At 37.2% G+C, this 72089-nt stretch overlaps 2 protein-coding genes across 2 annotated transcripts; both read right to left on the reverse strand.

Annotated features, from left to right (window-relative positions):
- Nucleotides 1–5057: 5057 nt before the first annotated feature.
- On the reverse strand, nt 5058–29945 carry LOC149811376 (uncharacterized). The gene is made up of 3 exons (XM_089993332.1): nt 29828–29945; nt 29142–29409; nt 5058–5435 (listed from the first exon to the last, which is right to left on the reverse strand). The coding sequence occupies exons 1-3, from the start codon at nt 29865–29867 to the stop codon at nt 5387–5389; spliced, it is 357 nt and encodes a 118-aa protein (XP_089849458.1). The 5' UTR covers nt 29868–29945; the 3' UTR covers nt 5058–5386.
- A 15224-nt stretch (nt 29946–45169) lies between these two features.
- On the reverse strand, nt 45170–46179 carry LOC149811377 (protein CURLY FLAG LEAF 1-like). Its single transcript, XM_089993769.1, has 2 exons — nt 46012–46179; nt 45170–45816 (listed from the first exon to the last, which is right to left on the reverse strand). The coding sequence occupies exons 1-2, from the start codon at nt 46168–46170 to the stop codon at nt 45451–45453; spliced, it is 525 nt and encodes a 174-aa protein (XP_089849895.1). The 5' UTR covers nt 46171–46179; the 3' UTR covers nt 45170–45450.
- Between the last annotated feature and the right edge of the window lie 25910 nt (nt 46180–72089).

Here is a 72089-nt window from a genome sequence, read left to right on the forward strand (position 1 = left end):
TAGACATGTAAAAACAAGAGCTTGTACCAAATCTCGCTCTTTACATATATATTTTTTAACTAATTATAGTAAACGTTAGCAGCATTCAACCAATTGAGATGGCAAAAATATTCTGAAAAATGATTGACATTCTTAAAAATATATAGTTACTTTGATGGTAAAAAAATTACTTTTATTTTTTACTATATATATATATATATATATATATATATAGAGAGAGAGAGAGAGAGAGAGAGAGAGAGAGAAACTGAAATATGATTACCAACTAAATATGTTGGTATGAATCTAAATTTTCATAGGTTTTTTTACAAATCTAACCCTGCATATGCATTCAGTGTGGTCCATTTGCTAGGAATCGACTGTTGGATCATCGTAATCGGATCAAGAAATGTGATTTTTATGCTTAAATATTTACGAAAATTCTAAGCTATTGATTTTCAACCCTTTCAAGAGTCTGTTTCTATAAAACCAAACTTCTATATCACATCCCTACCATAAATTTTTTGAAAAAAAGTAAAAGAGCCTATAAAAATCTTAGTTCATACCAGTAAACATATTTCAATTACCCTATATATAACCGATGAGCAGACAATTTTCAGGAACAGAAATACCTGTGTGAGAGAGAATATGGGTAGGCCTTATTGTCTCCAAAGTTCGGAACCAGCTCTACACCGTTGCTAAACATGCCTAGATTTTCCTACTTAAGGATTGCCATTTCCCAGGCAGCATCCATTGGACCATCCGCTCCCTTTTCATTAGAAACAGAAAAGGAAAAATACACCAATGTCCTTTCTTTTCATCCCTAAAAAGGCCAAAAATATTGTTGGCTAATGCCCAAACAACAGAGTTCTCAATGGTAACATTTTCTTCTAGTTGAGGCCATCACTCAAACCCAAATCCAAGCCTTTTTGTCCAATTTGGCAAAAAAAAAAAAAGGTTTTTTGTTCCTAATACAATCCACTTGTGGTTGAAACTCCAAGGACAGACTGTTGGGGACAGTTACATTCGAACCAATTGGGATTGGCTTGATTTTCCTGTGTGCGCCCAATGTCCCCCATAAACAGGGGCTCTTTTTAGTGCTCCTAGTAAAGATACCCTACAACCAAACAAGGGGATGTGGGAAAAATTAATACGAAAAGGACCCTTACTGTATAAAGTTTGCAGTTTGCTACACAGCATTGCATGTGACCACCATGTATAAAAAACCTTGTGTCAAAAGATGTATTCCAAAGAATCTTCTTTCCCAAGGCCTATTATCACTCTCGAGCCAATTCATTTTTACCTTTTCCCCTATCATGTCACGTGTGCCCCATCTTTTAGTACGTAGCATTCGAGTGTCCCCTGTGTGTGTGTGTGTGAGAGAGAGAGAGAGAGAGAGAGAGAGAGCAAAAATTTTCACCTAGAAATTCAATGAGAGGAGATTGGGGTAAAGCTTTCTCTTTAAGGACCAAATACAGATACCTCTCATCATTTTGCCTGACCATAACTTTACTTTTGTCATGCTTTCGACTACCCTATAACCAAAGATTTTGAGGATTTAACTTCAGATAAACAAGGCAGGAACATGCTAAGCACTAAGTAGGCTATGATTGTCTTCTTGGGGGGGGGGGGGGGGGGTCACCCTAGGTGGGACAGAAAGAAAGTGATGTAGGTGCAAAAGTGTTGCAGTCAGGAGGTTCTCTCATCCATGGTGGACATTAGGTTGAATCAAGTGACTACCGAAGGATTGAAGGGCCAGGCATTGGCTTTTAATTTGTAACATTGGTTCTAGAAAGTGGATGGTGAATATCCTGGACTTTGATTTTAAGCAACAACATGTCAGCATAAGCAATTAAATGAGACCATCATTTGGACTATTGCCCTTGAAGTGTTCCACGTCTTTGTTGGGACCCATTTTTCATGTACAGGGTGGACCCACATTATGATATATATGGACTGATTGATTCAGGGATACACATCATGGGCTCATCCAGCTTGCACGAGCATTCTGCCTGTCATCATGTCCCATAAGCAAGAAAATAAAAGCTACTATGAACTAATTATTCATAAAATGTATGGTGGAACTTTTTTTTTTTTTTTTGGGTTAGGAAACCTGTCCTATTGGAAAGTCCTGCCCAACTATGGGCTTCATGCCCAATGGTGTAAGATTCCGAGGCTGCCCCTGTTGGAGAAGTGTGAAGCCTGTTTTTACATGTACATAAATTTCTAATTTCTGAGATTTTTTAGGGTAGTTCTGTAATTTTACCTTAATCAACATCACTAGTAGACTCCTTGTCAAACTCGTAGACTCCTATTTAAAGGAGGCAACCCGGCTCTTATATTGTATCTCAATCAATAAAGAAAGCTCAATGCGATGTAGGCAATTCTTGCTGAACCACGTAAAATCTTTGTTCTTCGTGTGTGATTGTTTTCTCCTTTTTGCTTTTTTTGTGTTTGTTTTTTCGATCCATCAGTAGTAAGAAGAGTCATTTTGTAATACTCTCTTGCCCACTGAAAAGCCTGTTGCTACAGCCTTATAGGATGCACACCCTGGGTATCAAACTTTTGACATCCTTCAGCTCCCACGTCTCAAGCTGACCCACCTAGCCAGGTGGGTAGAGCCTTGAGAAAAATGAATGGTAGAGAGGCCTGCAGAAAGTAATCCATTTGGAAACATTGCAAGACTGTTTTTTTTTTTTGTTTTGTTGATGAGAAAACATAAAATCTCAGGAAAAAGAGATGATACGAGCACAAGACAATGACCATACCCCAGTTGTACTCCACACCTACTGTCCATAGGATAACTTTCTAGCTCACCCGTATTAGTCCACAATAAGTGATACCTACCCATATTTTCCCATGTAACAAAGGTTCTAAAACTCCTCTCATGACTGTATTAAACCCTCAGGGGGCATTTGTATTAAACCCTCGTGATTTTCCCCCACAAAGAAAACCCCCAAACTAATATTTTTGACAATTATGTAAAAGACTTTGTGGAAATGGAACTCGTAGGATGAAGTTAGAAGTTTCATGGTTTATAAAACCCTTAGGGCATAAGTTTAGTCTTGTCTTCCAATAACAGTAGAAGTAGCACTTCTTAACGCTCTAATGCATTTACTTATCTCAAACTTGAGAAATGCTGCTGATTTTGTACTACAGTTGCTTATTCTTTTTCTAATGTCCGTGGATGTCTTTTCCAGAAAAAAAATCCGTGGATGTCTCTCTGTCACAACACTATGCATTCTTTCGCAATTTTTTTGTAAGATCTTTGAATCATTTTTTTTATCAATATGCTTAATCGATACTTAAAGATTGATAAATTATTGGATCTTTGAACGCTTGTCATGTAATTTATTATTTATTTTCTATTTTTTATTATTAAAATCTGATGATGATTTTTGTGCCAATTAATCACAATTTTTTATTATGCCAATTAATCAGGATTTGCTAAGGAATCTGCCCGCTGAGGTTGATCGATTTTTTTTGCCAATTAATCACGATGTGCCGATTAAGGCACTTCCCGAGGATGAATTTGGCTACCATGTTTGTTTCACCTTTTCTAGGAAAGAGGCTTTATTTCATATGAAAGAGAGACTCTTTCATAGGAAAGGATATGAAACAAACGCTCCCTGAGGCATTCATACTCTTACCAGCACGCATCCAACTATATTTACAAGAGAAGCAGGAGATTCGCTAACCAGCTTAATACATAGACGGGCCAAGGCATGATGATGCTGGAAGTTATCTGTTCAGTCATTCGTAGGCAATTCTCTAGGCTGTAAAGGTCATTATGAAATAGTTTATTTTTTGGCTAGTCTTAGGACACAGCCAGCCCCATACCGACGGCACATTGGCAGGCCTCTCCCATTGGTGAAACACTTGAGATCCACCCTGCGCACCGGGAAGTACGCCCAGCTTCGACGTTGCTGCAAATGATGCATTCCGTGGGTTTCAAACTCATGATGTCCCAGCAGTGACTTTACAAGTCACCCCTACCACCACGCAATCACTTTGCTAGCATGTCTTATGAAAAGAGTAGAACAGACCATAGGCAAAGGTTCAGCCTAGGGATTCTACTCTCTTTTTTCTTTTCGGTTATTTTTCCAAAGGCAACTGAGAGATTTGAATCCAGGATCCCTTGGGATATGGTCCCAGAACCATAAGCATTCAGCAATGGATTCAAAATAAGCTAAATGTCATGATTACACAAATGCTTGGTTCATTGACATGAATAACAAATTAACCAAAATCACACAATTATTCCTGAAACTCCACTAATCCTCGACAGAAAATAATGATACAAGTGCATGTCAATGACTTCTAGCCGGACGTTAACATAAAACCTTCCCTATCGACTACAATTCAATTACCGTATGAAGTCATTCAAACTAGTTTCTGTATAGTGCTAAAGGGAAAGGCTGGATCTTAAAGAGATAAAGGTTGAACGTCCACATTTGCCTTCTTGACAAGTTAACTGCAAGATGGTGGCTACAACAGCTCGATATTCTGAAAAATTTTGTGCTTGGAATCAGCAGAAAGTTTTGGGACAAACGGGATCGGTAAGAGACTAATCTGGGTTCAAATCAATAACCTGTAAAGAGTGGAAGAGGAAGGGAAGACAGGTGCAACAGCAGAAAGTTCAAACAGGACCCTTCAACCTCATCCAAACACGCTACATACTCCCACAATGCACCCTTCCCCCTCGAAAAAAGGAGAAGAAAGAAGGGAACATGAATGATGGTTCGTGAGAGGTGTCATAAGAATACAATAATGCAAGGGAAGCTACTTGTGATCCAATGTAAACGACATCATAAAAAATTGGGCTTACAAACTAAATTCCTCCTTTATGCTTGCACATATAATTATATAAGTTTTTTTTTCTTAATCTTAGAAATCTAATGACTCAAACCCCACCGGAGGTTGGCTATACCAACGCCCCTAGTTGAGATTGTGATATGGCAGTCCCACTATGAATGAATGACCAAACGGTCAAATGTATTTCTTTTCAATAAAAAGTAGGCGAATGGCTTCAACCTATGGTGGAGGTTGGTCAAGTGTAGTTTTCCATGACAAAGTATGTCCCAAGAGTCAAATCGATGAACAGTTATAACCAGTGAAATTAACATAAGTGACATCATAAAAGCTAAACACAGGACAGCTAATTAACAATCCAATGAAATTACATGAACCAGTGACATCATATAAACAACACATAAAGCACGTGTTGATCAAATCTAATTAAAGAAATAATTACATTTGCTTGACAACTTATATTCATGAAGGGCAAACCAGATGTATCTCCAGCCTCACCTATATAAAGCATGACAATCAAACGACTTTATATACTGCAATGGATATGATCAGGAGAGGATCTTATTCGAGTGGCATGTACATGCTTGAAACTCATCTAGAAGCAGCAGTCTTCGAGCAGACAGCAACAGCAAAGTGCCGCCAAGCTGTAATACAAGCACACACATGATGTATGTGAAGCAAAAATTGCAAGACATAATATATAAGAACACAGGAAAAGCTAATGCTAGTGTATTCGCATCATCCATCTTGTTGCAGTTTGAAAAAATGTGCTTATGTGCATGTGATATTTGTAGTAAGAAATTGATTATTGGTAATATTCACTAGTTAAAACCAGTCTGTGGGAGAAGATGCATCAATGAAAGAAAAGATTAGAAGTTGACCAAAAGGTTCAAGCCATATGAAAAAAAGGAGGTTATTTGCCTCGGTACATAGCAGTGCCTCAACACATAAACAATGAAAAAGGAAAAGGCAGACAAAAGTAGTATTAAGATCTAATGCTCAATCAGTCCATTACCAGAATTCTGTTATGCTTGATGAACATCTTAAACTCGTTAGCTTCAACACTTTAACCTGTTTATGGTCGGTGGTCAAAGCCAAATGTAGAACAGGGAATGGATATTTTCTGGAAAATGAATGCATGATTAGCAATCATGTTGGAGACAGGAGTCCCATGGTTTTATGCGGCCATGTAAAACCAGTGATGGACATTTTCTGGAAGTCTCATCCATCTTTTCTGGTAGTAGCTAAATACCATTGACATTGCATGCACTTGATTTTGCGTATTTGAGATATCATACATGAACACAAGATCAGTGCACAACTGGAAAATGGGGATAGGTGGGGGGTCCTTTCATTTATCACCACCTCATGTTACCTTCCTCATCCCCAACTCCCTCCTGAGGAGGCAATCAAGAATTACCTACTATGCACAGCGAAGTGCAACTCACGGTAAATTGTCATAAGCAAGTTGCACTTCTCTGGCTGGTCCCCAGAATGAAATCGTATCACTCCCTTTATTCTGAAAAATGGAAGCCTGAGGGGAAATAGCCGATAACCATAATAACATATTTCATCACTGCCCCGCCATGCAGCATTTGGCCAATTTACACCCAATCTGCAGGTTCCTGATCTATCTTTAAGGCCTTGCAATTTTTAAGGGAAAGATTAAAAACATAACACAAGGTGTTTTCAATTACATCTAACACACTGAATTAATTTGATTTTACATTATCATATGGTCACACAGAGGCTCCCAATAAAATCCAAATTTGTGTAGCTTTCTACACATCCCAGATTTAGATATACAAGTAATTTAAAAGGGTTTCATTGGGGATTAAGATTGTAAATCCATCCCCATTTGGTTAAGCAAATCAGTTACCAAATACCTGACTATCTAGTCAAATGAGGAACAAGTCCACAAATCAGATCCAAGTATGAAACATTTGCTAGTTCCATGCAACTTTCCTGGGTTGGAGGTTGCTTACTGTTCTAAGGGGAACATTCTTCTTCAATTCAATTCACTGCTATCATTATTTCTTAGTGGTTGGCATAATATGGAACAAAGAAAGCTGATGGTCGGATCGGATCGGGCTTTTGTATTCCAATAATTAATTCATGGATGGCTCACGATATCTGTTTCAGGAACATGATCTCTCTCTCTCTCTCTCTCTCTCTCTCTCTCTATATATATATATATATATATATATATAATGTGTGTGTGTGTCTTTTGTGAGGATATGTGTACGGTATCAATGAGTTGAAAGTCATAGGTGCAGACCCTGAAGATGTGTTCAACATAGTCAATTTGTTAGAGATTGATCCTTTGATCATGTTTTCTCGACAAAAAACACCTTTTTTCAAGTCGTAAAAAAATTAACGCATTTATAGCCGTTGATTTTTGAATCACCAAAAAGACTTGTATATATATATATATATATATATATATATATATATATATATATATATATATATATATATATATATATATATATATATTATGAGAACTAGAATGCGAACTAGGCATTTTCGATATTTTTTTTACAAATCTGACCCTGTAGATGCATTCAACATGGTCCATTTGCTAGGAATCAATTGTTGGATCATGCTTTTTCGACACAAAAATATGATTTTTGGATGCTTGGATATTTACTAAAATTCTGAGCCATTGATTTTCAAGCCTTAAAACATCATCGTGTTGAATAGTGTAATACATTTCTGTATAATACAGTGTTGTTAAAAGCGTGCCTCGCCTTGAGGCGAAGCCCTTTGCGCCTCAAGGCGCCAGCCTAAGACATGAAGAAGAAGAAGAACCTGCTGTGTAGCGGCCTCCTCTTGGTTTTCGGCAGGAACAACCAGGATTTTAGAGAGCCGGCAAAGGAAGCCGTGCTGAGTGAGGTTTTGGAAGACGACGGAATAGACGTCGATCCTCCGCCTCCACTCCTTGCTGGTCCAGAGCTTCCAGAGGGCCGGATCAACCGACAACTGCTCTACGGCCGACGAGTGCGAGGGTCGGTCGCTGCCGATCCCCGACGATGTTGAGCGTACAGGAGGTGGTGAAGAGGCAGAAGTCGCAGAGTTGCAGGAGAGGCCGACGACGTCATGGAAAGAGGCAGAGGTCGAGACGACATAAACTAACGGAAGAAGCAGGAGAACGACATCGAAGATGAGCATCCGGACGGCCACATTCCGAACAGGGCTAGTCACCTTGTGACCTCCCAATGGCTCCATTATGAAAGAAAAAAAAAGGTTCAAATAAACAAAAGAATTTGGGGTTTCTTTCTGTGAATTGTTTTTGTTGTTGTTCCTGTGTTTGTGGATTCACGAGAGGGGAAAATTGGAGGAATAAACAAAAAAAAAAGAGCAAAAATTAGGGTTACGGTTTATCGGGAGCAGAAATGGGTAGAGGTGTGGTTGGTGCCAACGAGAGAAGGGGGAAGGTGGGCTGCATAAGCGACACGGTTCCACAGTATGGCCTGCAGGCAGGAGTGATCCATGGTTTTCTCCCCTTCTCTTACTTACCCATCCTCTCTCTCTCTCTCTCTCTCTCTCTCTCTCTCTCTCTCTCTCTCTCTCTCTCTCTCTCTCTCTCTCTTAATGAATCAAGGAGCTATGAAAGGGGAAAATGTATTGGGCAAGGGGTAGGTTTCATATATTTTTTGATATAATATTTCGTGGGACCAGTAATGAATCTAATGATAAGGTAAGGGGTTTTGTTCTTTCGTTGGGCGATGATGTTTATTTAGAATAATACAATTTGTATGAATTATGGCAGGGCAGTGGCCTTTAAAGTGAAAGTATTATTTATTTGTATTTTTAGATATTTTTTTATAGTTTTTTTTAAGTTTTCAAAAAAAAATTGAGGCTTATGCTTTACGCCTCAAGGCTTACACCTCACCTCAGTTTTTGGTGGAGTGCCTCGCTATGCCTCAACTCTTTCACAACACTGGTATAATATGTATTACTTGTCTTCTTTACTAACCCTCTTATTGTCTTTTGTACATATCATTGTTTATTAGGGGTAATCTTGTAAATTAACAGGTGGTTATGGGTCAACACAATTTCTCTAGTGAGTCTAAGAAGGTCGACCTCTCTTTTTATGTGTTTCTCTTGTTTTGGGTTTCTTTCTAATGAAACCTATCGTTCTCTTGCTTTCTCCCTCTCTTCTTTGTATGCTTCTATGCCCTAACTTTGCACATGGTATCAGAGCCATTGTGCAATCTTGGGAAAGCCATCAATGAGTGAAGGAAGGTGTTCTGGAGCTTTTTATTCTGGTGCCCTACTGTACCCTGCCTTGGGATCTGTGCCTCATTGCTAAAGTCAGCATTGCTGCAGTCACCGGTGAGGGTTGTGTTGGCTAAGGTAGAGGTTCAGTAGAGAATGATTTTAGAGGTTCAATGAATCAAGAATTGGCTCAATCAGAGATATTTTGGATTTTCTGTGAATTTTGTAAGGATTTTCTGTTTCTTCCCTCTTTGAAGTCCAGGTTTGAAAAATCCTATGTCACAGGGACTCTTCAACTAGGTGTCGCACCAGCGTTGCACCCGCACCCACACCCGATGCAGTCAACCTGACCCTGGGTGCAGTCAACACACCCAGGGTCATTTATGTCCAACTTTTGGACTTTATATATATAATTTTTTATATTTTTGCCGCATCCCCGCACCCAAGTTTTTTGAAAGTGCCGCACCCCCACCCATGTGACAGGAAAAATCTGATGACTGCAATCATTTGAAGAGGTTTTAATCCTGCAAACTGGTTTGTTTAGGGTCGTTTTTTAGTAAGGTTGCTGTGAAAATTGATTTTTGGTTGACATATCTCGATTTGGTAGTGTTCAAATGAAGCGCTTGGGTGTCTATGTGTGACGGTGGTTTTGTATTTGAGCATATATGATAATTGGGTGTACAGTTTTGGAGTTGGAACCTGAAGTCTTTGTGTTGAACAGTGTTGCGTGGTTGCATATGTGTTTGTGGTTGGCATGTGTGCACATTTAGTGATATTTTACCGTGATTACTTGTTTATTTGGAATAGTGTTTATTGTTCCTCTTGCTATCGTATTGCTAGTGAATTTGCAGCATAGTTCTGACACTTTCTGTGATTTTGTGCAGCACTTTAACCTTCTAGTTGGGTGTGGCTGCATAGTAGTATGTGCTGTGTGTTTGGTGGATACTACTGGTAAGGACAACCTTGTAACTGGGGTGTGGCTGCATAATAATGTGTGTTAAGTGTTTGTTTTCTTCTTGTGTGCAGGTGCTCTATACTATATTGCAGTTTGGGGGTTGTGTGAGGTATGAAGAAAAAAAGAATTCAGACTACCCCCGTGAAGTTGCATGGGACAAACTATGCTTATTGGACTGATTTCAAGACAGCCATAATTGTTGGAAAGGGATTGGGCGGCTATTTGGATGGGACCAAAGTCAAACTGAAGCCTACATATGCCGATTATGAGAAAATATTGGAAGAATGGATAGTAAATAATGCAGTAAAGGTCTAAATATTAGGTTTAGTAGAACAAAGGATATCCTATGTCACATGGGTGCGGGTGCGGGCAATTTTTTTTTTAAAAAAAAATCCAAAAAAATGGACAAAAATGACCCTGGGTGTGGTCAACGCACCCAGGGTCGGGTTGACCGCACCCGCGTCGAGTCGCGTCGACGCGGGTGCGGCACCCTGCTAGCCGAATCCCTGTGACATAGAGGATATCTATGAACCTCTCCAAATTTTAAGAGGTCAAAGAAGCATAGACATATCTCAAACAAGTTTATAAGCAAGGAAATTGGGCTAAGCAATACCAGTTCACTCAAGAATTGAGAGGTATGCATCAAGGAAACAAGTCAATTGAAGAATTATATTCTGACATGCAAAGAGTTTGGAATGCGCTGACACTCATGCACAACCAAACCAAATATAAGAAGTGTGCAAAGTGTCAGAAGTGTACCTAATGCAAAACTTGTCTGGGGCTTCTTGATCAGCACAAGGAAACAAATTAAGGTTATTGATTTTCTTATGTCACTTCGACCAAAGTTTGACGGGATGAGGAGTGCCATACTGTATCGTTGAGTCACCAATGTCCTAGATGAATTGATTGCAGAAGAGACCAACATAAGGTCTCTTGGGACCTATTCATCCGGTGAAAGTGTTATGGCAGTCCCTTGACAATCTGGTGGTAGATTTGCTGGTAGAGGTGGTGGAAGAGCTGGAGGAAGAGGTAACTTGAGCTTTATTCAGTGTCACTATTATAAGGGCTTTAGTCAAATGAAAAGCTCTTGCCCATCTCTCAAGAAAAAGAAAGGTGAAACCTATATCGTATCTTCTGATGGTCAGAGCATTAAGCCCAAAGATGATCACACTGATATTTGTGTTGAACCTGTTGGTTCTTCAGCTGAGAGAACTTCAGGACAACCAGGTGGTGATCAACTTCAGTTGTTAGAGAAAATGCAACATTAGATTCTTCAGTTGCAGCTTCTTGCTCAGTACACTACTGCCTCCTCTCCATTTGCTTTGCCCTCTTCCTCTGGTACTGCCTTTGCAAGTATCTCAAACTTTGCTTCCGGATGATTGATAGACTTAGGTCCCTCATGTCATATGATGACTCATGAGCCTATCTTGGCCAATTGTCAACCTTGTAGTGGTGTTTTTCGCATTGCAGATAGTTCTTCTATGTCAGTTTTCAAATTATACTGCATTTCTTCTAACTCCTATCCTGGTTGCAAATTGAATATTTCTCAAGTCTATCATATACACTCTTTAGCTATGAATCTCATTTTTGTTGGCCAAATCAGTAAGTATAATTGTAATGTCATTTTATCTCATGTTGACTGTCTGGTGTAGGATCAACTGTGAGAGGAGAGGATTGGGATTGGCCATAGGAAATGAGATTTGTATTACTTGGATTGGATGGGGATGAGCAAGCAGAGGAGTTATGGAGCTGGTCTGAGTGGAGCAGTAGTGGATGAATCAGTTTTGTGATAGCAAAGACTGGCATCTCTAGGTTTTGTTACCTCGAGGATTCTAGGTAAATTAGAGTTGGTAATGTCTAAGTGTGTCCAAGAGTGTGAAATGTGGGCAAAGGGTCATGCCTTTCCATTTAAGATGTGATAGAGAGTTTGAGAATCTTTTTGAGCTTGTACATTTAGAAGTGTGAGGTCCTTTGCCCATTGTCTAAAGGTGGTTCATCATATTTTATCAATTTTATAGATGATTGTACAAGGTTTACTTGTGTTTATTTCATGAAGAATAAAAGTGAACTTTTTGTTATCTTCAAGAAATTTTGTGTAATGGTTGAAACAATTTTCTATTAAAATAAAAAAAAATCGTATTGATTTAGGTGGAGAGTATGTTAGTTGGTGTGTTTGAAAAAATCTTGTAGAAAAATGGAATTGAACATCAGAAAACTTGTCCATATACGCCTGAGCTATGTCACATAGTGCGGGTGAGGCGAAGCGGCACTTTAAAAAAACTTGGGTGCGAGGGTGTGGGAGGGTGTATATATATATATATAATTTTTTTAATATTTTAATAAATATATAAAATTTGGGAGGCTCGAGCTACCTCTACCCCCTGTTTTTTTAATGGGAGGCCTCGATCAACCCCTTATTTTTTTAAAGGGGGGGGGGGGGGTCGAGAAGAGTGTGGGAGATCAGGGAGAGGTGTTTGCTGACAAGAATAATAGATTTGGGCAGACTTATGCGAGAAGGAAAGCAAATGCGGTGGAAATACCATTTCTGGATCGAATGGAGTTAGAGGAGATAAGGAACTCAGAGGCCAATTCTGATTTTCTCCCAACTGATGCAAGGCACATGAGTCTAGAGTTAGTTTCACCTCCATTGTCTCTTCAGGTACGTAAAAGCTCCCAAGTATTTGTTCCTCCTATCCAGTGTTATTAAAAACACGCCTCAAGGCGCAAAAAGCGTGCCTCGCCTCAAGGCAAGGGCCTTTGTGCCTTGAGGCGCAGGTATAAAGCGTAAAGGCCCCAAGGCGTACGCCTCATACGCCTTGAGGCGTACGCCCCGGTGCGAGGCGCACCTCGAGGTGAGGCGTATGCGCCTTATTTTTTTGGTCAAATGGGGGTCAAAACCCCCATTTGACCAAAATTTAGGAATGCTAAGTAGGGCCCCCGACCCTAATTAGGGTAGGGGGGGGGCATTCTCTCCCTCGTTTGCACCCTCTCATCTCGCACCCGCCTCTCCCTTGTTTGCTCTCTCTCGTCTCGTAACTATCAACATTCACATGGCTAGATTCTCATGTTCATGCTGATAGTTATCAGATTTTCTTGCATATTTTGGCAGCGATTTGTTTGGGAATTTCCGTTTTTGTTGTTGATCTTTTAGATCGTGATGTCTAATGAGTGATCCATCGTTTTCCTGCAAAGTATCTTGTATGTGTTTTCTTTCTGCTACTAGCCTTTCTCCAGATTGAGTGGAAACTATGAAAATATGGCTCTTAGCATTTTAAGAGCAATGGTTGAGACTTGGTGATAGGATGGCCAGGGATTTTTATGAATTTATTGAGAGTTAAATTTCATATGTAGGTTGACCTCGAGTAACAAGCTGCTGAATTTTCTTTGATGTTGCCACCTCTTGGCCATGTGGGGGAGGGACCTCGGAAGGTCCATGTGGTTGTTCCCGCTGCTCCATCAAATAGCACTGGCCAGAGCTGCCAGCTGCCCTGGGTTGACTGAGCATAATTACAGGGGGCTGTCAGACTCTTCTTCTGGGGATAGCTCTGTGATCACCTCTGGCTTGGTTAAAAAGGACAACAGGTTGAACCTGAAAGCTACAGAGCTTAGGCTTGGTCTTCCTGGTTCACAGTCTCCTATCAGGGATCTTGACTTCTCCCTGTCAAACAATGTTAAACTTGGGGGGAAAAAACTCTTTCTTTTGGGACATGTAAAGGAGGGAACAACCGATGAGAAACACCTGATAAACAACATGTACCCAACCTTGCAGAAGAACATTGTCTCTAGTAACAAGAGAGGGTTCTCTGATGCCATGGATGGGTTTGTTGAGGTAAAAGGCAATGTGTTTTCAAAGGGGAAATGGGTTTTTTCAAGTGCAATTTCTGATTCTGAAAATAGTCACTCATCACCCCAGGGGAAGTTCGTTGGTAACTCGGGGTTGTCCACAGCTTCTGTTGGTATGAAGTAAGGCTCTGGCTACACTTCAACAAAAAGTTTTCAATTTTTTTTTTTGAGGCTTACGCTTTACGCCTCACCTCAGATTTTGGTGGAGCGCCTCGCTACGCATCAACGATATTCACAACACTGCTCCTATCTATTTTGTATCCTATGATTATTTTTCTCCTCAGCATCGTGCCTATTTAACCCTAGCTTTTTCCTATGTCGAGCCTAACTCTTATACAAAGGTTTCTTTTAAAGAGGAATGACAACATGCTATGTGTGGGTGTGGCACCTGGTGCGGCTATCATAAAACTCAGCCACAACTGGGTAAGGTCAAACTTCCTTGGGTGCAGTCAACTGCACCCAGGGTTATAAGTGTCTAAAAATGGACTCAATCAGTCCATTTTTTTTTAAACGTGATTTAATGAGGGGGGGGGGGGGGTATTAGGGCACATTTACACAAAACACACACACACACACACTCCTCGACCCTCCCTTAACACCTTCCATCCCCGCTCCTCCTATTGACGACGGCAGCGCTGTGGTTGTCATCCTCCTCCTACCGACAGCGACTGCGACAGGTAAGCTTCCTCTTCCCTCCACTGCCTCCTCCTCTCTTTCTTCTTCTTCCTTTTCCCCCTACTCTCTCCTAAATTCTCCTCCACTCATTTTAGCATGGGCCGAACCCAAGGTTGGGTTCGACTCCTAGATTAAGTTCTGTTGGGTTCAGCAGAACCGAACCCAGGGTTGCTCCAGCATTATTGGGTTCAGCTCTGGGTTCGACAGAGCTGAACCCATGGTTGCTGGGTTCGGCTCTGCTGAACCCAGGCCTGCTAGTTTGGGCTCATGGGTTCAGCAGAACTAAACCCAGGGTTGTTGGGTTCGGCTCTACTAAACCCATGGTTGATGGGTGCAGCTTTGGGTTCAACAGAGTTGAACCCATGGTTGCTTTGCTGGGTTCAGTAGAGCTGAACCCATGGTTGATGGGTTCCACTCTGTAGAACCCAGGCTTGTTGAGTTCAAAAGAACTAAACCCAAGATTGTTGGGTTCGGCTTTGTTGAACCCTGTTTTTTGACTTGTTCAATTGGTATGCAATCTTCTTGACTTGACTTGTACTTCATAGTTAATTTGATTTATTGAATGAATTTATGCATGATAAATTGATAATATGATAATTGTTTTATGATATGATAATTATTTTTATTTTATTAGTAATGCTAACTTAAAATTGTTCCATGATATATATATACCCTCCTCACACCCCCCCCCACCCAAGTTTTTTATTGTGTCGCACCCGCACCTATGTGACATACGCTATGACTAAGGAGTTGAGGGAACTGAAGAGGGGGTACATGCTTGAGATCTGGTGGAGCGTCCACTTGGAAAGAATATAGTAGGCTACAAGATAAATATCAAAGCCAATGGATCGATTGAGAGATACAAGGCAAGATTGGTGGCAAAGGATTATAGCCAACAATTTGAAATCGACTTTGTTAAGATGTTTGCACCCATAGCTCATATGACAACTATAAGGGTTTTACTTGCAGTTGTTGCGATTAAGCAATGGAAGTTATGGCAACTGGATGTGAAGAATACATTCTTAAATGGAGATTTGGATGAGGTGTATATGGAGTTACCTCCAGGGTATTCAAACCAGCAAGGGAGGGTGTGCAGACTGAGATGATCCTTATACGGGATTAAGCAGGTTCCGCATGCATGGTTTGCAAAATTCAGTATGGTTGTGAGGTCTCTTGGGTTTGAAGAGAGTTATCATGATCTTCCTTTGTTTGTGTCATCATCCTCTTAAGACAAGTGCATATTGTTGATGATATGATTGTTAACGGAGATGATGTGAATAAGGTAGAAAACAACAATAAGAGGTTAGCTAATGTTTTGAGATGAAAGACCTTGATATCTTGAAGTATTTACTTGGTCTGAAAATTGCGTACTCTAAGAGGGGGTTGTATTTGTCTTAGCACAAGTATGCAACCAAACTTGTTGTGAAAGAATGCCAAGAAAGTAACTTCTCTAATGGAAGCAAATGCAAAGTTGATAGCAACTGATGGAGAGGTTTTGGAAGATCCAGTCGTGTATAGGCAATTAGTTAGGAGACTCATCTACTTGACTATTTCCAAGCCAGATATCACATATGATGTACACGTCGCCAGTCAGTTTATGAGCTCACCCACATTTGTTCATCTTGTTGTTCTAAGGATAGTTCGCTATGTAAAAGATACCATGCATTATGGGATGTTCTTTTCGTCATCCTCTTCTACAGATCTAAAAGCTTTTTGTGATACAGATTTTGAAGGGTCTACCCATGATCGTCTATCCATTACTTGTTTTAGTGTCTTTCTTGGAACCCTCCTTGGTTTCTTTAAAGAGTAAAAAGCAGCAAATGGTAGCGTTGTCTACTGCAGAAGCGAAATATAGAGCAATGGCTTAAGTTACTGCAGAGGTTGGTTGGATAAGATGGTTGTTGGGTAAGCTTGACATCTTTGTGAATAAGAAAACGCCATTATATTGTGACAATATGAGTGCTATCTGATCATGCATAATTTATTCATGTGTATATACTTTTTATAAATGATATGACGCATATTCAGTGTTAAAAGCTCATGTTTAATCAAGTTTGATGCATTGCCCTGCGTGAAAGCGAGTGACATGATATACTGCATTTAAATTAAATAAAAAAGCAATTTGAACCCACTTGTATTTTGGAATAATTTAATTTTCTAACTGTTTTTTTAGAAATATTTTTTTTAGGGAGGCTTTTTGAAATTTGTTGGAATTTGAATACTTTTTAGAAAATTTCTAAATCAGTCCCTCTTAACCCTAAACCCAATTATAAATATTGGTTTTAGAGGCTAAGAAGGGCGTCTTTTCCCTCTTGAGATCCACGTCTCTCTCTCTCTCTCTCTCTCTCTCTCTCTCTCTCTCTCTCTCTCTCTCTCTCTCTCTCTCTCTCCTCTTGAGATCCATGTCTCTCTCTCTCTCTACCTTTTCTTCTTTCTTCTTTCATTACCCTCGTCATCGCCGGTTTCTCGTATCCCCATCATCAGAGACGGTGGCACGCGTGTGATCACAACGGAAGACCGCTCTTTTCCTCAACCCGTCCGTCGGAGGCAAGCTGTACGATAAGCTTCTTCTTCCCTATATCTTTACTCAGTAGATATACTACATGCATCATATTATATTTTCAGCATCATTGGTTTATCTGGGGTAGAATGATTTTAATTTTTTCTATTTTCTGCATGTTAGAGTAGAAAATGTTGCGTCATAGAATAGTTTTTTATGTAACAGTTATTTTTTTTGGAAAACGCAGCCTATAGTTAAGTTCCTTTTATAAAAAAAAACTAGCAAACAGGCCTGCGCAAGATCATATTCACGCAGAGCGGTTTGGTTGTATACTGGTAAACGACCAGCGTTAAATAATTTTTTTTTTGAAATCTGTCATCTAAGCACCTTAATGATATGCGTGACTGGCAGATCGATTGATAGATGAGATTACTGTTAAAATGTAACTTTTCATATATATATATATATATATATATATATATATATATATATATATATATATATAGAGAGAGAGAGAGAGAGAGAGAGAGAGAGATGTACATATATACTATGCATATATGTACATATATATCTCTATACATATACAAATATATATATTGACATATCATTGTAAAACCCAATAAGGGTACTTTTGTCTTTCTTCCTTTTACACATATTTCAATTGAAATATGGTTGTATTTTTTACATTTTATTTTTCTTCTTTTTATTTATTTCTTTTTTTTCTCTTTTTATTACAAAATAGAAGGACCATTGGGGGGCCCACCTTTCTAGTCGTTGGGGCCCCAACGATCATTAATATGACCGTTGGGGCTCCCAACGACTAGAAGGGAGCCCCAATGGCCCCTCTCTCTCATTTGTTCTCCCTCTATATATTTGAGGGCTCTCCCTCTTGTAGAATAAGGGTTTCTACCCCCTTCGTGGGTTTATGTGTTGGCACATTACGTGCTTTTGTTTACCCATTAGTGGGTGTGTGTATTCGCACTTCATGTGCACGTTTATTGGTTCATTATTGAACCTAATGTATTCAAAGTCGTTTCCTATGTCACACGGACTCGGCTAAGGAGGTGCTGCACCCGAGTCGACACGCCCCGACACGGGTGCGGACTCGGGTGCGGCTTCGGACTCGGCCCGGACTCGGTCAACGCCGAGTCGGACTCGGTCAACGAGTCCAGGCCGAGTCCGTCCACATTTTGGACTCGGTCAACTTTGACCGAGTCCAAAAATGTCCCTAAAAAACTAATTTTTTATATTTTTTATTTAAAAAAATATATATAAAAAAGGCACTGTGACTGTGCAGTCTTTGCAGTGTGCACAGTCACAGACTGTGCACAGTCTTTGCAGTGTGCACTGTGCACAGTGTTGTGCCTGTGCACAGTCACAGTCACAGTCTGTGACTGCACAGACACCTGTGGCATTTTAAAAATAAAATAAAATTTTATATATATATATATATATATATATATTTTTTTTTTTTTTTTTGCCGAGTCCCCGTGTCCAAAAATTTTAAAATTGTGCCGCACCCGTGTCGCACCTGCACCCGCACCCGCACCCATGTGACATAGGTCGTTTCCTTATATGGTATCAGAGCTAGGTTGGGATCGAGTTGTTCTTTGTTGCATCAATAAGTGTGTTATTCAAGAAATTTTAAAGAAAAATGATGAACTTTTCATTTCTCTCACTCTTTTCTTTCTTAAAGTTATTCGGTATCCATTCCATTCCTTTAAGTGTCGTGTATTATGAAGAATTAGATATGTTTTGCATGTGTTCTCTTTGTCATTATGAGTTTGAATTCTTAACATTTCATTGAACTCTTTTCGTATATTATACCTTTTCGTATGTCTTTCTTTGAAAATTTTTAAAACCGGTGAACTTGTTTTTTTTCGAAAAATTAAATATATGATTGCTCAAAACATGCTTTAATGGGTCGGTAAAAATTTATGACCATTGGAGTTTTGGACTTATATTTTATACTTAATTTTGTTTATAAGAATACCTTTTATATGAAAGGTGAGTCTTTAAGAAAGTTATGTTAAAATGTTTATGAGATATGTAGTGTAAAACTATTGATCACATACTCTTCTATAGTCTCATCATAGATGATTGGTTCGTATTGAAGGTATGTGTTTATCTACTAAAAAGTCCTATATGAGGCTTCTCATAATATCATGCGTCTCTTTGAAAAATGATTGACATATATTATCTATGAAAAATTCTTAATTAAGTTTTGATTCCCCTACCTAATGTGTCCTTTTCATATGAGCAATATTTGACTGAGAAGGCATCTTATAATATCGGTTGAATTAAGTTTTTAAAATAATCTTATGAAATATGGTTATTCTCTTTGCATCTTTTTACTCTTAAAAGATTCCTCAATTTAATTTCAAGAGTGTGTATCATTATAAAATTTATGATCTTCATTAATGTTTGGTGCATACTTATTGCATTAGGAGTTGGTTATAACCTATTAAGTCATATGTTTTTGATAAAATTATGAATTTCTCCTCATCAATAAATGTTTGATTTATGCCATAATGCAATCTTATTATTCTTCTTTGTTGGGATTTCTCCCACTTTAATGAAGTTTTCCTTTTTTTCGTGTGTACCCTTCTTTGGGGATTATGTGTTTGAACTCTCTTTGAGAGGCCTTTCAGTCCTTGCAATCTTCTTATGAGTATATACTCTTTGTGAAGATTTCATGGTTATTGTGAGAAGATTGGTTGTGAACATCATTTTTAAAGTTACAATAGTGGTTTTCATGAGACTTTCAAACTTTATAATCTTACCATCTTTATGAATGCTTATGTCGTCCTAAATTTGTTATTTGCTCATATCAAGATTATTGTCATTCGACATCTTGTATTGGGTAAAAATGCATCTATTATCATTTGATGTGCATATAATTGCACTTTATATCTATCAAAGTTAAAGGCTTGATTTGATTCTTGGATTATTCCAAATCGATTCTTGCACATGGCGTTGCTTAATATTTTATGTTGTGTTTGTAACATAAATAAGCCTTTTGATATAAATGATTTCTTTTTGAAGATTTGATCATGATTAAGCACAATTCGTATTTATGCAAAATTATTGTTATAAGACATATTATTGTGATTGATTATGTTGAATCTTTATTTGGAAAATGTTTCCTTAAAGTGTTTTTTGCCTTTTTATGGCATTTATATTTATTCATCACAGGTTGTTTTTTGATGCATCATTTGTTTGGCCTTATTATTGTTTTTTTAGAGATGTTTGTTGAGGTGAGCTATGGGCACCTCGTTTTATGTCATTTTAGGTTGTCATATTGTAGTTTGACCCTAAAATGACTTGTTATGTGATCTCTAATTATGAGTGTGTCACTCATTTATTTTTTGCCATTGTTTTTATGGATGCTCTTAATTATGTGAACTTGTGATGGATATATGATGATTGGAACCTTAAATGTTTTAAGGTATATTAAAATCAATGTTTTATTTGTTATATGTTTGTCATTACAAGTCTTATTGCTTCAAAAGTCTTCTCCTTTTTTAACTCTTATCTAAGTGTCATCATACGTAGACAAGATTTTTATTACACCTTTGTGTGTTGGTAGCCCTTTGTTGGCTTTGTTCTCTTGGTCTAGTAGCAGAACACACTTGTCTTAAGTGTTATTATATGTAGACAAGGCACGTTGATTCACACCATGGTGTGTGATTTTAGTCCATGTTGGCATTTGTGTCCTTGTTCTAGTCATTGAGATGTATGCTCATGGTTGACTTCTTTCACTCATTTCAAGTGTCATTTTATGTAGACAAGAGATGTATTGTGTTTTAGCTCATGGTTGGCTTGATACTCTTGTTCTAGTAGCTGAGCATACTTGATTTTGAGTGTCTTTTTACGAAGACAAGAGATGTTTTTGGTCCATATTGACGTGTATTCTCTTGTTTTTGTCGTTGATACACTTATTTCAAGTATTATTACATGTAGACAAGAGGTGTTTATACACACCTTTGTATGTGTCTTTTGCCCTATAATGGCATTATAATTATATTTTTATTCTAGTAGCTTATACACTTGATTTGTGGGTTTTGAAGGACTAATGAGGTAGTTGCTTGTAGTGGATGAACTATTGTTGAAATTTGTGAAATTTCATTCATATTTTGTCTTTTAAAGATATAAGTGAATCGTATCATTAATATGCATATTTTAAAATCAAATTGATTTTTTGGAATTTAATCTATATATTAAGTGCTTATGGTTTTGGTCACCTTTGTATTTGATATGTGAAATGAGTTTTTGTAATTGCAATCATTTGAGTGAGATGTTCCTAAATGTGTAAGGTTCTCTACTCAAATAACACTCATTATTTTGCCTCTTAAGTGGACTTAAAACCTTTTGAACTCTTGTGTTTTATACACTTCTTTTATGCTCTTGAGTATTTCCTTCTTGAAATCGCTTTCAAAAGAATTGTTAAAATCAATAACACTTGTCTTTCTATCTTATAAGCTCAAGTAATATTACTTGACTAAAGTATGATTGAAGCATGTTCATTAATGACTCTTTTAAGTGTTGATTTATTTCATGATATTATATGCATATGCTCATTATAGCCTTTAGGCCCTCATTCAATAAATTATGTGCAACTTATGCCTCTTCGTAGGCTTTTTGTGGTGTCCCTTAGTGGACCATTGTGTTATTCCTCATTATGAGGTTATGTTTGTCCAATGTTGGACCTTATGAATGCATTATGCATTCTTGTAATTCGTTTTCGCTCACTCTTTAATATGGTATATAATTATGAAAATTGGTTTTCTAAAATCATTTTGCTCAAATCCCGTGCTTCAAATAAAATAATTATGTTTTTACTATGCATAGAATATCTTATTGCACCATTACTTTTGGATGAATCATATGATATGGTTTTTGGTTAATTCATCTTGTATAGAATATTTCACTTTATTAAAGTCCAAAGATATCTTTTACTTGGACCTTTTTTTTTGTTCCACAGGATCTTGAAGATAAGATGAAAAGAAGTACCTTGGATAGATCATAGAAGATGCTCTCCATTAAAGTCAATTAGAGGAAGATATTTGCAAATCTCCATGAATCCTTACTGAAGATTCTTGAAGCCTTGAAGATTTTTCCTCGTGTATTCTTCAATCTTTTTGTTTCCCCACGCAAAGATTGAGGGGGGTATTAAAATATAACTTTTCATATATATATATATATATATATATATATATATATATATATATATATATATATATATATATATATATATATATATATATATATATATATATATATATATATATATATATATATAGAGAGAGAGAGAGAGAGAGAGAGAGAGAGAGAGATGTACATATATACTATGTATATATGTACATATATATATATCTATACATATACAAATATATATATATTGACATATCATTGTAAAACCCGATAAGGGTACTTTTGTCTTTTTTCCTTTTACACATATTTCAATTGAAATATGGTTGTATTTTTTACATTTTATTTTTCTTCTTTTTATTTATTTCTTTTTTTCTCTTTTTATTACAAAATAGAAGGACCATTGGGGGGCCACCCTTCTAGTCGTTGGGGCTCCCAACGACTAGAAGGGAGCCCCAATGGCCCCTCTCTCTCATTTGTTCTCCCTTTATATATTTGAGGGCTCTCCCTCTTATAAAATAAGGGTTTCTACCCCCTTCGTGGGTCTATGTGTTGGCACATTAAGTGCTTTTGTTTACCCATTAGTGGGTGTGTGTATTCGCACTTCATGTGCATGTTTATTGGTTTATTATTGAACCTAATGTATTCAAAATTGTTTCCTTACAATTACGCATGTCATTAAAGTGAATATACGGCTTATAATTGATTGGGTTTATCGTGCTTTTGGAATCACGTCTTCTCTATCAAATTTAAGGTGAACACGTGCAGTTTTTATTGAAAAAAATTCCAGCCCATCACAATGTGCTGAAGGCTGATCGTGTGCAGCAAATAATCTTTATCAGACAGATCACGTAAGCCATTCAGCGCAAAGTTACCGGAAGCGCACTTCCCCGAAGCGCGTTTCGAAAGTGTGAAATGTCGCGCTTCCGAAACGTGCATGAAAGTGTTTCCCTTTTTTGGGAAGTGTGCTTCCCATAAATGGGAAGTGCCTTCCTCGTCGCTTTCCCCGCGCTTTCCCCCTTTTATCATTTTTTCTCTTCTTTTTTCGCTTCCCCCTCGCTTCCTAGGTCGCTTTCGATTCGCTTTCTAGGTTGCTTCCGAGACAGTTTGTGATTTGCTTCTAAGTTTCACGCTTCCTGCTTTCTAAAATTTTGAAAGTGCCTCGCTTCCCGCTCCCACTTCCTGGACTGGCAACCATGATTCAGCGTGATTGCTGAACCAGCTTAGATCTCATCAACGTAATTTGAAAAACACGAAAAGGTATTGTTTCGGCTCAACATAAATATTTTTTAGCAGATTTCGTGAACCTGATTGCGCAGGCCGAGTTGTCATTGTTAATCACGTCACCCAACGTGATTGACGTTGGGCAGTCTCTGGTCTACCAGTATTATACTCAGCTGGGTTAGTAATTAGGTAGAGTTGTTTTAGAATATTTTAGTTAATAGTTTAGACTTCGTTTAATTCCTTTTGGCAATTAATAGTTAGCCTGATATTAGAACTTCAACTAGCTACTTTAATCTTTCAGTGTTAGTTATTTAGCCAAGTATTTAGGATAAAACATCTTTACATTGCTGCATGACATTAACTAGTTAGTCATAGGTAACAGTTTGTAGTTAGGTGGGTAAACTAATATCTTTACATTGCTGCATGGCATTAACTAATTAGTCATAGGTAACGGTTTGTAGTAAGGTAGGTAAACTAATATTGAATGGTTTATTAGTTAAGATTTGATTTGTCAGCTTATTAGAATTAGTCAGAGTTAATGTTTTCTTGAATTGCATTATAGTAGTTGGTTAAATTTAGTTTGTTAGTAGTTTTAATTTAGTTAATGTTAACTCTCATTTTTATTTGTTTATTTGTTACTAACCTTTGTTTTGTTTGTAGAACTTGTGCCTTGCAGTTGCTTTGTTTTGTGTTTCGCAGGAGGGCTAGCATTTAAGAGTACAAGCGTAATAGCAAGGGACCGTGCATGCATTACGAGAAAAAGGCTAGAGTGCTCGAAAAAGAAGCCCTGCAATCTTTACTTTTTATTTTTATTTTTTAGGGACAGAGGGCCATTTTAATTAAGTGGGTTGTAATAAGGCCTTTTTATTCTTTGAGCCCTCTGCAGAGGGTAACACTTTAATTAGTTAATTATTCTTTTTATTTTTATTCAAAGGCAACAAAATTCATCTCTGTGTGGGGTACAAAAGTGATTAAATTTGTTCCCTGAGTTCGACCCGGACTTCACCACTAGTGTGAGCTGTTTTTTATAATTTGATGCATGGTTTACAAAGGCACTTTTATTGAAAATTATTTTTAAAAATACTTTATTAAAAAAGTTGGATCACTATCCACATTATAAAGAATCCAGAATTCCATAATAGGACCAAACACATTGAGATAGATTGTCACTTTACCAAAAAGGCGTACAACAATGATATTATCTCCTTGGAGCATGTTAGCTCAGGAAATCAGATTATAGATACATTCACTAAGGGCCTCACTCAATTACACTTTCAATCATTCTTTTCCAAACTTGGGATGATTCCCTTAGCATTATCTCAAGTTTGAAGGGGAGTGTTGAATAGCGTAATACATTTCTGTATAATCTTTTGTATATATAATGTTGTAAATTGTCAGGTGATTATAGGGTCAACACAATTTGTCTTGTAGTGATCCCAAGAGGGTCGACCTCTCTTTTTATGTGTTTATCTTGTTTTGGGTTTCTTTCTAATGAAAGCTATTGTTCTCTACCATTCTTCCTCTTTTCTTTGTATGCCTCTATGCCCTAACTTTACACGCATCACAATCAAATTATTCAAGAGACGGTCCCTTTAATACCACGTATATAGGCCACATTCGCACAATCATATTGAAAAAACCCCCATGAAAATCTCGCTTCACACTCTAGTTCTCATACTCTGATGGCCTATAATATATATATATATATATATATATATATATATATATATATATATATATATATATATATAATATGTATTGATGATACAAATATACAAAGTAGGAAATATACCATACATGAGTCTTTCATTCCATCTTATCATAAAATCAAATAAAAAGGGTCCCAGAAACCACCAATCTTGTGCAATTTGGGCAACTCTCGAATCAATAAAAGCATAGGATTGTGCATAAAATGTATGGCCTTGTTATTTTCAAGCATACAAGAATCAACAAATAAATCTATGATCAAACTCAAAAGATTCCATAAATAAAAGAAAAAAGAGATACAGATTCACAATTCAGAGAGAGAGAGTGGAAAAACTAAAAGAAAAAAAGAAATAGAAAAAATAATGCTAGATTTTAATAATAGTTAAAAAAGAAAAGAGCTCGCGAATCTGGTAATTTTTTAAGAACTCCCATTTTTTCACCTTCCTCAATGGAACACCCCAACAAAAACAGTACTTTACCTAATCCACTGTATATAACTATGTTACATGGACACTTCACCTAGGCTGAAGTGTCAGTCTTCCCGACACCGACAAGTCATTTTAAAAAATAAGTGCCCAACACCTTAAAAGGTGTCTCGACATGCCGTGTCCAGAAAGTGTCAAACCTCGTGTCCAACGTTGAGTATCATAGACACAGGTGTCTAGCTTTGTGGATACTACATTGTTGAGTATTTTTAGAGTTGGAAGATACTTGGGAAGCATCCATCATGCATTGAGCATCCGACACTCCCACTAGTCTTGATGATTTGTTTTGACTTTTTACACTCAAAATCATACATGTTCATATTATTACATTATGGACTTGTGTAAATCATCAAGGGTCATATTGCAAATGAGAAAGGAATATATATATATATATATATATATATGCATTTTATATTTTTTGGTTTTGTTTGCATAATTTTTTAAATTTCCCTTTTTCTACCTCTTGCCTCTCATATATATATAGCAATGTCCAAGTGTCCAGTTTTTTAAGACCCACACCGACAACCGTGTCAGTGTCCAAGTAACATAGGTATATAAGGACTGGCAACTTCAAAGTAAAAAAAGAAGAAAAACTTGGTGAAATTTTTTTAACCTTTGATAAATACTATAGTATATCATGATGCTTGGAAAGAAAAGTAGTGAAACGAGTCTACAAGAGTCTACGAAACTCGCTGCTCTTAGGAAGCTCACTTTCTAAGCTATGTAGTCAAAGGCGCTAGGTAGTGCCTAGTCGATAGACCCCTAAAAAGACTAGTCGAGGACTAGGCAGGACTAGTAGGTACCTCAATTAAAATATAAAAAAGTGTGCAAAATATATATAAAAATATGTTTAATTCTTTTACTAATAAGATGTTTTCATTACACAAGTACAAAATTACACATGCTTTTACAAAATATATTAATATACATAACCATAATGTACATACATATAATTGTACACACTACACACACAAATATATATATATATATATATATTTCAATTACTCATAACATATTCAGTATAATCAACAAAATATGCTTTCAACCCTTCATAGAAGCACAATAACACATACATATATAAATAACATATTACATAATTTATAATACTAAACATGCTTTAAGGCTTTTATAAAAAAAAATCAGAAACAAGGTAACACACATATATAAAAAAACATAATCAATTAAAATTAATTGTGCATGCTTTCAATGTCACGCACGCGCACACACACATATAATAACTAAGCATGTTTTCATGATTTCACAGAACAAATTACATAAACACATGCACATATATATAAATACAAAAAACAACAAAATTTATATGAGAATAATAAATGACTAAACTGCCCTCATGCCTAGGTGGAGGCAGCTTAGTCGTGACTAGGCACCTTAGTCGGTGCCTAGTCGGCAAAATTGGTACCTTTTAAAGTACCCACCTAGGAATTGCAAAGCCTAGGCATTTTACTTGCGCCTAGACTGACTAGGCGGACTAGTCGGTGCCTAGTTGGGGCACTGGCATAGTGGTCGGCATTCAACCCATCACGCCTGATCTTCTTCTACATAGTATTGACAGTGCATATAGTCAATGCAACCTTTACCTTTACTACATTTTTTACCTAACTTTTTAAATAATGTGTATCATATGATCTGATACACCATATCGCACTATCAGCCCATAGGTCAACTCAATACTTTGTCTAGTATTAGTCGAATAAGATTATAAAGCCGTATCAGCCTGTATCCACACACACAAACCCAGTCATTTGGCTGAGCCAACAAGATCACTTGGCCAAGTGGATCAAGTCTTGGGCAAGCATTGCCAAGTCTATAAAAGGTTGAGTCAATACACTGGTTTGACCAAATAAATAAGCAATCAGGGTAGACTCAAACAAGCCAAGCAGTCAAACTGCTCTCTCTCTCTCTCTCGTGTGTGTATGTGGCTTTAGTTTTGGCAAAACCCATTTATAAGTATGAATTACTAGGCTATATGTAAGTGCATGCTTGTCATTATGAGTGATGTGATGACTAGATTCTCAGAGGATATCATAGGTGCTCATTACCTTAATGAAAATAAGGTGTGTAACTGCTAAAACATAATGGAACACATGGATGGAGAGAATTTCAAGATACTTGATGACACAAAGTCCTCTGTATATTACAACATGTTAACAGATAATAGGACATGAACTGCATTTCTACAGCTTGGCAACAAGAAAACTGGGAGAGGACTAGTTCATCCCATATGCGATATAACAAAAGATAATAATTTCATGATATAATATGCTTAGTCATATAGTGTTCACTCATCAGTATCATAGCATCTCTGATACTTCTATTTTATGTTTAATTGAAAATTTGCTATGTTGGTTTTACCAAAATGTTATGCATTTATTGGCTCTCAAAAAGCTTTGCAATATTTTAAAAAGCATTATGATCAAAACAAGAATTACCAAGATACCCCACTCCAGTAATAATCTCATGACTTTGATATAACCAGTTCTGAGTTCACAGAAACATGGTTTAAATTTTTTGTAGCAATTGACTACTTCATGGTCATGCTTGAGTCATCATACTGTTTTTTATACTTCAACAAATTTCCCATTTTTATAGGCTTTTTTTTCATTTTTGTTATACAAACAACAACTACGCCTTCATCCCAAAACAATTGGGGTCGGCGATATGAACCAAAAAAGAAATTCATTTTGGGTCTTCCACATGAATCCTTTTCCTCCAATCATTTTTTCCATTTTTGTTACAGGCTTTGAAAAATTTCCCTTAATAGTCAAAATATAGCAACAGATTAACGTGAATGTATGCATCACCTTAGTTGATTTTACAATGCATTACAATGCATCTCTATATGCATGTGTACATGTGTATGCATGCCTATACGTGCATTTGTGGATGTTTGCATGCATATGGTTTGCAATCTTTATATCAAACATCACAAATGTTAAACATGCAATTCAAATGGCATATTTTATCAAAGAGAATGCATAAAAGACCAATGCAATTTGACAAACAGATACCCTACTCTTGCATAAAAGGTAAACACAAGATTAGACATAGAATAAGGCACCAATAATATAACAATAGTATATAATAAGAACAATATGAACAGAAAAACTAACAAGAATAATACAAACCCTAGAACGTCAAATTAAAACCACTCCCATGCCATCAAAGAATTTGGTAGTACTTATGAATTTTACTAATTCATAAATCCCCTAATTATGAAAATTCAACATATCTTTCAAATAAGGCAAACTACCAAAGTGGTATACTATTTTCAAATTCTCTAGAAATCAAAAGTTCCACCAATTCCAATCCATCCAATTTCCTTTTCCACTCCTATTTCCAGAAAACAAGAACACAGATTTTAGCAATTAAAAGATAAAATAATCAATCAGGGCTTAAGTATGCTTCTCATCAAGGATAAAACTATCACTCCAAATGCTAAGCTCAATCTGTCATCAACGAGTAAAGGCACGTTCAATCATACAAGCAAAATGGCCATTAATATACAAGGATTCTTTAAGGGGAAAAAAGGGAAGGAAAACAGCAAAAAAGGGATTGTAAAACCACCCACCATCCTTCTAGAAAAGAGGTATAACCAGACCGTTCCTGATACTGGTAATAGTAATTCTGAGGAGGCGGATACTGCGGTGGAGGAGGCAGGTACTGCGGTGGAGGAGGCGGGTAGCCCTGGCTAAAGTAACCCTGGTAGCCTTGCTGGTAACCAGGTGGTGGTGGCGGCAGAGGTAGTGGCAGCGGCCCTTGCTGATAACCATGGCCACATTCATCACACGCCGGTGGAGCAGAAGGGTACACACCTTGTGGGTACTGAGGAGCATACCCTATAAAAAATCGAACACAAAACGCTCAAGAGAGAGGTAATCATGCCTTCATAGTTCATAGAAAACCAACTCTTTCTTACAATCAAACCCAAAACGGTCCTTTCTGAAACCCCAATTCGTACAACGGAAACGTGAATTATGAAGAAACCAATGGAATTCGAAAATCCATACAGAAAAGCGATCAACCATCGAGCCGAAGAAAACCCAATTCAACCAATCGATGAAACGATAAGATGAAGGGAAAAGAAAAAAAACAAAGCAATCAAAATCGCAACAGGAACTTCATCAATGGAATGAGAAAAAATCAACGCAAACGCAAACCAGCCATCGATTGGAACAGAACCCAATTCGTCATATAGATGAAACAATAAAATGAACGAAAAAACACAACCAAAACGAAAAAAAAAAGAATCACTACCTGGAGGAGGGTAGGGGGTGCCTCTTTCCTGGTAGGACATGATCCCTCGATTCTGTGCTATCCTGCGAGGACCAGAACAGAGAGAAGAAGGAGAAGGGGACCCGAGACGACCGCTCTCTATCGGAAGAGCCTTCGCTTTGAAGAAGCTGGCTTGTGGGGCCGTCATCTAGGGCAGCGGGCCCCGCGTGAAACTCGGCTTTTGAAGATAGGGCTGTCAACGGTTCGGGTCAACATTGACCCTGACCCGACCATATAACTAATAACCGAGTTCGAGTTTTGTCGGGTCACGAAAATAGAATCCTAAATTCAGACCCACATAATTTTAAAAATATATATAAAATACTCTGGTCAGGTCGAGTACCCTCGGGTAAGGTACTGGGCAAAAATCATGACCTAAACCCGGCCCGCGTATTGCTGGGGTCAGGTTCCAGTCGAATATTATTCAGATCTACACTTTCCATGACCATAACCAAGACTTCGGGTTTAGGTCGAGTCAGGTACCCGATACATACCGAACCCATTGACAATCCTATTTGAAACCAACGTCACAAAGATACGTAGGCATGAGGACACGGGATGCTAGTTGAATTCTCAAGTTCTAAAAGATTTTGAAAACTCGGACACGATGACGCTATTTTTTAAAACTTATATACATAATAAATACTTGACCAGGTCAGGTTGGATATCTTAAAGGAACCATAGCTCAAACCTGACCCATATTTATTCAAATAAGTTTGGGTTGATCTGAGTGATATTTATTCCACATAAAGACACTATGATAATGTGTTCAATCCAGGGCTGTCAATGGATCGGATCCAGGCCAGGTCAGGGTCAAACCTAATCAGCTCACTTTAGTAACACTCGGATGCGGGTTCGAGTCTGGATATCTTGTCAAGTTAGAGTTGAAAAGCCCATACAGATATATTTTGCAACTTGCAAGTGCCCAAACCCGGTTTACATGATAGACGGGTTGGGTTAGTACTGGGTCGTACCGGGCTTTTGCATTCAAATAAATTTTGATCACCCAAGGTGTGTTTGAATGCCCTTGATCTCAGTGTTTGGAGTCGGAAACCAGCATGGGACCAACGTCAAGACTTATTTGAGATTTTTTTATAGTATTTTTAATCATGTTTTTGTTTTTTTTACATCTATATAATCTGTTTCTAAGTGTTTCTCAGTTATATAATTAGTTTCTCAATTATTTTGGCATGATTTATTTGAGATTTTTTTATTATTTTTTATTGGTTGTTGCATCGTCGATAAAATATTTTATTTATTTATTTGTATTTTTAAATAATTTTTTAGAGTTTTTTTAAAGTTTTTCAAAAAATCATTTTTAAGGCTTACGCTTTATGCCTCAAAGCTTACCTCTCACCTCATATTTTGGTAGATAATCTTCTTCGATCCTATGTTTGTCCTCAAATTCAGGTTAAGTCATGTACTTCAAATTAGCTGTTGTTTGAGTGCTCTCGCTGGATCTGAGTCAGGTTATAGCACAGGCAACTGGGTCCAGTTTCGTTGATGTTTCTGGCATTGTGAGACGCGATCGAGTCCGAGTCCAGGTCCTATTGGCATAACACAGACTTTGGCTAATCAACTAGGATCTCCTTTGTGTCCGGCTTGGTTTATGAGCAGCTCATGGCTAAGCTCACCGAGCTACCTTATAATCCCGAATGAGCTTGAAGACGGTGGAGCCTAAATGAGCCACGAGCTGATAGTCTCGTTTCCCAGCCTTTAGAGTATAGATGTGTGACAGAGAAATTTTTTGGTTAAATCTGTTAAGATCCGATCAATTCAAGCCCTACATCTACATGTGCATGATGCCCACAACTCCTTTTTGTTCTCTCTTTTTTTATTGCGGGCTTCCTGCTTGTGCCACGTACTCTAAGTTGTGGACGCGTTACAGCTTTCACTGGCCCCACTCAAACCTAATCGATCCCACGCAGTCGTGTAGCCTTCCTCATGAAGTAAAAGAAAATCCCCTTTCCTCCAAGGTGCCTTTATAAGCTAAGCAAGTTATATGTTTCCCTCGAAGATGCACTGGTTGCTATAATGCGTGTTCGGGGGTCCGAATGAGCACCATGTATATAAGCATGTGGGTCTCGTATCCCCGTGTGTGTCGGCAACACTTAGCATCGGAGTCTTGTGCGGTTGCAAAGACTTAAGTACTCTTTCTCGTCATTCTCGCCATGAAATGACGGTTCGAGAAAAGGGCAAAAATGTCTTTCATTCAATAAAAGAAAATGACGATTCGAAATCCTCCATTTAGAAAAGTGAAACGCCGGTTCGAGAATGCTGTTAACTCTTCAAAGTTCAAACGTTCTGTTTTTGCCCTAAGCAGTAAACTTTTGCACCATCTGGTGTAACAGGAGATCCCTTTAACGACACACCTTTTGTTATCGTCTGCTACCACCGAACCCTCCTTTGTCATAGTCTGCTTTCAACGGAGCACCCTTTACCGTCATTTGCTGTCGTCGGAGCACCCTTTGCCGTCATCTACTGTCGTCGGAGCAACCTTTGCCTTCGTCTGCTGTCGTCGGAGCACCCTTTGTCATCGTCTGCTGCCACCGGAGCATCCTTTGTCGTCGTCTGCGCAGTGACAACATTATTACCACAATCGGCTGCATCCACCTTCTGAGTGTTTCTCCTCCACTATCGGATTACCAAAACTCGTATTATTTCGGTGAGTTTTATTTAAGGATTCGTTATGCAAACAAATCGATTTGTAAATCTGAATGCTAAATCTTACAATTGGTTTTACTATTCATGTTAAATAACACATATTTTTATACTAAAACAAATCGATTTATACCTATCCACCTTTTGGGCGTTGAAAAACAACTAGCACGATTTGTTCTTATGAAGTAGCAACGATTTATATGTTTGAAGCAGTAACGATTTAATAAAATTACCATGATTTGTACTTAAGTTTGATAAATCGTACAATAATGTTTACGTATGAAGTCCAAATGTTACAACGATATGTACTTATGAAGGTTGTGATTTCTACAACGATTTATAAGTTTGAAGCAGCAACGATTTGTACGTTTGAAGCAACAATGATTTATACATTTAAAGCAGTAGCGATGTGTATTTATGAAGTTACCTCAATTTGTACTTAAGTTTGCTAAATCTTATAACAATGTTTACTTATGAAGCCAAATATTATAATGATTTGTAATGTTGGTGATTGTTTAACGAATGAGTTAATTTGTAATATTATATACTTGGGGAGGCGATTGTAACATATAATGATGCAGTTAAATTTATGTGTTGTGTAGGTTAGTAATGTCTAAAGCTCGTCAGACAAGAAATCCCCCACCGTTCAATTTTATGAGAGTTACTAAAATGATCTGTCAGTCTAATCTATATGAGCGTTATGAAAGGTACCAAAATATAATAAAAATTGAAAATGATAAAAAAAGGAACAAAGCGTTAGAATTGTATTATGCAGAGGATTATTCATCAGATATTGAGGCTGAAGAGCAAAGGAAGCATGGGAAATAACTAAAGATGAAGAAGGAGGAGGAGGAGAGGGAAAGACAAAGGAAGAAGGAGGAGGAGAATGAAAAGCAAAGGCAAATGAAGAAGGAGAAGGAGAGGGAGAGGGAAAGGCAAAGGAAGGAGGATGAGAGGGAAAGGTAAAGGAAGAATAAGGAGGAGAATGAAGAGAAGGAAAGACAATTGAAGAAGAAAAAATAGAAGGAAAGGCAAATAATGAAGATGGAAGATGAAAGGCAAAGAAAAAAATATCAGGATAAGGAAAAAAAAAGAAAAGGTGAATGAAGGAGAAGGAGGACGAGGAAGAGAAGAAAAAGCGAATGAAGAAGAAGGAGGACGAGGAAGAGAAGAAAAGGCAAAGTAAGGAGAAGGAGGACGAGAAAGAGAAGAAAAGGCAAAGGAATGAGAAAAAGGATGAGGAAGACAAGGAAAGAGAAAGGAATAAGCAGGAGGAGGAAGAAAAGAAAAGGGAAAGGAAAAAGCAAGAGAAGGAAGAGAAGAGAAGGGAAAGAAAAAAGCAGGAAGAAGAAGAGAAGAAAATGGAAAGGAACGAAGAAATTGAAAAGCAGATGAGGGAGCCGAAAGAGCGAAGAAAGGAAGAAGAACGTTAGGCTATAGAGGGGAGGGGATGAAGATGAGAAAAGTGTGACCAAGGTACGTAAACCGATCTTGTCTGTCACGATTTACTGTGATAGTTATTACTATGTATAGCGATTAATGTGATAGCGATTACTATGAACGATTTACTGTGATAGCGATTACTATGTGATAGCGATTATTGTGAATGATTTATTGTTGTAGGTATGATTATGTATAGCGATTATTGTGATAGCGATTACTATGTATAGCTAGTGTACAACAATTATTGTTTATAGTGATTACTGTATACAATGACGTGTAGAAGTATAAATAAGATTAATTTTGATTTTATACGAATAATATGCTATTTTGTGTTACAGGAAGGTCATAAGATAAGTAGAGCACCAGGTGAAAAGCTTAGAGGGCGGTGTCAGTGGCCTGTAGTTCTGTCGTAGTATGGACAACTGAGTGGATCTAGAGCAATTGAATAAGGACCGATTAACTAGTGGATAAATTCAAATTTTGTTTTTCTTAGGAAATGATATATATAGATTTTATAAAATGCAATAAATATCTAAAAGGTGAATAAAATGGTAAGCGTTAATATCGTGGTATAATCACAGTATTATAAAAAAAAGGTGATATTTTAACACTTTTTTTAAAAAAATTTAATGATTGAACCCTCATAGGTAAATATCACAAAGTGACTAACGTCAATATAACAATATAAGTAGCCATATCATTTTTTTGACATATTGTTCCTTAAGTCACATGCATTACTTTGTGATTATGGTTTGTAATTTTCTACAACTTTAATTGAGAGGGGGTTGTTTGTTCTCCCACGAAGACAAATTCGTGTATTCGGGTGTGTACGGATGAATATCTTGGGACCCGTGATAATTCATATGTCAATGTTACTCATGATGATTTTATAATAAAATAACATATAAAAAAGATAGATATATGTTTGATGAAAATATCTCTAAGATAGATATGCGCATGACGAAAATGTCCTCTCGTAAATAGCTTTGCACATTCCCCCTAGTCCAGGTTCCTGCCTTGGTTTTTAGCTTGTGTTACAACACATTGCCGCCTTCTTGTTCTTGCCTTGTGTTATAAAACATTCTCGGGTTCGTTTTTATCTCATGGAGATATAAATCGATCGACTGGTTCGATTATTGGTGGGTGTCATAGAAGGATTTGTCGGCCATCTCTTTTTACAGTCTTCTCTTCTTCTTCGTTTTCGTTAGGCAGTATGAAAAAAATAATGACGCATAAACATTCCAACAAGTGTCATTAAGGCATCATGATTACCTTTTTATGTTATTATGCTATTGTTGAAGAACGTATGTCATCGTGAGCGTCATTAAGGCATTATTTTGTTATTGCAAGTCAATGTTGGCTTTTTAATGGTTGGAAAATTGAAGATATTTGTAAGATGCTGGGACCTGTTGACAAGAATGCTTGGTTATAGATGCGAGAAAGGGCCTCTATCCTATCTGGTATCGTCCATTCACTCAGTATATATAATGTAACACAAATCGCGGTTGTAGTAACATACTACCGATTTGTGAGATATTGTTTTGTTTGTTAATATTGATTTGTAAGCTATTATGCTGAATTGTTGTATCGATTTATAATATATTATGTGATATGTATATCAATTTGTGAGCTATTATGCATTTTATAATGTCGATTTGTAGGATATTTGTAGTATGATTTTAAAACGTGTGTGTGCAAAATTTACATTTTTGCACGCTTGTGGTGATGATTTGCGTATTCAAATCATTGCTCATTTATGAATCTTCTCGATGATTTTAACCATATTCAAAGTTCATAACATGTTTTTGCAAACGTCACGAGGTCCCACAAATATATTGCGAATATCCTCAATAATTTTAATTATATTCAGAGGTTTGCAATATATTTTTGTGAACGATAGGATGTATGCACAAATATGCTAAAAAGGGCAAAATGATCTTAAAAAGTTAAGAATCAACAATTTTAAACAAGAGAAGGATTTTGGCATATTTGTGAATTTTGCAAGAATGCACCATTTTTATAAGACAATATGGTAATCTTCCGTCCTTTTATAAAGGAACATTTAGTCCAATGATACAAACATAACACAAGTTCGAAAAGAGGTTTTGGTAGGGACAAGAGGTGGTGCCAACCTTAATTGTCAACTTATTTTAGGTTATCTCCAATGAGTGTATTCTAAAGTCTAAGATTTGGACTTTAGCCAGATTAGCCCACGTAACTTGATTCTCATCTGGTAGGGGTGATGCCTAAATGTCAAAATCCATAGGTGTTTTGTCTTTTGCTGCAATGCTAAAAATGGGTGTACTCCTTGGTGAGCAAGGGGAACATGAGGTTTTATGCCAATAAGCTTGGTGAGTGAGATAGTTTTTCCCTAATTATTTGAAAAAAAAAACTTGATTCCCATCTTGAGCCAATAGATCCGTTAGGGTATGTTTGATGGCTTGTCCATGCAATTATGGTACAGAAGAACAAAATATTTCGTAACAACTACACCAAGTCCAACATTTGTTTGGACTGTACTCGGATGCTGTGTTCCAAAGTCCAATGTTTGTTTTACGTTGTGCACAGACATGGATAATGGGTCAGATAACTTTGTTTTGAATTGTATGACCCGATCTGGCCACCATTTTAGTGTTTTAACAAGTTCATTATGATTTTTTGCCCGAATATGGATCCAATTAAGAAGGTATGTTAGAATTAGAAAAAAAGAAAAAAAGAAGAAGAAAACTCTCTAAATCATATTAGAATTCTCACATAAAGCAAATCAAGAAATTATTTGTAGATGCAGTCGTTGATGGGCATTGATCAAACTATCTGTACATTGAAAGGAAAAAAAAGAAGAAAGATAATGGTAATACAAACTAAGGATCAATCTTTTACTGTAGTAGTTCATCAAAAAAAAGAAAAAAAAAAACACCAACAAATTCACACCAAGCATAAATAAAATCCTACATAAAAATCCTCCCTTTAAAAACCAAAAGGGAAAAATTCCAATATCAAATCTATGGAAACACCAAAACCAACTCATTCTAATTCCCCTATTTCGAGTCACATAAAGAAACAATAAACACCTAAACTTCGATAAGAGATCATGATTATCCAATCAAAATAATAAAAAAATGAGTAGAGACAGATCTAGGACTAAAAACAATAGAGAACAACAAAAAATTAAAGACGGTGAGAGAAAAAAAAAAGAATAGCAGAACAAGAGAGAGAGAGAGAGAGAGAGAGAGAGAGAGAGAGAGAGAGAGAGAGAGAGAGAGAGAGCAGGGAAGGGAGGACTCACTGTCTAGTGAGGGGAGAGAATGACAATGGGGAGGAAGGCATAGACGAGGCCACCATGTAGAGAACGATGAGAGCAGGGAAGACCACTCTCGCCATGGCCATGAGGAAGACGGCTACACCATTGGAAGCACCCCAGAAACTTGCCCCTACCTCAATATCCTGATGATCACCAAATCCTGTCGTTGTCATCGTCTCCACCATTGCCCCTTCTTAGACTCTCCACCGACTGCCCCTCTGTATTTCTGAGCGATGCACAAGAGAGAGAGAGAGAGAGAGAGAGAGAGAGAGAGAGAGAGAGGCGCCCCCGTTGAGGCATGTATTTTTTTTAACTATGTTCCCCTCATCTCTGTTCATTTCATAACAATGGGGTGAAACATTGTTTACCACCAAAGTTGGATGCGGTGGATGGTGTTCCATGCATCCACCGCGTCCAACGTTTGTTAAAAAATGTGATCCGATTGGCCGCGGTGTCCCACACAACGCAATCAAACAACTTCGTAAGGCTTGTTTGGTGGCTTGTCCAAGATTTGATGAAACAAACGAACAAAACAGCCATAACACACATTCTGTTTGTTATGTGACAATTGTACTCCCTCCAACGTTTGGTGGCTTGTTTACAAAAGTTGTGTTCCTTATGTTCAATATTTGTTTTAAGCAATGCGAATAACTTGGACACACATGGATAATGGGTTGAATAACTTCATTTTGGATCGTACGAGTTGATCCACCCAACCATATGAGTGTCTTAATATGTTTATTATGGATTTTAACTTCGGATATAGAACTAAGATTATATTTAAAAATAATAATTAAAATTTAGGTAATTTAAGAAAAAATAAAAAATAATATTTTTTTTGTAATATAAATGCTTTAATTGGTGTCATAGTGGATATAATTATGAAGGTTTATAAAAAAAATATGGATTTTAACCCTAAATATGGATCTCAAAGTGGATCTAAGTACGAAAAAATGTTTAAATTTTGGGTAAATTTAGAAAAAAATAAAAATTCATATTTTTTATACACAAATACAAAAACCATAAATAAATCATAAAACCCTAAAATGCAAAAAAATAAATCATAAATAAACCATAAATAACAAAAACCTTAAACTATAATAAAAATAACCCATAAAATCAAATAAACCATAAATAAATCATAAACTAATTCAAACTTGAATAAAATTAAATATAGAAATTTGATTCAAAACAATAATTAATCAAAGAAAAAAAGTCCTAATTAAATTAAATATCTAAAACCCTAATTAAAGATATTTGATTCAAAGTCATAATCAAATAAAAAAAAAGCCCTAACGAAATTAAATAACAAAAGCCCTAATTAATGATATTTCATTCAAAGGCCTAATCAATTTAAATCAAAGAAAAAAAGCCCTAATAAATAAAAATCAAAGAAAAATAGTCCTAATCAAATTAAATATCTAAAACTCTAATTAAAAATATTTGATTCAAAACCATAATCAAATAAAAGGAAAGCCCTAATAAAATTAAATAACAAAAGCACTAATTAATGATATTTCATTCTAAGCCCTAGCCAATTTAAATAATAAAAAAAAACCCTAATAAATGAAAATCAAAGAAAAACCCTCTAATCAATGGAAATCAAAGAAAAGAACCCTAATCAATGAAAAACCCTAATTATTTAGAAGATCTAATGTAATCAAATAAAATCAAAGAAAAAACAGCTCTAAGAAGAAGGAGAAGAAGAAAAAACAAAGAAAGGGGAGAGCGAGGAACGAAGAAGGGGGGGGGGGGGAGAGAGAGAGAGAGAGGGTGTCGGAGTTAGACCCCCTTCCCTTAGCCCGATTTTTTTTTTGTTCAACACCGTTCCCCCATCTCTGTTCTCAGCATAACAGTGGGGGGTGGTGGAACGGTGTTGAGGCCTTAATATGGATGTGGTGGACGGTGTTCCGTGCATCCGCCACGTCCAACGATTGTTAGCAACAACAGTCTTGGCGGCCACGGCATCCCGCACGATGAGCGACCTAACCCTTATGCCCCTCTTTTATTTCATGGCTGTAGAAATGAAAATCAGCAGAAACTGAAATATCCCAAAAGGCCCCCTTGGGCGGAAAATGCTTCCTAGGGGAGAGGTGTGACAGATTTTAGTTGAAACCCTTTATTTGGGGTGAAAAATGGGTGGGCCCCCACTTGCTCTTTTTCAGTTTGGTGTTTGTTTCAACTTAGGAGAGAAAGTGTGCCACTTTCATGGGAAAGATGCCTTTGACGTGAAAGCAGGGCGCGAAACAATCAACCCCTTGTACTCTGCTCGGGCCTTTGGAACGAAGGGAACTAGAACTCGGCCTTGGTCCATGTGGGCTCGTGAAGATCAGAGTGGCTTGGCTGCCTGCAGGATGGGTAAGGTATGAGGGCGAGTTCAAACAACTGCATTTAATGCTGTTAGGCTAGTTTCAAAGCGAGACTTCATTCTTTGACCAGCATAGAGGCATGCACGCAGCATCACACATTGCATCATCCATGTGATGACAGTATGACAACACAAAACTTTCTGCTACCATCCTTGTGGGGGTTTGCTGTTCTCTAGATCTTGCTATCCATATACGAATATATAAGTAGAGAGAGGGCAATATTTGTTCGTTAGGGTCTATTTTCATTAGCAACTCGTTTACAGTTGCAGATGCTTTTTTGATTAATCTGAACCACTAGATGTGTCTGTCAGCGCTTATATATTTATCAAAACAAGGTTTCAATTTAATTGATTTAATAAAGGAGCATGAATATTTTAGTTTCAAGCTGTTCTTTAATAATACTTTTTTTTTCTCTCACAAACGTATCTGAGCATGTAAAATACATAATACATACTTTCTGACGAGCAAACTATGATAATACATCTAGATACTTGTAACTATATATATATATATATATAAATAGACAGATAGAGAGAGAGAGAGTAATGGGTCCAGGCTAAACCCATTTGGTGCTAAATCACATGCTAAATGGGTTTTCAGCTTCTCCAGTGCTTTTTATGCAGTTCTGGCCCTATAAATGTGTTGGGCATTTGTGAATTTATTAAGAATCCACACCTGGATCATGTGTTTTGGATGAAAAAAAATGATGTTTGGAACATCAAAAATTATAAAAAAAATTTACCTTTGATTTTTCGAACTTCATTAAAATCTGCCCATGTGTTGGATTCAAACGCTTCAAAAGCTGATCCCTATAAAATCAAGTACATAGATCACATCTAAGGTCAAAATTTAAAAATAAAATGAAAAAAGCCGGAAAAACCTATTTAGCATGCAGTTTAGCACCAAATGAGTTTAGCACCGACCCATTTCTCTCTCTCTCTCTCTATATATATATATATATATATAAATATATGATCGTTTGAAGGTATCTAATGGGTGGGGGGGGGCGTCCTAAAGCCTTTCTCTCTCTATATATTATTTATTAATATATATCCTAAATGCACATGAAGCCATTGGTTAATAATGAATAATGAGCTTTACATTGATACTCTCTCTCTCTCACTCACACACAATAATGTTCAAGATTCTCACTGACTGAAAGTTCTGTTTCCCCTGTACGTTGTTTGCTAATGAGATAAAATCATAAAAGTAATCGCATGACAAGCATTCGTGATCTTGGCCAAAAAGTAGAGAGCAAATGAATATCGCTAATCATGATGAAGATGAAGATGAAGATATGCCGAATCATCCCCATCCTGCTCTTCCGCTTCAACTTCATCATCACCATCATGGCATAATCAAATGATGACTACCATCATCATGTTATATCATAGTAGTCGTCATCACTCGGTAAGACGATGCATGATCATCATCAATCTCAGAGAGTCAAACGTTGGGGTAAGATAGAGAGAAAAGAGAATTTCCGTGGAGGGTGAGGTGTGATATTCTCTTTTCTAGTAAAGCTATGACATGCTATCTTTTCCCCGTAAATGAATTAATGCAGAGAATATTTTGTCGGACTAATGGGGACCATGAAAGAGAGATCAGGTACAATGTGATTGCACACTATAAGTGTGCTGCTGCACCTAATCACCCACCATCTGCTGTTGGGTCCCCACAGATGACAGGCTGTACCAAAAGATGATGGGTGATCAGCTGCAGCACCACACTAACAATGTGCAATCACATCGTACCTGTTTCTCGAGAGAGAGAGAGAGGGTCTGGCATCCACATGCTGTGGTCAGATGGTTCAAAAGGACGTGGGCTCACTCGTACTTCTGTTTATTCCATGTAGCAAGGCGAGACGTGCAGAGGACTATAAAGAAGCCAGTACTAGCGCAGAACATGAGCACCACTTAATCCTCTCGTTGCATCATCATTTTGGAAATTATATATGCAATGGGATATGCACTAGTCTATTAACATGCATCTCTCTCTCTCTCTCTTTATATATATATATATATATATAAAGTAAATATTGGCTACTAATGAGTAGAAATCACTCTTTTCTTCAAATTTTTTTAAATTTTTTGTAGATCAAATGGTTCAGATGCGATCAACATGGTTTTTTCAGTAAAAAAACTTGTTTTGAATCATTTGATTATGACAGATAATTTGCTTTTGAAAGGGGTTCAAATATTATCAACTGCCCACCATGTGCCAAAATTTTATAACTAAAAAAATCATATTTTTTGCATCAGAAAATCATGATCCAAGATTTGATCCTTAGCAAATGGTTAGATTGAGTTGATACAACTTGCATCTACCATTTCTATCTCATTAATTCCTTACTTTCATTAGTAACAAATATTTTTCTATATATATGTGTGTCAGAGAGAGAGAGAGAGAGAGAGCATTTTGGTGGCGTGTCGCTAACACTCGGTCATGAAGGCACAGATGCTAACAGGAATAGATAATATCTAAATAATTTTTAATAATTTAAATGATATTTCAATAAAAATGTTTTGTTTGTGCATTAAAACATAAAAAATAGTTTTTTTTATTGATTTAAGATTTAAAAATTACGTGCGCTCATGTTATTTTTTTCAATTTTTCTTTTTAAATTTGTGCTACTTACGCGCATCGCCTGTCGGTTTGGGAATATATCTTTGTGACGTAGAACACAAATTATTGATACAGCCATTGTCAAATCCATGGCTTCTCTCTCTCTCTCTCTCTCTCTCTCTCTCTCTATATATATATATATATATATATATATATATATATATATATATAGAGAGAGAGAGAGAGAGAGATAATTAAAATGGAATGATAATGAGGGAGGACTAGAAGAGAAAGAGAGAAACACTAGAGGCAATAAGCATAAAAACAAGCATGTCTTTGGTCCGCGGAAAGGCTGCTAAGGTTCTCTGCAGTTTTACCGTATCCCAGTTTTGTCTTTTTGGGATGGTGGTGGGGGTGGGAGGTGAAAAGGGAGAAGGTGGAGAGAATATATGCAAAATGCAAGTGTTTGAAACAATGGTACTTTCGCCAAGAACGAGAACGCCCCTGTAAACAATGATTCCACATGTAAACAAGAACAAATCTCTCTCTCTCTCTCTCTCTCTCTCTCTCTCTCTCTCTCTCTCTCTCCTGTAGCTGGATTCCCTCCTGCAACTAACGAAAGGTTCGTTTGTCCGCTCCATAAAGCGCTCGACCAACCAAATGATATTCAAAGCCCAAGCAGCTTTTTTACTCCAGTAATTTTCACGGGAGTGGCTTAATGTGCATGTGAATGATCCATATTTTATAAATTTAAACTTTTAAAATAGGGCAATGTTAATTTGTCCATTAAGAAGATAGATCTTTCCATTCAAAGACAACTGTGCCCCCCATGTATCACAATCTAATGGTTAATGCACATGTTCCTTATCTTATTTAAAAATAACATTTTTAATAAACAGACAATGCTGATAGTCTGATACTAATGACTTATTATATACAATAAAATAAAGCTTATATGTATAATTACTGTCATATTAGGCCTTGGTTAAGCATTTTGGGTCTTCAGTGCTTCGAATAAATAAATATAATTGATGCTTAGTCTGTTAGTATATTCATTATCAATCATTTTTTCTCAGTATCTTCATTACCAATCATCTTTGCAGTACTGAGTAGGATTACCATTACCTTCACAATTGTGGTACTCCATGTGGTTAATATCCATGAGCTATATGCATCATTGATACATATTGATAACTCAGTGAGAACCATACAATAATATACTAAAAAAGAATGAGCTAGAGCATTATATTCTCCATATCATGCGGTTCAAGAGAAATTTACATCACTGCAATCAATTAATGCACAAATTTAGCAATTCTTCTCCTTCATTAAAACCATATTGTACTAAAATTGTCTATGTAATCAAGAGGGATCACTTCAAAGAAGAATTCTTCTTATCTCAGACTGGGCACTGAAGCAGCAAATTACTGAAACACCCTTTCTCTTCAGCAAAAACACAAGCATACAAGAATTCCAAGAGAATCCAAGGAAGCGATATCCAAAAGTTTGTGCAGTTAGTGCAAAAGTTTGACCCTTCTGAAGCATCTGAAATTGATACTTAGACGCAATCAGTGCTTGAACACTACACGATTCATCGATTCAAGTTGGGCTAAGTTTCTGCGGGTTCATTAGTTCTTAAGTCCTTACTTAAAAGGGTAATATTTTGTGACCTGACCATCCGGAATGAGCCAGATAGTCCCGGGTCGTATCCATCCAATTAAACTGCATATGGATTTAGCATAGTCCAAATGCTTGGAACTAGCTCTTGGATCATGTTTTTCGACAAAAAAAACATGATCATAGAATCCGAGAGAATATCATGCGTTATAGGCCGTCATTGATTTTTCCAAGGCTCATAAAATCATGTGTTGTAATCGGATGATCCAAGAACCGATTCCCTTAACCAGATGATATAGATGACATTGTAACGGTTAACCTTCAGTTTGAATCTATTCAAATCACTAAGGAATTGGGAAGTAAATGGCTGGCGATCAGCCAAGTTACATGGCCCATATGGACCATTGAAGTACTCGATTCAAGGCAATTGCACGTCTAGGTCCATAGCGCAATTAAGTGTTTAAGAAATGTCTAAATGTGTGAAGCAGAAGGAATAATAAAAATGAATAAGAAATGGCATAAACCATAATTAAAGCTTGGTTTTTTTCTACATAAAATGACTTTATATACATATTGATAAAAAAAAGCATTTGTTAAAAACATAATGCTTATCATGAAAATGACATTTTCAATATCAAAGATGTTTGTATTCAAATCCCATGGGGTGTCACCCCTTGCAAGTCAAAGAGTGGCGACTCCCTAGGGGCAAGGGGTAAGCTCATGGAGTTTTAGGCTCCCAAGACAGCGATGGCGTCAGTAGGTCTCTGATCCTGGGGTCAGTTTCTTGGTGCAAATATATCAAAAAAAAAATCAAAGAAGTTTGTGTTCTTGCTTACATAAGCTAGTTAATTTTCTTTTTTTCACAAGCTAGCTTCTGATAAAGTTTTGCAAGGGCGAAACGTCCAAAGCCATGCACGGAAATGGCTGATCTGCAATTCATCAAGTAACCAAGAGCTAAACGGACCATAAATCCATAATTCATCTAAATCTCTCTTAAGACTTGATGCTACCCTCATAACCCTAGCTTATGTTTAAAAAATAAAAATGGATATTCCTAAGAACATTTATTAATGTGGGATACTTCAGTAATTCAACTTAACCTTAATCCCCCAATGACGTTTCTCTCTCTGGACTTTGAATTGGTCGCTAACCAAACCTCCTTAATTTTATCCCTTGTAAACATCAAGCAGGTGGGAGATAAACAAACCAAAGAGAAAAAAAAAGACAGACGACGTCGTAATCACAGTATGGTTCTGTTATTTCATCCTTCATTGACCCCTCTTGGAGCCCAAATCTGCAACTGTAATGGCTACCTCCAAGAAAAAAAAACAAAACAAAACAAAAGCAAAAAAAGAATGAACACCATTAAACAAATAAGCGACCGTAGGCGGGTGGTCAGGGTTCCATTCTCATGGGCATCATCCCCTTACATATTGCGGAAGCATGGTGACTCACATCGCCGGAGAAGCTGGCTAAGTCTCTTACCTCGGGGCCGGTTCGGTTCTCATCGAAAAAAAAAAACAAAAGAAACTCACAAGAGAGATCAACCAAAAAAAGAAGAGAAACCATCATTGGTGCTGAATAGAAACAACCCCCAAAGAGATTTTGGAGACTCCCCCACAATGAGCAAAAGGAAAAGCAGAATCGAATCAAAGCAAGGGGTTCTGCGAACCGTCGAAGTGCAGCAGCAAGCTGCTGCATTTAGGGCACTCGTCTGTGATCTTGGGGAGCATGAAGTACATGAGGCAGCGCTTGCATCCAGCGACAACGAGCACATCGCTTTGGTGGATCGCCTGCTCTTCCAAGTAGTCCTCCGTCGACGAGCAGGAGGACGAGCAGTCGCTCTCCCCCTCATATTCTCCATCGTCGGCTTCTTCGTCTTCGTCTTCGTCTTCGTCTTCTTCTTCTTGATCATCATCATCGTCGCTACCTTGATTATCAACATCTTTAAGACTCCTGGGATCGCCCTCGGCCTTCCTCCCATTCCGCCAATCTATGTAGTGTATCTCTCCCGTCTACCCACCAAAAAACCAACACCAAGAAAAAAAGAAACTGAAGAAAACTAAAACACCAACCAGAGGAAACAAACATCCCCAACCATGGAAAAAACTCAACAACCAACATGAGAAAAACACTTTTAATTGAAGGAAACTTGAACACCAACATGAGAAAAACGTCTCTCTCTCTCTCTAGAAAAAGGGAAGGCGTACCTTGAGGTCGAGGCATTGCTCCCATTGGTAGGGGAGACTGAGATTGGAATTGAGCTCCAAGGTGGTGGGGGAGTGGTGCTCCGGCGAGGAACCGGTGGCGCTTCCGGCGTCGTTAATGGAGAAGGCTCGGAAGGAGCGTTCTAATGAATACGTTTCCATCCTTTTGGAGCAAAGAAGGAACGAGAGAGAGAGAGAGAGAGAGAGAGAGAGGTTTTGATTAATGAAAAGGTAGTTCAAAATCAGACTACCCCCGAGTTTCCTTAAAAGCCTTATTTTTGGAGTGGGGAGGGAGGGGGGAACTTTCTTTTGAGGTTCCTGTTGCCCTTCTTTTTAAAACCCTGTCCCCAGGAGAGACCTTCCTTTTAGGAGAAGATTTTCCGGCTGCGGGGAAAGTTTTCCGGTGAGTCCCCTCTTCCCTTCTTTCCTTTCCTTACCTTGGAAACCGGTTTGCCATTAGGAAAAGATAAAAATAAATGACAGCTCTTCTACTTTTGACATTTTAGAACAATCAATCATTGTAATAGGACAGCTAAATACCATGCACCAAAGAAGAGTTTTCTTAATGGGATGTGATTAATGAACTCATGGTTGGGATCTCTTGTGAGACTGAGATCTACATTTTATTTTTGTTTTGGAAGATGTCCCACATTAGAGATTAATAGATTTGAGCCGTTGGATTCTAGAGATGGATGATATGTAGTAATAATTGGACTTTCTTGATATAACTAATGATACCAATAAGGAAAAGAAGAGTAGGCAAGGAAGTTGGGTGTTTTGAATATTTGAATGTTCTTTCCTAAATCCCAAGTACTCAACACGGCTAGTGTGGAAAGGAGACAAAAGGGCCTTCACAGTCAATTTCAGGAATCATTTAAATTAGAAGAAGCAATTGGCACCAACTTTAGATTTTCACTCTTGCCATGATTAGCTTCCAATGATGTCAACACGCCCTGTAAATGAGAAAAACGTACAGTGAATGGAAAAGTAAATGATTATCCTAGAAAAGTAAGTTTTGGTGTCAAGCAAGTTCATGAATTCCATGTTTGCAATAGTAACAAAGAAGTCAATGATTTGTGAACTTAATCATGTTGCAGATGATGGCACACATGAACTAAGACGCTGTAGCCTAGCTTGGATCTAATCTATTGACTCAAATTATGATTTTTTTTTGAAGCCAAAGGGAAATCCCCCCATCACCGACTTTACATTGGCTGCCCTTTCATTGGCAAAATCCTTGGGGTCTCCCTACCCAATGGGAGAGTATACCCAGCTTCAACCTTGCTGCCAAGAGATGCCCCCCACCCTTGGGTTCAAGTTTGTAATGTGCCGTCAACTTGGTGGCTTACTCCTAGCTAGGGGTGTCAACGGGTTGGGTTTACCAGGACCCGACCCGTACCAAACCCTATAGGGTCTGGGTATAGTGATAAATAAGAAGACCCGGGTCCAGACACGAAGGTTCAGATCCAAAGGTCCAATTAATACATGAATCTGGGTATAGTTTGTGAAATTTTATACCATACCCAGGCCCAACCTGAGTTCCGATTAAGACACACAAATTTTCAATGTAAAAATGATAAAAAATAGTATTCCACCGGGTATGGCTCAGGTCTGGTTCGTGGAGTTCTTATTGGGCCCAGCTATGGTTTCTCTTATGGTGGGTCCGATTAAACCCCGGTCCAGACCCAATACCATACCCAAAAATCGAGGCCCAGTCTGGTTTCACCTGGGTCCGAACCAAACCTGACCCGTTGTCATCTCTATTCCTAGCCGATGAGCAAAGCCCTCGTGGGCAGCTCCATCTCTAACCTACTCTAGGAATAACTAATGGATATTTGGTAGTGTCATAGAAAATAGCAGTATTTTAAGTCCATTGTGATATTAAAGTATTTCTTTGGTCATCCTTCTACGTATAAATTTATGTGGTTGTTACTTAAATAATTATGTCTTATTTTAAGAGGCGAGCAATGCTTGGCATTGTGATCTGTCAGCTAGGGTTTATTAATCATAGCATTTAGGATTATTTAGAGTATTATTTCAAGGCTGGCTGATGGCTCATTGAATCCACCGACCTAGCCTGAGTTGTAGATGTAACACCTCAAAATTTAAACTCGAAAATTTAGCAAAAATTTAAAATTTTTATTTTTTTTTCAGACTTTAATAAACAAAAAACAATATTTATCATGCAAGGGTTTAAACAACTTTAGAGGGATTACAGTGTGGACCAGAATTCAAACAGGTAAAATTCTCTATATCTCGTTACAATATTTGATAAAATTTTCAGATATTACAGTAGAGGCCATGTAGGCCAGGTATCCAAAGTGATAGACTTGATATATGAACCCAGTAATATATCATGAACATTGTCTACATGTGATTCAAATAATCTCCAAATTAATCTCAATAATCTTAATATAAGTGATGCCCATGGGGGCTCCGCATCTGCTAGTGCCGACTGTGAGAGGATGCCACAAGTTTGAAACCCATTCATGTGCATCCTTTGTCGTGAGGCTGAAGCTTGGTGTACTTTGTGAGAATGGGGATCTAAGGTTTTGAAAGAGGTGGTTGTTCCCCAATTATTTAAAAAAAAAAGAAAATCTTAAGGTAGTAAATGTACACGGTTTAAAACCATATAGTTCCCTAGACAGGTCTTGACTGCTGATTTTCTCAGGTCTAAGGGTAAGAGATGGGGTTCGTTTGGCGAGTATGGTTGCACTCGGCATGGACCATAATCTTGTTTGAGTTGCATATTCAGGAACGAGATGAACAGGTTGGATCACCTATTGCAGCAGTTGAAATGGGAAACCACATGCAGGGTACACAGGAAGTGGTCTAGCCAGGCTTTGCATTGGATTGGCGCTGACAGGGTGCAGATTTGATGCTTATTTGCTGCGTCATTTTATCATCTGGAATCACCTCTGTTCAGGCTACGTTTTTTATGATTATCTCTGTTTTTGCTTTGTGTTTTGTGGTGGGTGATACCTCATCACTACTGCTTCTTTGATGTTTAATTGCTGCTGTAATTTCTTTATGAAATATTTTTCTGTAAAAAAAAAAAAACCATATAGTTCTAGTTTGAAATGTTGAGAGTTTATGAAATATAAGATGAGAATTATTCAATGGCTCAGAAACAAGTAAATTGACACTAAAAAAAAAAAATCATCCAAATGCACAAGACTAAAAGGTTCCCCACCAACCATCAACTCCTGGCTTTTAATTGGACCCAAAAAAGCAGACCTAAAAAGCATATATCATTTGTCCCTAAAACTTTTCAAATGGTTTGTGTAACAAAAAGAAGTGGAGTTTACCTTGGACCCAAAAAAGCAGACCTAAAAAGCAATGCATTTATCCCTAAACCTTTTCAAATGGTTGAGTAGCAAAAAGAAGTAGAGATTGATCTTACAAAAAAAGTCAATGACCAACTTGTTTTTTCTTCGACTTGTTATAGAAACAATCCCAAAAAGCTAAGCAGAAACAAAGAGGGGAAAGAAATCACAGAGATTTTAAACAGTGTGAGAAAACAAAGGCTCAAAGAATCACGGGTGTTTTTTTTCTTGAGGATTTCTGAAAAGGAAATTTCTGAGTCCTCTGACAGCACGACTCGCTCACTTCGCATTCAACGAATCGGGATTCTCTGCTCCGATACGTTGGCGGTCTGCTTTTACAGAATCCAAACATTCCTTTTCGGGATTTACTACGAAAAACAAATAAAAGCCCTCCTCTGCCATCCCCTTCACCACTTGTCACCATCGAGATAAATAGTCTTTGGTTTCTTTTGTTTATCTTTTTCCTCTCTCTCTCTCTCTCTCTCTCTGATATTTAATTAATGCAGACAGTAAGCACCTCTGGATAATAAGTATTGAGTTACGGGGTCATTAGATAACAAAACTCTCTCATTTTTTAGTTAATACAGATAGTAAGCCTCCTACTTGATAAGAAGTATTGAATAATGGGGCCTGTAGTTTATAAATAGTTATTTAACTAAGGCAGATAGTATGCCCCCTCTTGATAATAAATATTGAATAACGAGAGTCATTGGCTAATAAATAGTATTTTTATATTCTCTCTCTCCCTCGCTTTTTAATTAATGCATATAGTAAGCCCATAAGTATTGAATAATGAGAGTCATCAGTTAATAAGTAGTCATTTAATTAGCGCAGATAGTAAGCCCCTCCCTTGATAATAAATGTTGATTAATCAGTTTCTTAATGAGTTATCTCTCTCCTTCCTTAGTTATTTAATTTAATGCAGCTTGCAGGCCTCCACTTGGTAAAAAAAGTATTTTTTTTTTATGGCGAGGAACCCTGGGTGGAGCCCCACGACAATCCTGACTTGAGTGGCCCACCTCTATAAGCTATGGACACCCCGGTGCGCCAGCAGGGCACTTGATAACAAACATTAAAGAAAAAGTGTGGTCATTAATAAATAAATTGAGTTTGAATGTTTTTTTCTTATTGGGCACTACTGAAGGTGCCCTTTTTCAAGGCGCACTTCGGTAGTGCACCATCCCTTTTCTAAGTTCTTCTAGTTAGTGGTGGGACCCATGTGCGCTTTTTGAAGACCTCAAGGGAGAATATTATCCTTTTAGGCCCCCCAAAACTTTTGTGGTCTTTCCTGCTACACGTTTAAGGGTTGTCAACGTGCAGGGTTTGGTTCGGACCCAGGTGGTATCAGACTTTGGATTCAGTTTTCAAGTCTAGACCCAGGTCTAATAGGGTCTACTATAAGAAAAATTATACCCGGATCCGATAAGAACTACATGAACCAGATCCGGACCATACTCAAAAAAATTAACCATACTTTTTATCATTTTTACATTGAAAATTTGCGGGTCTTAATTGGAACTCGGGTCGGGTCACTACAAGAAAAATGTGGATTAGCGATGGACGCTACCCGTCGCTAAACAGTTTAGTGATGGATTAGCGACGAATAGAGTTCATTGAATATTCTTGGTCGTTAATTAGCGACATAATTTATCTGTCGCTACTTCCATCGCTAATTTGCGATGGCGTAGCTAAATAAGCATGAATTTGGTTTTGCGACATATATATATCCATCGTTAATTCATCACTATTTTAGCAACAGATTACATTCCATCGCAAAACTAAATATTAGCGACAAATAATATCCATTGCTAATCCATCACAAAATTTAAAAATAAAAAATAAATAAAAATTGTTTGGATTACCACTGCTCTTTAACACCAACACTAAGTACATAGTATGGCATATGCCTTACTTGAAGGTGTTTACAACTCTGCCCTTTAACAGGAGTTATAGTACGCAGGAAGCTATCAACAATCAAAAGACACACATTACAGTTGGTTAATAACTCTCAGAGAAGCATAACAAAGATATGAGACCATAAAATTGCTGGTAAGGGTGCAATCGATACCTTATGGGACAATTAAGCGATATTCTTGATGGAACCTCAATTAACTCATCTAACTAGCAAAATTAAGTAAAATAATGTGAGATCATCCTACTTTTTTAAACTAAAACAAATGTCTGAACCACGTGTATGATGCATATAAAAAATGTCTCCAAAGGCATACACATGAAAAGGTAAGTAACCTTTCACTATTGAAAAATTTGATCATGATTGAATTGCAAGTGGATGCAAATATACATGGATTGAATCTAGAAAATTCCAATAAAATAAATAAATTGGCAAGACTACTTGGATGAAAAAGTTTTCAGCCTCACACTGTAAAGAACCACTAGTAACATCATATTGAAATGTACTCGACGCCTGACACACAAATTACCTTCTAGATGGCAGCTGAAGGAGTTAGATAATGAATCCAAAAGCTTTTCGAGTTTTTCATCATTCAGGTAGAAGTGTAAAAAGCTTATTTTTACATTTTGCAATTGCTCCCTCTTGAGTTCTTGATCCAATCGTTTATCCATCTCCTTGATCATTGCCTTTTCTTTCAATCTAGCTTCCTTCTCTGCCATGAGAAATTAATATTTCAAAATTTTGGATGCTTAGGAAAGCAAGAAAAAAGTAAGAGAAGCACTTGACTATCATTCACAACATGTTACACAAGTTGCTAGAAGTACATACTCAAGGCATCAAGCTATCAGCTAAACAAGAAATCTGTTCTTCATTCAATGCCTTTCCAAATTTTGGAGATGCTTTTGTCTGATCTGGCACATAATTGACTAAATTAGTGCTAAAAATTCTAAGTATATTGAAAAGGTTACACAATACAAGAAATACAAAGTAAATATTTTATCCAGTGGAATTTTAAGCTTATATAGAATAGTACCACATAAAGAGTACCTCCACACCCAACAGACATTTATCGAATGTCAAAAGTATGTACAAAATATACTGTGTCACTAACCATGGATATCATGTGCAACTATGCATGTGTAGGACCAGAGCCACCAATAGCAGTGCTGACCATTTCTCTCATAAGAAAATTTAAAATTAATCATTTATGGTCGACATTTTCTTCCTCTGAAAGCAACATTTCATTGAATTTGAGAAAAATAGTCTTGAAGAGATTTTAATTTGAAAATATAAGAAACAACTATAGAAATTTCATGCAATAGTATAAAAAATGGTCGAAACAAAAAAATTTCTTTTAGGTCTCAAACATAAGCCTGAGAAAAAAAAAATCTTATTTTGGGGGGGGCTGCCCCCTATAACCGCCAGCTAACCGTGCAACGGGACCCACGCCGGGGAGGAACCCTTGGACCCCCCCCCCCCTCTAGTAAGGGCAAAAACACTAAATCAGGCTCCACAACTCATCAACTTCCACTAAAAACAACATATAAGAAATTGGAGTAGGCATATATTCCTTCGTTCCTAATTGCATAAAAAAAAGCTTTCATGTAAAGAAACAAAAATTTGATAATGCTGGCACAAACCCTCTTCCATATTGTACTTATCATTTACAATTGAATCTTTCCAATATTTTCATTGACGTATCTCACAAAGAAAACTTATAAAAGTCAATAATAGATGATTATACTAACCATTACTTCTCCACAATATTCATTAGTTATGGGAACATAAAACAACAACTTGATTTTTATTGTAGCCAAATTAAGATATTTGGTACATATGAATAAAAAATAAAAAGGAAACACCTATTTTAGATACCTTAGCACCTCCCAGAAGCATGGTAAGAACACTGAAAATAATATGGACAATAGCCAGCATAAAGATAAAGATATGCAACTGATGTATTGCTTTAAGTGATAAGAGTTGGACAAGCAGATTACTGAGCACAACATTTGAATTTCACAATGGAGTGAACAATGTATCATCAAATTATCCAGATCTACCTTCAGTTTTAATGATTCGAGCTGCCACCTGTTGCAAGCAGGCGCCTTTTGCTACCCGATAAATTGGAAGAGCCAAAAGCTTGGTAGTGGCTCACTGTCTATGTAGATGTGGATTCCCTCTCACATGAAAGCATGTGAATAACAAAAATTTAATCTTCAAGAAGCCACACAACAGAGCAGTTGAACTCGTTGCTCAATACACGGAACACGAAGATGGTATCAATACAAAGTAAACACAAATATGACAAGAGATCCCTGACTTTCTGCTAAACTCGTAAAGAGATGCTAATGAATAAGTTGTGGTACCACTAAACATGCACTTTCTAGTCGATATCTCTCCTTAACCATACATTGGCAACCTTCCAAGAAGAGCAATGAATAACAATCAATAACATGGTATAAATGGGAAAGTGTTCCAGATTAACAGGATTTTTCATCAAGAAACAATACCATGATATAAAAGTATCTCCAATTCTCTTGAAGACTGTCAACATCGCAACTATAATCCTGCAAAACTCAGAGGATAATTCAATTCAGAGAAAAAGTATCTAAATAGGATACAAGTTGGTGCCACAAACCAATTTGGAAAATACGATTCTGAGCATATACAAAGAGCGTCGTTTAAAACAACAAGAAGGTGCAACAAATTCAACACATGAATCTAATCATCGCCAAGATTCTGAGCATCATCCTCTTCATTGTCTCGATCTGCCTCTTCATCCATGCCTCCATCAACTCTTCTACACTGATTATCTCCAACATTTTATAAGAGAACCAAAAGGTTAGTATTGATAAACAAAATATAATGAAATAAATTATATGCAATGCACCTAATCTAAGGCAATCAAAGTAACATGAATGAATTACACATAGACTAGCTAGCAATAAAGTGAATGACATTAACAAAATTCAGATATGTGTTGTAAGGCTGACAACAAAAAATTTATAGTGATTCAATCATACAAATATGTGTTCTAAGGTTGTCAAAAAAATGTCATAGTGATTCAAGCATGCATATATGGTTTATAAGGCTGTCAAATAAATGTGTTTTGTATCACAATCATGCATATATGTGTTATAAGATAGTAAAAAAAAAATTCATAGTGATTCAATCATGCAGATATGTGTTATAAGGTTGTCAAAAAACTTTTATAGTGATTCAATCATGCATATATGTGTTATAAGGCAGTCAAACAATTTCATAGTGATGAAATCATGCTTATATATGTATTCTAAGGTTGTCAAAAAACTTTTATAGTGATGAAATCATGCTTATATATGGGTTCTAAGGTTGACAAAAAACTTTCATAGTGATTCAATCATGCATATATGTGTTATAAGGCAATAAAAAAACTTTCATAGTGATGAAATCATGCTTATATGTGTTCTAATGTTGTCAAAAAACTTTTATAGTGATTCAATCATGCATATATGTGTTATAAGACAATAAAAAAACTTTTATAGTGATGAAATTATGCTTATATATGTTCTAATGTTGTCAAAAAGCTCTCATAGTAATTCAATCATGCATATATGTGTTCTAAGGTTGTCAAAAAATTTTCATAGTGATTCAATCATGCATATATGTGTTATAAAGTAGTCAAAAAACTTTTATAGTGATGAAATCATGCTTATATGTGTTTTAATGTTGTCAAAAAACTCTCATAGTGATTCAATCATGCATATATGTGTTCTAAGGTTGTCAAAAAACTCTCATAGTGATTCAATCATGCATATATTTGTTATAAGGCAGTAAAAAAAATTTCATTGTGTAGCGATGGATTTGCCACTGAAAAAATTATGTCGCGAATCCGTCACTAAGTTGCGACGGATCTTGAGACATAATTTTTTTGTCGCGAATCTATAGCTAATTAGCGACAGATTCATGATAAAAAAAAATTTGTTACTAATTTCACAAATATTTCGAATGTTAACGACATATAGTTCTCTCTCGTTAATCCATCGTAAATTTGTGACAGAAAAAATCTGTCATAAGTTTTCGTCGCTAATTAGCGTTTTTCTTGTAGTGTTAATATTGTTCTCTTGTCTGATATCGTTGCACCTATCATACTTTTATGAGTTTGACTTCCTTTATGGGATGCAGGTCACGATTAAATGGATGTTGTAGGTGATGATGTGATGATATCAAGAATTTATTCTCCCCGTTGTTCGTTCCGGAACACATTTTGAATATTTTGTATAAAAGCTTTTATATAACGATGTTTATATAAAAAACCTTCTTTTGAATTTTTATAGTTTTAATGGATGTATGAAAATGAGGGCCCAAATATGGGATATTTGAAAACCCAATTATTATGCTGGTAACCCACCCAGGGTTTGCCGACTTGTTTTTTTCAAACTATTATTTTCGTTGAACTATCAATTTAATTCTGAAAAATGATTAATTATTAAAATTTCAAAAATTTCCTAAATTTTACAAGTTAAAAATTCCGAAAAAAAGAGAGATGTCCTTCATGATTAAATGGCTAGTTAAAACATTTATTATATGTGGCGGTCCATGGAACCTAATAAAAAACTTTAAGGCCTTGTAATATTTTTTGCAGTTTTTTTATATCTCATGATAAAAAATAAGAAATCTTTATGGCTGGTTCGACTAAATAAAACTTTAAATTTTCTAAAGTAAGACTATGGCGGGGTCGTCCGAGTGACCAGCAGGTGATTGTGAGGATGCTGAGTTGAAGGCACCAGATCAAACCCCACTAGTGCATGAGTGTGTCCGTAGCTTTCAGAGGTGAACAACATAAGACACGGTGGTCGTGAGGCCCCGCACCAAGTTTATTTAGCTTTGGCAATGATTCCTTGTCATAAAAAAAATCTAATTTAAAACTTGTATGTTAACTGTAAATATGATGCATAAAAACACCTCCCCTTGGGAGCTGGTGTCCTGGGAATCCCATTTTGCATAGTCTATTAATACTTTACAGCTTCATGAATGAGAGAGAGAGAGAGAGAGAGAGAGAGAGAGAGAGAGAGAGAGAGAGACTAGTATTGATTAATAAACAAAGGCTTAATTCAGTTAACACCGCCAATAATATGATTATCAATCAAGGGAAATGACAACATCCTAGACTTCCATCAACAACGGCCATCACTCCTTTTTCAGTGTCAATATTATCCTCTTTTCCACATTTGTATGACGATTTGTTATCCTTAAGCAACATTCTTGAGAAAATCTCGGTTGGGGAAAGTCTCTCAATATCTTGGAAATTTTGTTTGTCTTTTCTATGAATTAATATCTAGGGAAAGTCATATATACAAATATCAAAAGGATGTTTTTATCACATTAATATCATGATATTTTTGAAAAAGATGATATTTTGAACTTTTTATATTATATTGAGCTTTTAAAATATCATGATAAAATCACAATATTTCAAAATATCCATAGTATTTGTGGCATAATTTTTATGTGGTATGTAATCTAGGGCTGGTAAATGAGCTGAACGAGAGTCGAACTTGAAGTGCTCATGCTTGACTCATTCTTGAGGTGAGCCCAGCAGAGTTTGAACTCACCATGAGCTTGTTCTAAATTATCAGACCTCGAGCTAGCTTGCTAAAAAAAATTGCGTCATTTCAGAGTGGGAAGGAAAAAGATTTTATATATAAACCTATTGTTTGCAAACCAAACACTTCAGTTATTTGCTCTACGCTATATTATGTGTTGTAAACTATGTCTATAGCATACTTGTCAGTATGAGCTGAGCTGAGCTGATATTATTCATGTACAACTTGCTGAGCCAGTTTTACAAGTTTGATGGGCAGTCTAGGTTCAAATCCCATGGGTGTCACCCCTTTGCGTAAGCCGAAGCTTGGCGACTCCTTGGGGTCGAGGGGTAAGCCTTCAGAGTTTTAGGTTGAGATGGACAAAAACAGTAGTACAGCAGGCTGAGCCAGCATGGTTAGGCCTATGCACCTGAGTCGGTTTCTCCCACTAAAAACCAAAGGATACACAAGTTCCAATATTATCAACTATGGAGCAGAACACTTAATCATTTGATCTTAGAAATAAAGTTGCTTAGTTATGAAAATCCTTAAGCCCCAAGACAAAAGAGTAATTATATTCTTGCTCTTGAAGAAGATTATGTGTCAGATTTTTTCTTTTCTTTTTTTTGATAAAAAGAGAAACCACCGTCATGGTTGGGTCATCTCATTGCGGTCCGAGAGCAGCCACATTGACCCGGACCCTGTTTCCCTATCTCCATGATTTCACCTCACTCGCCGGAAAAGTTTCTCATTAAATAGTTTCTACTTATAGTAAAGGTCACACGCCCCAAGTATCAAAACTCTCCATGTTCCTCAACTTTGAAACCTTTAAGCTGACCCATCCGACCAAGCCTGCAGCCTTTCTAGGCAACCACGAGCCATTAGAATTTGATTACCAACAAATGGTGGAGGTTAATTTGAGGTAGGGATGTCAACGGGTCAGATGTAATCCAACATCTGACCCAAATCCGAATTCGACCAGTTAGATTTGGTAGCCAAATTCAAATCTGATTAATAATTGAATTTGGATTCGTATTGAGTTTTGCATCTGAGTCCGAACCCAATTAAATCCTAATTCAATTAGGGGCTCCCAGAGTTTTACACTGCCACAGAGCCGGTGCGGCTAGGTCTCTGATCCTGTGGGTGGTTTTCTCTGTGTAAGTATAAAAAAAAGCTAGTAGGATCTGAATTATGTTCTGTCTGATCCCATCCAACTCTGAATTCAATTATGTTAGATCTGATTAAGTTAGATTTGGTATTGGCTTAATCTGACCCAAATCTGATCCGCTTGTACATGATCAAAGTTAGGGATGACAGTGGACCGGGGGTAAATGGGGCCCCACCCCATTTGGGCCGGGGATGGCGGATCTGAAAAGGGGATGAAGGTTAAAATCAAAACCCGTGCAGGGATGAAATTAAGCTTTTTCCCGCTCTGCTCCATCCCTAATTCTTCTTTAGGGATGGCAATGAACCGCGGGAAAATGGAGCCCTGCCCCTCGCCTTGCCCCGTTTGGCCCGGGGATGGAGGACATGAAACGGGCATGAAGGCGGGGGGTGAAGGTTAAAATCAAAACCTGTTCGGGGATGAACTTACACTTTCTCCCGCCCCACCCTGTCCCCAATCCTTCTTTAAGGATGGCAATGAACCACGTGAAAATGGAGCCCCACCCAACAACCTTGCCCTGTTTGGTCCGGGGATGGAGGACATGAAATAGAGATGGAGGTGGGGATGAAGGTCCAGATTTTGAGACAAGGCGGGAGTGGAGACCTTGTCCCCCGCCCCGCCCCGGTCCACTACCATCCTTAATCAGAGATTTCACGCCCACGTACAAGTGACCAACATGTCACATGAAAGAACTGTCACGTTTGGTCATCGACTGAAACGGGGCCAGGTTCGTGATTCTATCATTAGCATCCGCTAGCAGTCACATAAAATTAATGACAATTGTTAATCCAAATGCAATATTGATCTTTGAGCATTTATATCTTTTTGTTACTTTTTGCAATGATTGAAGTTTTGAAATTCTACAGATTCATCGCTTTGCAGCATTTTTAAATTCATAATTTGTTAGTTGGAAATAGGGGTGTCAACGGGTCGGGTTGGTTCTAATTCAGGTGGAACCAAACTTGGACAAGATTTTTGGGTATAGTGTCGGGTACAGGCACTTCTGCTGATCTTTCGTTGCTACCGCATGCTGATATGCCTTGTTCATTTTTTTTTTCTGTTGCTTACGCCCGGATCTTCTGTTGCTTTCCAAACCTGTTGCTGTGACATTTTTTTATCTATGAACGTGTGAAGGTTGCTGAACGAGAGAAGGCAATCACGCTTCTTTTGTGTTTCATCTCTCTATGTTATCGCTGAAAGTCTTTGTGCTGTTGCACATCCTAGACCCGATATATATTGTTCTGATAGCTGTCAGCAATCAGAATTAATCTTTTTTTCATATCGTCTATTGCTACTTCAAACGAGCGATCAAAATCTATATTGCTGTTTGTGCTTTTGATCAGACCAACAATCAACATCTGGGCGTTGGCTGGTCTGTGAACCTATGTCCTTGGAACAGGACAGTTCGTAAGGTGCGTTCTCTTCAGGGTGCTTCAACCAGAACAACCATAATAGAGTAACTGCTGGTGATCTTTTTTGCATATCAGATCAGCAAGAGGGACTGTTGCAGCCATTTTTTTCTTGTTATCAAACAACATCATGGCGGAACGACGTGACTATGAAAATTTTAGTTAATCTTCTTCCATCATGACTGTCTTTGTGCACAAATAGGTCAGTTCTAGCACTAAGATTACATCCATATTGTTAAATAGGACAAACTACATTGCTTGGTCTAAGGCGGTTACACTCTATTTAAGTGGCAAATCTAAACTTGACTTTATAACCAGAAAAATCGTTAATCCAGAAATGTTAGATCTGAAATATGATATTGGAAATCCAATAATGACTTAGTTATATCCTGGTTACTTAACTCTATGAAACCAAAAATTGTTGAAGGTTTTTTGTTTCTTAATATTGCTGAAGATGTTTGGCGGTCAGCTAGTGAATTATATGGAGAACAGTATAATCTTTCCCGAATGTATCAGTTGTCTCAAGGCATACATGATTGACAAAAGGGTGATCTTTCTCTTAGTGAGTACTTTAGTAAAATGCATATGATGTGGGATGAATTGGACTCCTATTCCCCCACTATCATCGATCTTCGACTTCTACATAAAGCCAAAGAGCAAGAACACATTTTTCAGTTACTTGCTGGCCTTGGATCTGATTTTGAACAAATAAGAAGTCAGATCCTTATGAATTTTGAGTTTCCTTCATTAAACTTTGTTTTTGCTACTCTTACGAGAGAAGAATCAAGAAGGAAAGTTATGAACCATGTCAACATAATTGAAACTCCTGATAAGACTGCCTTCAGTGTTAAAACAGAATCCTTGAAAACTCCTAATGATCGTGGAAAAAGAAAAAACAAGAAATGGTTTTTCCCTCATTGCAAAATAGGGGGACATTCTCGTGAGCGATGTTGGGTTCTTCATGGTCGACCTGGCACTGACATACCAAAACAGGTTCATGCTGCTATAGAACAAAGACCTGATAACACTCAAGCTTTAGATAAAATCTTTGATCTTCTCTAATCTTTAAAAGATGGACAGGCTGGAACTGCTTTCTCCTACTCTGTCATATCTTCTTTAAATAAAGGTATATCTTCTAACACTTATGACACTTGGATAATTGATAGTGGAGTTTCAAAACATATTGCAAAAAATATTTCTCTGCTTGAAGATTTCAGGTATGATCATGGAAAAAGACTTGTCACTGTTGCCAATGAAAAAGTCGTTCAAGTTGAAGAGGTTGAAAAAATACACTTCTTTAACAATCAGTCTGTTTCCAAAGTTCTTTATATTCCTTAGTTTACATCAAATTTGTTGTCTGTTGCCAGAATAGTTGAAGACTTCGATTGTACTGTCACATTTTCTTCAACTAACGTATTGTTTCAGGACCGCAAGACGAGGAGGACAATTGGTGAAAGAAGACAAGTTCATGGGCTATATATTCTCGATCAAAACTGCAGAGTTTTCATGTCAAAGGGAGAAGAAAGCAAATCATGGCATTTTTTGCTTGGACATCTATCCAATTATGCCCTTGAGAGTTTATTTTTTGGTCATAAGTTTGATTGCAATAATTGTGATATTTGTAGACTTGCAAAATTATCACATTTTGGGATGAAGGTGTAGTTGTTGTTGTTGTTTGTTGTATCCTTTTCCTAATTCAGAGACTATTTTTTTTTTGCATGTTTGAATTAATTCATTCTGATCTATGGGGACCAGCCCTTATTGACTCATACTCTAGTTTTCGATATTATGTGGCCTTTATAGATGATTTCTCCAAACTTACTTGGTTATATCTGTTGAAAACAAAAAAATGAAGTGCTTTCTAAGTTCAGAGAGACTCAATATAAAGCCAAAATTAAGGCTATTTGGTCTAATAATGAGACTGAATTTAAGAATTAGTTCTTTAAGCTATTTGCAAAAGAAAATGACAATGACCATCAATTTTCTTGTGTTGGGACATCTCAACAAAATGGAGTCGCGAACAAAAAAATAGGCATCTGTTGGAGAAAACCCGTGCCTTACTTTTTCAAATGAATGTTCCTAAATACTTCTGGAGTGATACTGTTCTTATTGCCTGCTATCTGATCAACAGGCTTCCTAGTAAACATCTTGATGGAAAATCTCCAATAGAAATTCTCAAAGGAAGGAAAGTGAGTCTTAGTCATCTTAAGATTTTTGGATGTTCTGTGTTTGTCTCCACCAGCCCATATAAAAAAGATAATTGACTCCTTGACCTAATAAGTGTCTTTTTGGGGGATATTCTTCATCAAAGAAAGAGTATAAATGCTATAATGTTACTCATAGTCATTTATATATTTCTAGAGATGTTAACTTTGATGAAGCTACTCCCTATTTTTCATAAAATTTTGATGAATTCAAAAACCTTCATCAGGGAGAGAAAAATATATTTGATTCTACTGTACTTCCTAATGTTAGTCCTTTTGATGATGTGATACCTACTATACTTCCTAATATTACTCCTTTTGATGATGTGATACTTGTTGAAGCTGACAACACTGAAGCTATAACCCATATTCAGCAGAGTGATATCCAAGCCACTCAGTCAAGTGATTCATTCAATCAGCCAAAGGAGCAATCTATAAGAAGATCAGAGAGAACTACTAGGCCACACAGCTATCTCAGAGATTTTGTCACTTACATGACAACTGAGCATCCTATTGAAAAATGCATTGGTTACAACAATCTCTCAAAAATGTATGTTGCTTTTCTTAGTTCAATTATGCAAGAACCCACCACTTTTAATGAGGCAAAAAGTCAAGATATTTGGGTTAAAGCTATGACAGAGGAATTATATGTTTTAAATAAAAACAAAACTTGAGAGATTTGCAAGCTACCCAAAGATAAAAAGGATGTGGGACGTCGATGGGTCTATAAAACAAAATATAAGAGTGATGGTACTATAGAGCGTTTTAAGGCTCACTTGGTGACTAAGGGATTTACTCAAACCTATGGTGTTGATTATGAAAAAATGTTTGCACCATTGGCAAAAATGAATAGTCTTCGGATTCTTTTGTCTGTGGCTTGCAATTATAATTGAAAAATGTTTCAACTTGATGCTAAATGCTTTTCATTAAGGGGACCTTAAAGAAGAAGTTTATATACAATTATCCCTTGGACACCCCCAAGAGGGAAATCCAGAACTAGCTTGCAAATTGAAGAAGGCTATTTATGGGTTAAAACAATCTCAGTGGGATTGATATCTTAAACTCAGTCTTGCTCTTGAGAAAAAAGGTTTTAAAAGGTGCATTTCTGATAATTCTCTCTCTGTTCTTAAAAATCGTTATAATCTCACAATTGTGTTAGTATATGTTGATGATATTATAATAACAGAAAATGATGATGATGGAATTCTCAATACCAAGAAGTACCTTCATAAAGCCTTTGATATTAAAGATTTAGGAAATTTAAGGTACTTTCTTGAAATAGAAGTTGCCTACTCTAAGAAAGGTATTTTTCTATCTCAAAGAAAATATGTTTTGGATCTTCTCAAAGAAACAGGTAAGACTGGATCCAAGCCTACATATACTTCTATTGAGACTAATGTTAAGTTTGATATTGATGAAGAAAGTCTTTCAAAAAGGGATGTTGAACAATTTCAGAAGCTAGTAGGAAAACTTATATATCATACTATGATAAGACCAGATCGTGCCCATGTCGTCAGTGTTATTAGTTAATATATGCATGACCCAAAGCCATGCCATGTCAACGATATTGATCATATTCTCAGATACATCAAAAGTAGCCCTGGGCAAGCTATTCTCTATACTAGAAATAACCATCATAAAATTGAATGCTAATCTGACACTAATTGAGCGGGATCTTCAGACAGAAAGTCTACCACAAGTTATTGTATTTTTGTTGGAGGAAATATTACTTGTTGGAAAAGAAAAAAATAAAACACGGTTTCGAAATCCAGTGCTGAGTCTGAATATCGCGCAATGGTTGCTACTTCTTGTGAATTGATATGGACCAAGTCTCTTCTCACTGAATTAGGAGTATGCATTGAATTGCCAATAAAAATGCATTGTGATAACAAGCCAACCATTCATATTGTTGTCAACCCAGTTTTTCATGAAAGACCGAAGTACATCGAGATTGACGGTCACTACATCAGAGAAAAAATTCAAAAAGGAGAAATATGTACTTCTTTCACCAAGAGTTAGGATGAGCTTGCCGATGCTCTTACTAAGGGATTAAGTCGTGCACAATTTAAAATCATTTTGAGCAAGTGGGGTTGTTTTGATATACATTCCTCACTTGAGTAAGAGTGTTAAGTTTATCTTACAACCAGAGTTTCCCTTTTTAAAAGATTTGCTTTCCTATTCTTTTATGTTTATTACTGCTCATGGCTGGGCTATATAAATCCCTTTGTATTGCACATTTATATAATAAAATATGGGTTCTTTGGTTGTATCATGGATGTAGGTTATATTGACTGAACCACGTAAATGCTTTCTCTCTACTTTTCTTGTTCTTTTCGTTATTCTACACTGAGGAATTTTGGTTGTGTCGGAGAACAAAAATTGACACCAAAGGTGACATGATAGTGAACAACAAGAAGCAGAGTGTCATAATATGTTAAGAACAGAAAAAAACAAAGTAAAAAAAAAGATAGGCTCCAACAAGGGTTACTAAAAGCGCCATAGCATATGGGAAAACACGTTTCTGAAGAGCATTTTGGAAGCACAAAATGTGGCACTTCCGAAACGTGTAGGGAAGCACCAAAAAAATTGGGAAGCTTGCTTCTCCTTATTTTTTTGTGTTTTTTTATTTTTCTTGTTTATCTTTTTTCGCTTTCCCCTCGCTTCCTAGGTCGTTTCCGAGATGATTTTTAGTTCGCTTTTAAGTTTCCCTACACTTTTCGCTTCCTAAAATTTTGGAAGTGTCCTTCCCACTTCCGCTTTCCCGACTGTCAACTCTGGCTCAAACCAAAGTAACCACTCTGCTAGCAGGATATCTAAAGGCTGGATGGGGGTTGAATAGGCCTCCTAGGACCAGAGTTGGAATGAGATATTGGAAAGAAGTTAAAGGGTACCTCAACAGTAAAAAGAAGCATACCTGTAGCACTGCCCTTGAAGGCACACGACATTTAACGACTGCTGAAGCACCATAGAAAACACCTTTCTCTTTCGAGTCTAGAGTGAAGGAGTGTGAAACAAAAGCACCACTGTGATGGAATAAAGGTTTCAGATGGATATACATGAATTCTATATGAAATCTTGTCATCCTTGATCACAGTATAACTTACACATCAAGCTGTTCCCATGATTTGGAGGAGCTACCCATGACAAGATCAAATATGTCTTTTGTCTAGCTATAGTCTATAAGGCTTACATCATATGCAGTTCTAAAAGTGTCAAAGAAGAAGTGGATCAACAATAGTACGGTCTAACACAAAATTAAATAATTAGATCTTAGAAGTCAACTTATCTGAATTAGTTTCAATGTTGCATAGGTGGATCAAATTAAAGACTGCTGATATGAAAAAAACATCAGGTATTGCCCACGGGAATCATAATAAAGTATTAACATACTGTATAACAAACAAAATATAGACCAAGGTGGTTCGGCATGTGATGTTGGGGAACTGTGGGTGTCTAAGATAAACAGTAGCTCTCACAGGTTACTCTCAACAGTTACTGTGTCATCTCGACTCGCCTAGCATATGCCGATTTTCCTTCCTAAAAAAGTGGCAAATGCAGCTAGGTTTGACCTCCTTATTGTTATCCTGTAATAGCTCTCCTAAAATCTTATATTGGGCTAAGATAAATTCTATCTAAATATAATCTGAACCAGGTGTGATAGATATCTTCAATATATTTCCTCACTTCTCACGCAAAACGAGTGAGTGTGCAATTTCTCAAGTCCATTCGTCCCTTTTCAATGGGGGATACTGAATATGGTCTTTGGAGGATGGCAGTTGGAATTCATGTTAAAAGACTTCAATAATTTGAAAAAGGAATCTATGTCATGTTATCAGTTAATCCTGTTATCATGTTCTTCTTGAATGTAGGATGAATGACATACCCATTGAACTAGTTTGTGTGTGCACATTCAGAGAAAAAAGGTATGTCGTCTTGAAAGCAGCTTTGATTTGCAAAGGGGACTTAGAGTTGGCCGCACATCTCTTTATTAGCAGTATAGTCAAATTGTTGGTGAATGGAGGATCCAATGTAACCCTAGGAGCATCGTCCAGGTACATGGTTAAGATGCAGTATAAGAAGGTGAATGGTGGAGGTGGTCGTGATTCAAGATCATATGATGAATGGATAAGATGACATTGCACTTTAGGGATGACAAATATCATTGCTGCTATTTTTTTTTTTAAAACCGAGAGAAGTATTGTATTCCCAACATGTAAAGGGGATGAGTCTTTTTTTATTCTTTTTGATGTATGACAATACATTATGTGATTACATTTGTGAAAATCAATTGATTCTCTATGGCTTTGTGTATTGTTGATTTTGTATAAAGTATCTCTTATAGGGTTAGAGAGAATGGCAAAATAACAATATTAAAGGACCAATAAAATGGGTTAGAGACCAACCTAATCATACAGGTAATCTTAACATGCTAAAGCACTGAAAATGAATTGTATTGTAGTACATGAAAATATGATATTTCACAAATAGGGTGTTCATCTCCATGACTCATATGATTAATTCTTGTGATACAGGATAGCATGTGAACCCACATGAAGAATTAAATTGAGATAACGGTATAAACCTTAATTTAATGTACTTTTAGTGTCAATGGGTCAAGTGGAAGAATGTTGAACATTTTGAGTCTGGGTTCAACTCATCAAGTGACCTGGTTTGACACTGTTAATGGGCTGTTTAGTGGGGAGTTAATAGGAGTTAGTGGGTGAAGGTTACGTGAATGTGGAGAGACCACATTCACGTAACCACCCCTATCTCCTATTATAAAAGAAGATGGTTGAGGTTGTAAGTATGATAAGAGCCATCAACCACCAACACCCCAATTCCCCGCATTCTGGAAATCCTTTTGGGTTCAGGGTCCTGCTCACCATTGACCTAAGGTCTGGGCTCATCGTGAGCATCGATAGGCTGAGGAGAACACCGAGCACCCGCACGTCGCTTTATGGCATCTACAGGTACACATTTGCATTTGAGCTTTGATTTTGCAACACAAGCTCTCAGGTAACCCCTTAGAAGGAAAAAACGTATAACCACTTAACACGAGATGCAAATGTGCAACATAATTATAATAATCTCAGCATATCTTATAAAAGATTCCTAGAAACAAAACCCAAAACCTTCCATCCCAGGCCTAACTATCACATACTCAAATAAAGAAAAACAAAACTAAAACTAGCCAACAGATCCTTGATTGTAGAGTAAAGAGAATTTTCCCCCAAAAACTTGCATGGATCCTTGATTGTAGAGATTGATCGAGATAGAGAGTCGCTCGATGCTCGATTTGAAACTCAAGAATCTTTCATAAATCCAAGAATTTCACCTCTGACTATGAAATGCGAATGCCCTTGATTGTCCCTCTTAATCATTACTCAGATCCTGAAGGCCAAAACAATAGGACCAAAATCATGTTATCCAATGGCAACCACCTGACCTAAGTGTTTTATATGTATTTCAAGTAAAAAGTAAACTTCTAAAGAAAACAACTACGTAGCTCCCCGATTAGCACTAGAGTTTGGAAGGAGAAACCACCAGACTGGTTTCCTTATTTTTGTTGATTTATGATTTGATTTTGTAACCGGAAAGGGTCTGCTTAACCTCAACTTGCTGATCCAAATAAAAAAATAAAAAAACTTATAGGATTTCATTTTCATGATTTGGGTGGGTTCGGGAATACCCTAATGGGTTGGGTACCTGACCTGTTTAAAGCCCTAGACTTAATCCTATTTAGAGATTCCCGGATCCTACTAGGTTCTATTAGGCAATGTTTCGGTTCTGGTATCGGATTTCCAAACCCATTCGAGAAATTTACACCAGTACGGACCTCGGGACCCTATTGACATAATTGCACGAAAGCACATAGCATTACCCTATTGCTGACTTGATTTTGGGTTCCATTTGCAGTTACTCAAATACTACCACCTATGGATGCATGACCAGAGTGTACTCTCAGAAAACTTGTGACCATCTGATCGGTTTTCAACTGAACTCAATGGATTGCTTTCCATTCAGATCCAACCTACTTATGCTGGGGATAGAAAATGATTACTCGGTTTGTTTTATTCTCATAGAAGGGAAAGGGCACCGATTTCTAAATGCTCCTCCCAACTCAGCCTTCCTATGAAAGTTCTTTCATAGGGAGGAGGTATGAAAGTATTCACCTATCAAAAAAAGAGGAAGGTGGTGAGAAATACCTGAGCCAACATATGTCAGCATGACATTTTCCTACAATGATGCTTGCATTCGTCTCCCATTCAATGCAGAAAGGAAGGAAAAGAGATGTCAGCTCAGCAATTTCCTATGAAAACCACATGAAACAAATGGGTCCTAAAGCTATGTTTGATCATTTTGATCATATCTGATGGGATTAGAGGCGCACATGCATCTCTAGCATTCAAAGTACAAATATCGAGACATCGAGGCATTCAAGCATACACTAAGGTTAAAAAGCAAATGCATTGCGCGCTAGCACCATACTTTTTTTTGGATTTACAACCCAAAGAAACTGCACCAGCATGAAGATCTGATCACACTGGCTCAGCTATCCATACCTAATCTCATCCTGACGGTGGTGTAAAACTCTGAGCCTAGGACCCCGCCCCCTGAGCCTATGTTGGGCATCGGCTTGCTCAGAGAAGCGCATCCATGGGAATCAAACCTTGACTACCCGTCTAGTGGACACGGTCCCACCCACTACACCAACCCCACTTCGAGCTTGCGCTAGCACCACACCACTTTTAATTATATATATGGGAAAATATTTGCTACTAATGAATATAATGTACTAATGAGCTAGAAATCATAAGTGCAAGTTGTATTGACACAATTTAACCACATGGATGTATTCTACATGGTTTGTTTGCTAAGGATCAAGCCTTGGATCAATCTTTTCTGATGTAAAAATGTGATCTTGAGTTATAAATTTTTTGCATATTATGGCCATTGATTTTTGGACCCCTTTAAAAACCTAATTACTTGTCATAACCACAAGATTCAAAACAAGTTTCCTACTAAACAAAAAGTGATTTCTACTCATTAGTTCCTTAGCTAGCCACATGGAAATAATAAGTCATCAAGCCTTAATCCAAGAGCATTAGATTTCATAATTCTAATAATGAGTAAAACTATATTTGCTTGGTTTTATTAATTAGCGCTAAGATCACAAGCTCTCCTTCTCTAATATGAAACACAAAACTTGGAAGAAATTGTTGAGGTCTAGCACGAAGGAAAATAGTGATCCAGGCTGGCCATTGAGACTGCCCACAGACCCCTACCATCTTACCTTTGAATATGGACATAGGCAAGTCAACTTTGGCTACCAAAGATAACTTTTTTCTTCATGTAAGACCCTTCTTCCATTTAAAGCCAAGGGCACTCCCAAGTGCTGAACCTATGACCCAATGAACACCTGTTGTTATAACCACAAATTTATACTCAACTACCTGCAAAAACCTAGTTGAAGATATCATTAGCAACTTTTAATCCTGGTATGCCCATATGGAATATATATATTTCCCTTATGGCATTTGCACTATCAAAAGATTTGTGGCGCTATTAGCCCCCTCTTTCTTCATGATATGGAAAGGATTTCCAGGTAATCAAGGTCAAGCATTGCCCTAATGGGGATGATGTGTCTCTAATAAAGGTATGGTGCTTGTTGTTTAGGCTACTCATCTAGCCCTCTATCTTTTGACCATTAAGCTCAAAATAGCCATGTAATTCTATCATTTATTGGTAGCTTAATAAGAAAATGGTTTCTCAATGTGTTTTTGTGGAGAATAATATGTAAGAGTATAGAATCACTGGGCATAGCATTTGACAATGACAAAAAAGTTGGGGTTCCAATCTTTGCATAATCAAGCTTGGTAAGACTTCATGATTCCACCAACGGGAGCTCCCCATGGTTGGTAGGAGCTGTCATTGCACGTTTCCTTGTGGTGGGACGTTGCAGGTTCAAACCCCAGTGGTACCTTAAATAATAACTGGCGGGGTCTCCTTAACCCCAGCTTGCCTTAAAAAAAAAAAAGACTTAATGATTCCTATCTCACTTTCCTAGATTGTTTATGGATTCATTATTCCATCCCACCAACAGCCTTTGTGAATAAACAAGAGATTTGTTTTGCAGAAGATTATGTATGATGACACTAGGGCTGTCAACCGGTCTGGTTTGGTTCGGACTCAGGTAGAATCAGAGTTGGACCAGATTTTCGGGTATGGTATCGGGTCTGGATTTGAGTTTAATTGGATCTACTATAAGAGAAATCATACCCGAACCTGATAAAAACTACATTAACCAAGCCTGGACCATACTCGATAAAATATTATTTTTTATCATTTTTATTATGGCTCTTAATCGGAACTCGGATCGGGTCTGGGTCTGGTATAAAATTTCACAAACTATACCCGGGTCCATGTATTAATCAGACCTTTGGGTCCAGACCCGGGTCTTAATCGGGTCTTCTTATATGTCACTATACTCAGACCCTGTAGGGCCTAGATGACACTATGTATGACTTACTGTTTCTCACGTGTTGTGATGAAAGTGTCACTTAATTACTCAATTGACAGTGAGAACGTTTATACAACAATTTTCTTGACTCAAAAAAGATTTCAAGGGGTTTTGCCCACTCGGCCTTGGGCTTAAGGATAGGGAGCTATCCTTCTATTCCAAATTAGAGTCCCTGTTCTATGTGTCACACGATACGAAAATGATGAAAAAGACACTTTGTTTCAAACGTTAGACGAGGTGGATGCACGGAACGTCGTCCACTGCATCCAAAAATATGTGTTATTTTCGTTCCACCTCCCCCCGTTACGAAAATAATAAGACGGGAGAACAAAATAAAAAAAAATCATCAGTGGGCGCGCCAGACCATCTCTCGCACGCCCGACTCTCTCTCTCTCTCTTTCTCTCTCCGAAGATCTCCAAACGTAATTGTCAAAGAGGAGTCTTTTGCGCTTGATCTGCTCCTAGACCCTATTGAAATTAGACGATGTAAGCGGTGGAGTCTGATCTGGAAGACATAGTTGCTTACTACTTGGTGGTTTGTTTGGATGGTACACAATGATGCTACTTTCCGTCAAATTTCGATCATCCTTAATAATTTTGTCCATAAAATCCTGGTTGATGTATATGCACATATGCATCTTAGAGACCTTTCTTTTCGTCTGAACAACGTTCACTCATCGGGGGTTTCTTCTAATCCAGTCGATCCTGGTTGAGCTTGACTTTGTTGTTTGTTGCTAGCTGGCTGTAGTTTCTTTTTTCTTTAGCTTTTGTTTTTCTATATTTTAGTTTTGTTTTCTATTTTGTTCGGTTGATTCTCTCTCTCTCTCTCCTGTATAGTGGCCAGAGGGACGGTGCTCTCTCTCTTAGCGGCAGTCTGGTGAAGGGGTGGCGGCCAGGCCGAGGGGCGAGCTTTCTCTGGGCAGCAACCGGTGAAGGGGCGGCTGCTGGTGGAGGGGCGGAGGCGAGGCCGCCTGGCCCCCTTCTCCATTGTTCTTTTTCTTTGAAAAGTTTTTTCTCATTTATCTGATTGCTTTGTTTGCCTTCTTCCTTATCGTCTCGTTTGATCAGTAAGAGAGGAATCATAGATTTTTTTTTGCTTGTTTAGAATTGCATTTGGACGTGTTTCAGATTTCAAAACGCCTAAGTTTTTTTTGTTTTCTTCATCGTTTTTCTTTTTCCCCTTTCTTTTTTGAACCTAACAAGCGGTTTTGTGTATTGAAATAGGAACTTTTGGAAGATAAGAGTTAGGGCCCCTGCGTTATTCGTAAAGAAGCTAGTTTTTTTATTTTTTAGGGTGTTGGTATAAGGTTTTTATGCAAAATTGATCATCGAATCAAATGTGGTGAATTGTCGAATCAAAATGATGGAGAAGAAGTTGGTTGGAATTGAGCTTTCATCTGTAAAGATCTATGCTTATCTTTTTACTTTTTCAATTTATTTTTCTTCTTGCTTTTTCTTTTTGAGAATTTCTTTGCTCGTCCTTTTTTTTCTTTTACTTCTGGTCTTTGAGAATTTGACAACATCAAAGGTTTTGGTAAAAAGGGGAAGAGCTTGGGCAAAATAGAGTTAATGCGTGGGTTCATTTTGGGGGTGAGACTAAGTTGTGGTCTCTCTGAGGATCTTTACTCGATATGTTTTAAGAAGCTTGCCTCACTTGGTTTAGTTTTGCTTATTAAGAGCATGTTTTGCTTGGGCCCAAGATGAGAATCGTTCTCTCACAATCATGATTCTATTAGTGTGATAATCTTGTCTAATATAAGCTTATATAGAAGAAGGTTTGCTCATGGTCTGAAACTTAGTATGATTTTAAGCATATGTTCGTATTTGGATTCATATTCGGGCAAAAAACCATAATAAACTTGTTAGAATATGTAAAATGGTGAACGGATTAGGTCATACGATCCAAAATGAAGTCATTATCCATGACTGTCCAAGTTGTCTGCACATCATCATCAAATAACAAACATTTGGAACATAGCA

The sequence above is a fragment of the Nuphar pumila genome, chromosome 17, assembly GCF_984573655.1.
Source record: "Nuphar pumila chromosome 17, dmNupPumi1.hap1.1, whole genome shotgun sequence".
NCBI lineage: Eukaryota > Viridiplantae > Streptophyta > Magnoliopsida > Nymphaeales > Nymphaeaceae > Nuphar > Nuphar pumila.

Coding starts and splice junctions, on each gene's coding strand:
- LOC149811376 (XM_089993332.1), bottom strand. CDS start 29,867: ATGTCCTACCAGGAAAGAGGCACCCCCTACCCTCCTCCAG. Junction 29,410..29,827: donor CACCCCCTACCCTCCTCCAG/GTAGTGATTCTT, acceptor GATTTTTTATAG/GGTATGCTCCTCAGTACCCA. Junction 5,436..29,141: donor ACCTCTTTTCTAGAAGGATG/GTGGGTGGTTTT, acceptor CTTGTATTACAG/CTTGGCGGCACTTTGCTGTT.
- LOC149811377 (XM_089993769.1), bottom strand. CDS start 46,170: ATGGAAACGTATTCATTAGAACGCTCCTTCCGAGCCTTCTCCATTAAC. Junction 45,817..46,011: donor AGCAATGCCTCGACCTCAAG/GTACGCCTTCCC, acceptor TTTGGTGGGTAG/ACGGGAGAGATACACTACAT.